General features: G+C 43.3%; 2 protein-coding genes across 2 annotated transcripts; one reads left to right on the top strand and one right to left on the bottom strand.

Moving 5' to 3' along the window:
• Positions 1-9,829: 9,829 nt before the first annotated feature.
• Positions 9,830-24,338, bottom strand: CMPK2 (cytidine/uridine monophosphate kinase 2). Its single transcript, XM_082428099.1, has 5 exons — positions 23,526-24,338; positions 22,016-22,130; positions 20,883-21,084; positions 14,614-14,847; positions 9,830-11,507 (listed from the first exon to the last, which is right to left on the bottom strand). The coding sequence occupies exons 1-5, from the start codon at positions 24,198-24,200 to the stop codon at positions 11,390-11,392; spliced, it is 1,344 nt and encodes a 447-aa protein (XP_082284225.1). The 5' UTR covers positions 24,201-24,338; the 3' UTR covers positions 9,830-11,389.
• Positions 24,339-26,986: 2,648 nt separating this feature from the next.
• On the top strand, positions 26,987-49,887 carry RSAD2 (radical S-adenosyl methionine domain containing 2). The gene is made up of 6 exons (XM_082428100.1): positions 26,987-33,276; positions 37,391-37,552; positions 39,123-39,352; positions 41,854-42,003; positions 44,970-45,002; positions 47,025-49,887. The coding sequence occupies exons 1-6, from the start codon at positions 32,928-32,930 to the stop codon at positions 47,187-47,189; spliced, it is 1,089 nt and encodes a 362-aa protein (XP_082284226.1). The 5' UTR covers positions 26,987-32,927; the 3' UTR covers positions 47,190-49,887.
• The last annotated feature ends 803 nt before the right edge of the window (positions 49,888-50,690 follow it).

The raw sequence follows: 50,690 nt of genomic DNA, 5'->3' as shown, positions 1-50,690 counted from the left end.
GAGATGATGGATGGGACTTCCCTGGTGGCGCAGTGGTTAAGAATCTGCCTGCCAATGCAGGGGACACGGGTTCGAGCCCTGGTCCGGGAAGATCCCACATGCCGCGGAGCAACTAAGCCCGTGCGTCACAACTACTGAGCCTGCGCTCTAGAGCCCGCGAGCCACAACTACAGAAGCCCATGAGCCACAACTGCTGAAGCCCATGCGCCTAGAGCCCGTGCTCCACAACAAGAGAAGCCACCGCAATGAGAAGCCCGCGCACCGCAATGAAGAGTAGCCCCCGCTCGCCGCAACTAGAGAAAAGCCCACGCACAGCAATGAAGACCCAACGCAACCAAAACATAAATAATAAATTAATTAATTTAAAAAAAAGAGAGATAATGGATGTTCACTAAACTTCTTGTGATAATCATTTCATGATGTATTAAGTCAAATCATTATGCTGTATACTTTAAACATACACAGCGCTGTGTGTCAATTATATCTCAATAAAAATGGAAGGGAAAAAAAAGAATGACCACAGTTTTTATACACGCATCTCCACAATCCCCAACACTAAGCCTAACACTCACTTTTAATGAAGCTCTCCTCGGGTAGAAATAGACCAGAACTTCTAGTCAGACTATTCAGGGATAAGGGGAAAACTCCTTATTGAAAGTTCTGACTAGAGAAAATGTTGAAAAATTTTTTATGGCTTCAAAAAGCACTCATTGGTAAATGGCCTTGCTTTGTTTTTGTTTTTGTTTTTTAAAAACTTCAGAATAGAAAATTTGGGTGTGTGTGTTTGTGGTTTTTTTCACTTAAAACTCGGAAAATAATCTTTCCTACCTCAAAGATGAGCACAAAATGCATTATGTTTGTAAGAGCTTACAGACCAGGTTCAGCCAGAAGTGAAATATGAGAGCTCCCTCAAATGCCTTATTATTCTAGAGAAACGGGACACACCCTCAATTATGGCAAAATAAGTACAACCACTAATGTCATGCATGTTAATAAAAATTTTGGAGACTTCACAGGAAAGTTTATAGTGTGTTTTTAAACCATGGTATTTTGGTGATTGATCAGTAATTACCAGCTCTTGGACCATGCTGAATCCATTAGCCATACCCTACATAAGCACTGCTTTTTGCATCTAGAGTAATACAAGGAGGGGAGTTGGGATCGGGAGGGTTTAAGAGCAAGTAAACGAGGACACATAAAAGCCCCAGAATATTTCTTAATGCCAGACCTCAAATCATAAACGTCAGAGGGAGGAAAATATATGCATACATATACATGTACAAAAACATATATGTAGGTATGTGTCTATAATATTTATGGCATCAGATATGCTGACCAAATCTGTTGCATTATAAAGAGCTCTAGAAAAAGAACTGGGCAACATTTCTATTTTTGCATCTGCTACTAGCAAATTCTCCAACCCTGGGCAGGGCAGGTCTCTCTCTGGGCCTCATTTTCCAGAACTATTAAAGAAAGAGATGGAGTTCTCTGATCACTAAGGTCTTCTTTTGAAAATGTTTCTGACCCCAGGGCTGTGTTTAGAATTCTTGAAGCAAAAAATTAGCCACTTTTCAATACTTGCTACTTTGACCTAGAAATGTTCCACGGTTTGTCCTGTGTTCTCCCATTAGAGCAGATATTTAAATAAAAATGAAAGGAAAAAAAAAAAAAAGAAAGGAACCACCGTTGTTTTTCCAATCACAGTTTGTGTGTAATGAGGGGAGTGATTATCTCGGCAAAAAGTACAGCTCCACCCTCAATGTTTAAAATTAGCACTTCTCCTCCCTCTAGTGGAAATGCAATGTACTTGCGCTAAACGAAATTGATTTGTTTTCATCAAACAAAACAGAGAAAAAGAACTGGCATGACTGAGTCCTAATATGGGATCAAACCAAACACAATTTGCTACAGTGTTGTCCCACACAAATGTCTTAAATATTTTATTTGTTTTAAAAAAATTCAAGATTAACAATGAAAGCCTGCAAAGTAGATTTAGACCCACCCAGGGTCTGCAAATGAAATACACAGGTCCAAATTAGATATTCTGTATTTAATTTATGCCCCCAAGAATGTTAAAATCAGTTCACTTATGAAAATTACTGAGTCAAAGCAGTCACTGAACAGGACAAGTGAAGCAAGCCCTAAGGCAGGAGAGCTAAAGACAGGGCTTTTGAGCAAGAAATGTCCATTTCGGGGCTTCCCTGGTGGCGCAGTGGTTGAGAATCTGCCTGCCAATGCAGGGGACACAGATTCAAGCCCTGGTCTGGGAAGATCCCACATGCCATGGAGCAACTAGGCCCGTGAGCCACAACTACTGAGCCTGTGCGTCTGGAGCCTGTGCTCCACAACAAGAGAGGCCGCGATAGTGAGAGGCCCGCGCACCGTGATGAAGAGTGGCCCCTGCTCGCCGCAACTGGAGAAAGCCCTCGCACAGAAACGAAGACCCAACACAGCCATAAATAAATAAATAAATAAAAGAAATGTCCATTTCAATCCAGTTTACGGGTAGGTACTTATTTTATGTACCTTCTGATTCCATCTCTCTGAAACCTTTCTTGACTCCCCAGGCAAAGTAAATTGTACCCTGACTTGTCGTAAACACCTCCTCCAGCCACAGAAAGTACGTCGACAATGGTGTGTGTGCATGTCCACCTCCCCATCCTGACAGTGAGCTCCTTACAGGGAGCTTCTCACCCTCCTTGTTTCTCTTCCAGACGGTTGGAGAAGAATCGAGTGACACCGCTGGAGAGACTGTGACTTCAGAGGCACTCACATTCAATTGTCTCAAAATCACTGTGCTGAAAAGTTATTTTTTCTTTAAGATAAAATCAAATAACACTGTGCTGGCTCCATTCAACCTGCTAGCCAATCCAACCAGAGCCCTGGTTGGTCCTCTTTCCCAAGTAAGAGTTGTAATAAGGTCTACACCCTAAAGAGTGAACAAGGTAAAGGACGATCACTAAGGAGGTCGGCTGGGTGTCTACAGCAGTAATTCAGAAGATGAGAGCTTCACTCAATGAGATCTAAATCTACGTACCAATCATGTGTAGCTAATCTTCCACACCAGTCATGAGCCACTGCCAAGCATCACCAGAATCTGAGGGGAGCATCCTACCTGGAAGGTGCAAATAAAACAAACAAAGCAACCTAAATGTCCATCAAGAGATGAATAAAGAAGATGTGGTCTATATGGACAATGGAATATTACTCAGCCATAAGAAAGAATGAAATAATGTCATTTGCAGCAACATGGATGGTCCTAGGGATAATCATTACTAAGGAAAGTAAGTCAGAGAAAGATGAATACCATATGATATCACTTATATGTGGAATCTTTAAAAAATGATACAATGAACTTATTTACAAAACAGAAATAGACTCAAAGACATTGAAGACAAATTTATGGTTACTGAAGGGGAAGGAGGGAGGGATAAATCAGGAGTTTGGGATTAACAGATACACACTACTATATATAAAATAGATAACCAACAAGGACCTACTGTATAGCACAGGGAACTATACTCAATATCTGTAATAACCTATAGTGGAAAATAATCTGAAAAAGAATATATATATACACACACATATACATATATATGACTGAATCACTTTGCTGTACACCCGAAACATTGTAAATCAACTAAACTTTAATTTTAAAAATTCCAAAAAACAAATAAATAAAAATTCACCTTAGAGAAAATGGAGATTTTGCATGAGGAACTTTAAACAAAGCCATCACTAAAGTCTCAGAATAGTAAGTAAAGACACTGCATCCAATAAAAAAGAAAAGATATTATTTTAAAAAGAATATTTAGGTAACAAGAGAAAGAAAGGAGGAAAGAAAAAATGGGAGAGAGCAGAAGCTTTTAGAACTTAGAAACTTGAGAGCAGAAATGAAAGTCTTCATAAAAGAGTTGAAAAACAAGTTGAAAACACAAAGTTGAAAAAATATAAAATGTAGTAAAGGTATAAAACAGAAATATGTGAGAGAAAAGACAAGAAAATTAGAAAACCAGTCAATATGTCCAACATCTGAATAGCAGACAATACAGAAAGAGAGAAAAGAAAAAGTGAGGAGTGGAATTCATCAAAGAAACAAGCCAAGAAAATTTCCAATAATTCAAGGACTTGAGTTACCAGACTGAAAGGACCCATCAAGGGCCCAACAAAAATGGATGAAAACAGACCCACATCAAAGTACACTGTTGTGAAATTCAGAACCCAGTGGGCAGATGGAAGATTCTACTTGCTTTCTAAGGGGAAAACAATGAAGTGTGAGATGGTGAGGTGCGCGTCCCCCAGTTTCCTGTCTCCAGGCTTTAACACAGAGCCACAGCTCGGTGAGGGGGACACGGAGAGCATCTATCTCCGTTTTGAGCTCCTCTGAACCAACCTGGAACAAGGTCAGGTTAAACCAGACTGGGCAGAATGATTAAGCAGAGGAGGTTTTAATATCTACTTTCTTGACTGTTCTCAGTTCCCGGACATTTGAATACTCCCGCAGAGTATGTGGCCCTGGGGTTGGGGGGGGGGGGGGGGAGGTTGGGTGGGTCCAGTGCCCATGAAACTAGAGCTGGAGGGGCACTGTGGGTGGGCCTGCGTGGAAGACAGACACTCAAAAGAGATCCCAGTACCAAGGAGACCCAAGCCGAGACCAGAGGCCAAGTTCGACAGAAACAGCCACAAGAAACAAATTTCAATTGCCTACGTGGGCGGGGCAATCCACGTCCATTTAGAGAGAGGATAATGTGACCATAGACCCATCCTCCCCTCAGCCCCAAGGTTGCCTAAATGACACTTTTGGCCCCGGGCAGATGCCATTCTGGGGAGAGGCCAGCATGGCCTTTGAAGACTGAGAAATCTGAGATCCTGATCGTCTCTCTAAAAAAGAGCATGCATTACCTAAAGGGCCTGTTAAAAGATCAAATGATATTAAGGTTTAAACCTGATAGGACTAAATATTTTTGTGTCTACTGACCAGTTAGGCTGCTCATGAGAAAGACCAGATTATTTATAGGCAATATAAAGGGACAGTGTTTCTTCCTAGTTGTAGATTGCAGCTGTAGGCTGAATGAATTTCATGAAATTCCTATGCTTTTAAAGTGAGAGAAAAAGAAAAAAAAAAAACCTTCCTGGGGGAAAAAAAAAAGGCCAACATCGATTTCTCCTCTCCCTGTTCATACTAAGAAAATAAGTATATGAACAAAGCTGCATTTACAGAAGCCTGAAGATTAAATGAGTTTGCTAGTGGATATATGTGCCCATGTGAGGCATAGTTTAGTGCCTGACCTCTGCGTTCAAACTTCAAAGAAAAAGAACAGCTTGAATGTGAAACAAACCAAAGGCATAAAATACCCTGTCTCCCAGCGTACCTGAAGCCACACTTCTGCTCTACGTGGAGTTTCCATTCTGAATCAGCCAAACTTGTGTTGGTTAAAAGGGTTTTAGCTATATCCTCAGTTGTTGCTGAAATTTAAATCACTGGCTATCACTGAGAGAAAAGTATTTTTGATAATTTACACCTTCTCAGGTGCATTCTGCTTAGCATTTCATTAAAAGGATTTACCCAAATGTATTTAATTAGTACATATTATACCTAAGCACACATTATGCATACACGCACACCTCGGAGATATTGCAGACTCAAAAAAATGAGTATCACAATAAAGCCAGTCACATAAATTGTTCGGTTTCCCAGTACATATAAAAGTATGTTTACACTATACTGTAGTTTGTTAAGTGTGCAATAGAATTTTGTCTGAAAAAGCAATATACAGACCTTAATTTTAAAGAGCTTTATTGATAAAAATGCTAACCCTCATCTGAGCCTTCAGCGAGTCTAATTTTTTGCTGGTGGAAGGTTCTACCTCCACGTTGCTGGTGCTGACTGATCAGGGTGGTGTTTGCTGAAGGCTGGGGTGGCTGCAGAAATGTCTTAAAATGAGACAAGAATGAAGTTTGCTGCATGGATTGACTCTTCCTTTCATGAACCATTTCTCTGTAGCATGCAATTCTGTTCTATAGCATTAGACCCACAATAGAACTTCTTTCAAAATTGGAGTCAATGCTCTCCAACGCTGCCACTGCTTTATCAGCTAAGTTCATGTAATATTCTAAATCCTTTGTTGTAGTTTCAACAGTCTTCACAGCATGTTCACCAGGAGTAGAGTCCATCTCAAAAAACCACTTTCTTTGCCCACCAATAGAAGTAGCTCTTCATCCATTCAAGTTTTACCATGAGATTGCAGCAATTCAGTCCCACCCTCAGGCCCCACTTCTAATTCTGGTTCTCTTGCTGTTTCCACCACATCCCAAGATGCTTCCTTCCCTGAAGTTCTAAACCCCTCAAAGTCATCCATGTGGGTTGGAACCAACTTCTTCCAAACCCCTGTGAATGTGGATATTTTGGCCTCTTCCCATTACTCATGAATGTTCTTAATGGCATCTAGAATGGTGAGTTCTTTCCAGAAGGTTTTCAGTTTACTTTGCCCAGATCGATCAGAGAAATCACTGTCTGTGGCAGCTATAGCCTTATGAAATGTATTCCTTAAATAATAAGACTTGTGCTCTCTTCGGCAGCACATATACTAAAATTGGAACGATACAGAGATTAGCATGGCCCCTGCAAAGGATGACATGCAAATTCGTGAAGTGCTCCATATTTTTGGTGTGGCACATATATACAATGGAATATTATTCAGCCATAAAAAGAAACGAAATTGAGTTATTTGTAGTGAGGTGGATGGACCTAGAGTCTGTCATACAGAGTGAAGTAAGTCAGAAAGAGAAAAACAAACACCGTATGCTAACACATTTATGCGGAATCTAAAAAAAAAAAATGGTCATGAAGAACCTAGGGGCAAGACGGGAATAAAGACGCAGACCTACTAGAGAATAGACTTGAGGATACGGGGAGGGGGAAGGGTAAGCTGGGACAAAGTGAGAGAGTGGCATGGACATATATACACTACCAAACATAAAGTACATAGCTAGTGGGAAGCAGCTGCATAACACAGGGAGATCAGCTCGGTGCTTTGTGACCACCTAGAGGGGTGGGATAGGGAGGGTGGGAGGGAGATGAGAGAGGGAGGAGATATGGGGACATATGTATATGTATAACTGATTCACTTTGTTATAAAGAAGAAACTAACACACCATTGTAAAGCAATTATACTCCAATAAAGATGTTAATAAAGAAAGAAATAAATAAATAATAAAACTTGAAAGTCTCCTTGATCCATGGGCTGCAGAACGGATGCTATGTTAGCAGGCATGACAACAACATTCACCTCCTTGCACAGCTCCATCAGAGCTCTTTGGATAACCAGATTTACTGTCAATGAGCAGAAATTTTGTTTTATTTTATTTATTTTTTTGGCTGAGCCACGTGGCTTATGGGATCATAGTTCCCTGACCAGGGACTGAACCTGGGCCCACAGCAGTGAAAGCACCGAGTCTTAACCACTGGACTGCCAGGGAATTCCCAGCAGTAATATTTGGAAAGATTTTTTTTTTTTCCTGAGCAGTAGATCTCAACAGTAGGCTTAAAATATTCAGTAAACAGATGATCTGTTATCTAGGCTTTGTTGTTCCATTCACAGCGCACAGGCAGAGTAGATTTAGCATAATTCTTAAGGGCCCTGGGATTTTCAGAATGGTAAATGAATATTGGCTTCAATGTCAAGTCATCAACTGCATTAGCCCCTAAAAAGAGTCAGCCTGTCCTTTGGAGTTTTGAAGCCAGGCATTGACTTCTCCTCTCCAGCTATGAAAGTTCTAGATGGCATCTTCTCTCAATATAAGGCTGTTTCATCTACATTGAAGATCTGTTGTTTCATATAGCCACTGTCATGAATTATCTTAGTTAGATCTTCTGGATAACTTGCTGCAGCTTCTACATCAGCACTTGCTGCTTCACTTTGCACTTTGTTGTTATGGAGACAAGGCTTCTTTCCTTAAACCACATGAACCAACCTCTGCTAGCTCCAAAATGTTCTTCTGCACCTTCCTCACCTCTCTCAGCCTTCATGGAATTGAAGAGAGTTAGGGCCTTGCTCTGGATTAGGCTTTGGTTCAAGGTAATGTTGTGGCTGGTTTGATCTTCCATCCAGACCACTCACACTGTCTCCATATCGGCAAGACAGCTGTTTTGCTTTCTTATCCTTCATGTGTTCACTGGAGTAGCACTTTTAATTTCCTTCAAGAACTTTTCTGTTTTTGCATTCACAACTTGGCTGTTTGGTACAAGAGGCCTAGATTTTGACCTATCTTGGCCTTTTGACATGGCTTCCTCACTAAGCTTAATCCTTTCTAAATTTTGATTTAAAGTGAGAGACATGCAACTCTTCCTTTCACTTGAACACTTAGAGGCCATTGCAAGGTTATTAATTGGCCTGATTTCAATAATTTTGTGTCTCAGGCAATAGGGAGGCCCAAGGAAAGGGAGAGAGATGAGGGAAAGGCCAGTGAGTGGAGTAATCACATCAGACACAACATTTACTGATTAAGTTCACTGTCTTATGTGGGTGTGCTTTGTGGCATCCCAAAACAATGACAATAATAACCTCAAAGATCACTGATTACAGATCACCAAAACAAATATAATAATAATGAAAAAGTTTGACGTACTGTGAGAATTACCAAAACGTGACACAGAGACACAAAGTGAGCAAATTCTGTTGGAAAAATGGTGCCGATGGATTTGCTCAACGCAGGGTTGCCTCCGACTTTCAATTTGTAAATAACTGTACTGTGAAGCTCAGTAAGGCAAAGGGCAACAAAATAAGGTGTATCTGTCTGTACATTATGAAGTACATTATGCAGATATGATAAAACATTTCTATGTGAATCACTGATCATTTCCTCGGTATACATTCCAAAAAGATACCAGGGTCTAAATATTTTTAAGATGCTTCACAACTGCTTCTAGAAAAGAGAGACATTTCACAGAGAGAAGAGTCAGCAAAAAGGGGGATTCTACTGTAGAAAATGGAACAAACAAAATGAGCAAAAAACCCAGACACCTGCCACTGAAAGGGGAAGCAAATGGAGAAGGTGGATATTGAGCTCTGTGCACAGAAGCTGTGTCCCCAGGTGGACACGCCCTCTAGGATGGAACTCCAGACACTTCCATACCCATTCCTTATTGACTTTTCCTAAGTGAAGGCCGTCCCCATTCTCCATCTGCATAGTGCCACCCTCATCACTCGGTCCCCAAATGCCTCACCACCATCGCTGAGTACCAAGCAGGTTAAAAGGAGAGAGGGACACCCTCCCCCTGACATTCCTGATGTCCCTACTGCTCACAGGAAGAACCTGTAGGTGGTCACTTGGCCACTCCAGCTGTAAGGGAGCCTTGGAAATGAACTCATAGTTCTTGGCAGCCACGTGTCGGGCTCAAAGTTCTATTGCTGTGGAAAAGATGAAGAATAAATATTTGGGAAACGAAAGGTCTATTACAGGAACAGAAACAAGCCTGGTAATGAAACAAAGCCAAGCAAATGATGCCTTGTCGTCGGTTTCTGGGTAGGAGGCGCTATCTGTTCTCATACTCAGTAATCTTATCCCCATTACAGTGTATAGAAGCAAGTGTACGAAGAATTATTTATTGGATTAGGGAAGAAAATCCCTTTAATACCTGCAGTGAGGAAGGAATTGCACTTTCTTGAAATGACGTTGAAAACAAAACAAAAATGCCCTCCTCTTCCTCTGAAAGCACTTTGACCACAAATTCACACCTTTTCACTTCTTTAACCCCAAATCCCCTCCTGTACAAAAGCCTCATTGGGGAGCCCCTTCAGAAAAACCAACACACACTGTGACAACAGCATAGGTTAGAAAATCACAGCAAGTTTATTCATTGGCAAGAGACATAAAGAAAGCATTAAATGTTTGTGTTTCTAGGCTGCCAGCATAAACTTTTCAAAATGTTTAAAGTGAATAACACCAATAGCATAATTAGATATCACATCTTAAAGAACCCAAACGCAATTTATCAGCTTTAAAAAATATTTCAACTGAAATTACATCTTTACATATGTACATATATTATGTATAAACTACCTATAGTTGTTTTGAAAAATAATATGATAGAGTCAATATAAACTTTATTATAATTTAAGAGTCCATGTGATAAACCTGTTAATGCCATAAATTTAATTATTTGGGGGAAATGTCTTCTTGAGACATTCCCCTAAAATAATTCACAGATTCAATCTATCTTAGAACTGGAAGGAATTTTAAGTAATCACCTGGTTCAGTCAACGCCTTAAGACAAATGAAGAATCGCTATCACTTTTTAGATCAAATTACATGATGTTCAATGACTCATCCAAGGCCCCATAACTATTAAGTTTCCTCTTTTTTCAGCTTTTTTTTTCTAGCCAAACAGATCTCAATGCTGATTTCATGTGTAATCATAAGACATTCAAGTGCAAGATAATTCAGTGAGAAATCCCATTCCAGGATCCACTGTGCTTACTCAGTAAGATAAATTAAATCTGTCTGATGAAAACACACAACAAGCATTGCGTCCAGCTTCTTGGCTTCAATTCTGATTAGTAAAGCACAGCCCCTACACCGAGGACAAACAAGACGTAAACAGCAGTATAAGTACGTTGCTGGATTCGCTAACTTTAATGCATCTGCTTCAGTGCAAAACACTCATTCTATCCAAAGCCATGTTTTCAGAGGAAAGAAGAGGAAAGTAAATAAGCAGAACAGAATCCAAGGACTGTTGGTGTGTTTGTATACAGAGCATCTTGGGTTGGCCTCTCAGGGGCTGTAAGCCTCAGACACAAGTCAGATGCCTTCTTGGTCAGTGTCCCCCACGCACAAGATGGGTCTGTGGGAGGGTCTTCCGACAGCCGGGACACACGGACACGTTCTTTGGGAGTGGTTGGCTCTAGGAATCTGGGCTGAGCTCACAAAGATGGAGTGTGGCTGGACTGGGAGGAAACCAGCTCCGAGCACATCCTCAAGATCTCACCCGGGAGCCGGCAGTGCAGGCGTGGGAGAGGCTGGAGGAGCTTCTGTTGATCTGGAAGTTCTTCTTGGTTGCTTCTGTCCACCTCATGCTTTCTAGGGGAGACACACCTTGGAAGGATTTGGTAGGGGTGCAGTTAAAAATCTGTTCCAAGAAAACGTTTGTTATACTTGGCAGAAAGTGATCACCGTCTCTCACTGGAATGTGCCCCGTCTCAGTCCCGATGGGTCCATCGGGTAGAAGTGAGAACAGTGGTTTAGGTAAAATCGAAATGTCCCACCTTCTGCCACACGACAAGCTCATGCAGCTGAAATCTGGGAAAACTGCATAACCAGTCGTGGGCTTAGATGTATCAAACAACATCAAATCTAGTAAAATGTGTCTCCTGGCCCAGAGGAACTACAATTAATTGCAATTATTTTGGATCTCGCTTAACACCATCTGGAGGACCTTTTCTCTTGAAGGGCTGGCATCAACCACGTGGCAGCCAGGGCTCTCCATCCGCTGGTAGGACACTTCTACCCTGGAGACAGGCAGAATGAAAAGAGTTGGCCCATTTGTTAACACGGCTCTTTACGCAAATGTTATTTTCCTACCATAATACAGACAGCTTGAAGCCAGGTCCCCATCTGGTTTATCGCACTTCCGCCCCCCAGGCAACTCGCTTTGCATACAGGAGACATTCGATACATTTAGTTTAACAAATGAGAAATTAATAATAATGTTTAATAGCTTGCATTTACTCAAAACCTTTTATCTGCCAAGCATTAGCGTCCTGCATGGTCTTCTCATTTCATATTCAGAGTAACTTCAGGAGAAGAATCAATGTCATCCACCCCCATCTTGCAGAGAAAGGAGCAAAGGCTCAAAGAGATTAACTAAGTTGCCCAATGGCAAATTTCTCAAGAGTCTGCACCCTGAAGGATTTCACACAAGCCAGAGGTCCTTGGCATATACATTGTTTTCACTTAGGAGTCTTCTACAATTGCACTAGAATTCTCTCTCTCTTTCCAGTGTTAGCTAGCCTTGGTGTGTACAGAATAGCCGGGGTTGATTTGAAACAGGAGGGAATTGGGCAGGGCACAGCCTTTGAAAGAATGACATAACCAGAGGACATGACATAAACTGAGTAGAACCAAATGGGCCCAAGATGGCGGACAAGTCAACTTCCACTAGACCTCAGTATACGCTCATTGTGACAAATCAGCAAACTAAATGACACACCCACAGGCGCCATGACAGCTCCAAAGTCGACCATAAGGATCAAAAAGTGGGTGGTGGCCCAGTTCCTGGAAATCCCTGCCCCCTCCTGAAATAGATGGAATAATCCTCCCACTCAGCCTATGAAATTACCCACCCCTATAAAAACTGACAACCCCATATCCTGGTGCCTTTCTCACCTTCTGAGATGGCCCACAGTTTGACTGTGGAGTGCACTTCTCTCTAAATAAATCCACTTCTTACCCATCACTTTGTCTCTCACTGAATTCTTTCTGTGATGAGACATCAAGAACCTGAGCTTCATTAACTACTGAAACCAGGTGTGTGATCTCAGTTGGAAAACTGTGGGTTTTGGCCGGGTTCGCGTCCCGGCCTCTTGGGTTCAAATCCCAATCTGCAGCGCACGGTTTCAGATTATATGACCAAAGCTCTAGAGCTTTGTGGTTAAAACAAGCACCCGGACTCAGCCATATAAAAGAACGAAACAATGCCATTTGCAGCGACATGGATGGACCTAGAGATTGTTACACTGAGTGCAGTAAGTCAGACAGAGAGAGACAAATACCATATGATATCGCTTCTATGTGGAATCTAAAAATAATGGTACAAATGAACCTACTTACAAAACAGAAATAGACTCACAGATGTAGAAAAGAAACTTAGAGTTACCAGTGGGTAAGGGGTGGGAAGGATAAACTGGGAGATTGGGATTGACATATATACACTCCTATATATAAAACAGATAATTAATAAGAGCCTACTGTATAGCACAGGGACCTCTACTCAATGCTCTGTAATGACCTATATGGGAACAGAATCTAAAAAAAGAGTGGATATATGTATATGTATAACTGATTCAGTTTGCTGTACAGCAGAAACTAACACAACATTGTAAATCAACTATACTCCAATAAAAATTATTTTTTAAAAAAAAGTGCTCAGAGTAGATGGTGAGAAATGGAATATTTCCTGCCATTATCAGTAAACAAAGGATGTCACAGCCATCAGCGATTGCAGCCACCTCCAGCGGGTGAGCTGGTGAGCCCTGAGGGAACTCAGGAAGGAAACAAAGAATACCTGCCATCTAGCAGCCATCGGACTGCAGCCACTCCCTACTGTGAGCCCTGAGGAAACTCAGGATGTGAAAACACAGGACACTGGCCCCAGATAGCTGAGGTGCGTTTCAAAGGAATGATTTCGGTGAGCCCAGACCCTTGCATCTTCCCATACACAGAAAAACGCTAAATTCCTTAACTTGACTTATCTGGTTTTCTTTCATTAACAATAATCTTTTGACGTTCAGACTACCTGTCCTTTGTTGCAAAACTCTTATGTGTCCTAGCTCTCCTGTCACCTCCTCCGAGCAGTTCTCTCAGGGTTACTTGAGATGCTGCCTCCTGGGCCTGAAGTCCTAAAAATTCCCGCCAAATGAAACAGAACTCTCAACTTTTAGGCTGTGAATATTTTTTTAGTCGACGATGGTCTGGGGCCATAGCTCTGCCTCACCACCTACCAGCTAGGAGAACATGCCACATTTCTTTCCCATCTGTGCCTCCGTTTCCTCATCTGCGAAGCGAGGACGGAAATAATGCCTTCCTTGCAAGTTTGTCGTGAAGTTTAACTGAATTAATACCAACCAGTCAATTCTTTGACATGGTTTCTCTGCACACAGCTGAGTGGTTAATTATTTATGTTATAACAGCATTAAGTTAGGATAACAGTGCTATCATTGTTTATTTATATAAACAATTCTGTTTTGGCTTTTCAAACCAGTCCTACAGAAGTGATTTAGTCAGCCAAGAAGCAGTAAGATGGTCCAGACACTCCTGCTATTGTGTTCATGGCTTTCTAATGAAAATGAAAGCACTGCTTTAAAATCAGAAAGGTCTTGAGTTTAATCCCAATTCTACTACTCAGTAGATATGCAAGTTGTAGACAAATCACTTAATCCTTTGAGCCTCAGTTTTTATAAACTGTGAAGTATAGCTAATATTGTCTTTGCAAGGGTTACAGAGCCTCAGAAGTAAAATGCCTGACACATGGTGAGCCCCTAACAGGTAAAAGTCACTGCGAGGCCGTCAGTCGGTGCTCGTGACCATTCTGTTATGATGGCCCAGAAAGGTGTATTGTCTCACTCAGGTTCACGCCGGTGCCGGCACAGCCAGGGCTAGAAAGACTAGGAAGGAGGTCTGATCCCCAGTCAGATATCCTGTGGCTACAAAACCACCACGCAGTGGCCCCATGGAACAATCCCACTGAAAGGAGTGAATCTAACTTGGAGGACACTGCCTCTCAGGTTGGAAAACGGGACCCGTGTCATGTCCTGCACTTTACCAGAGTCAGTGCTGTTTCTGGATCGTCGCCACAGCCAGGGACCCCTGCCCCTCACACGGTATCGGGACACCTACTTTTGACGAAATATGCTGTTGGCCTCCAGTTCAGCCTCCTCCTTGGTCCTCTCCATGCCCCGGCCCTCGATCCTCTGCATCCTCTCCTTGGGACTCACGGTAAGCAGCAGGACCAGGTCGGGTTTGAGCAGGTCCCTGGGCCACTGGTATATAGGGTGATGGGCAGGGGGCAGGTGCTGGAGGCCCCCACTTACCTCGGTGGCTATGGTGTAGGTGGCCGTGCTGTGCCAGTACCTGAGAAGGAAAGGGGTAGTGAGTTCCCCGTCTGCAGAGGAAGTCAAGGGAGCACCTGAAAACCAACTGCTGGGGACGTTGAAACCAGGGATGGCTCTGCTGAACTTGTCCTAGTACCGTACACATTAAAGAGGTAAAACTAAATCTTATTTTTTAAAGTATTTATAAAATGTAAAAATAAGTTAAAATCAACAACCACAATAAGAATCTAGTGCACACCACCCAGAGCTCCATTTACTCAGTTAAAACTGCATGTATTGTGAGACTACTCTGTTGCCTTGGCCCTGCAGGATGCTTTCTTTTGTGATGGCAGGTTGGCATGGGATGGTAGATTTGTTCGGTAGTCCACTGGTATTTAATGCTGTATCTTGGCCAAACAAAAATCTGCAGGCCCATTCAGTTCCTACAATGTTTTAAAACTGAACTTGCTGACAAGACATGGAAACAACCTAAATGTCCAACAACAGAGGAATGGATAAAGAAGATGTGGTACATATATACAATGGAATACTACTCAGCCATAAAAAAGAATGAAATAATGCCATTTGCAGCAACATGGATGCAACTAGAGATTATCATACTAAGCGAAGTAACTCAGAAAGAGAAAGACAAATACCATACGATATCACTTATATGTGGAATCTAAAATATGACACAAATGAACCTATCTACAAAACAGAAACAGACTCACAGACACAGAGAACTGACTGGTGGTTGCCAAGGGGGCAGAGTGGGGGAGGGATGGAGTGGGAGTTTGGGATTAGCAGATGCAAACTATTATATATAGGGTGGATAAACAACAAGATCCTACTGTATAGCACAGGGAACTATATTCAGTATCCTGTGGTAAGCCGTAATGGAAAAGAATATAAAAGAAGAATGTAAATATATATGTGTATAACTGCATCACTTTGCTGTACAGCAAACATTAACACAACATTGTAAATAGACTTCAATTTTAAAAATAAATAAATAAAAAATAAAAAAATTGGACTTGCTGATGAAATCCACATTCTAGGAACCCTGGATAGGAGGCCTTTGTCCTTCCCAGCTCTCCAGTCATCTAATTGCATCTGCATGGATCAGGAAGAGAAATAAACCCAGATAAAATCTCTGAAACTCTGTGAATGTCCTCCCTGAGTGAAGGTGGTCACTCTTGACCGGCTGATCTTAAAAAAAATGCTTTGAGGAGAGGAAAAGAATATCACAACCATCAAAGAAAATCAAATCAGCCCGCTCTTTCAAAAAGCCCAATGGCTTTCTACCACCTGCCAGAAAACTTTCAGCCTCCATCTAAGACACAAACACCTTCACAATGTGGACCCAGGCACGCTCTTTCATGGGGGTCTGTCTTCACACTTTTCCTCCAGCTGGAGTGAGGCTCTCAGGCAGCAAAGTGCCTCCTCTTCCTTCTGCATGCCACGCAGAGGAAGCCCTCAGCAGAATTCACTGTTTCCGCCTCTGGGCTCTCAATGCCCTTCATACTCAGCTCTACTGAAGGACTTATTGTAAATTAGAGCCAGTTGTGTACAAGTTTCTCTCTTTCATCTCCTCCATTAGATAATTCATTTTTTAGTCATCTCTGGATTCCAAAATCTGAAACCAGCATCTGGCACACAATAGGTATGCAACTAATCATGTTTTTTGGATGTAGGAATGAATGAATTAGAATTATTTTATTGATTGGCATAGTTTATTATACTCTTGCCCTGTTCGTGTCATATTCCAATTTTAAGTGACGAAATGCAAAACTCCAAATCCAGTATCAAAGGACTATCACCTACAAAAACATTTATGAAACAATTATAAACATCCCAATGTCGAGAGGCACCCATGGCCCCACCCTTGTCTGTATTTTCAATTTACTGCCTGTACTGTTTTAAAATCCTAAATTCTTAATCACTTTAGATTTGAACTGCTTTTCACAGTGAAAAGGACATACTGGTCCTTTATCTACAAAATAAATGCAGAGTGTTATCCAAGCTGTGTATTGTTTTACTCTCTGCCACCTACTTGCTTTGTGTACATTGGTAAGTCTCAAATTCCTCTTCTGGAAAATGAAAATCATGAAAGCTTTGTTTTCCTCCCATAGTTTTTACAAAAATAGTCAAGTGCTTTTTAAAAATGTATCACACTTGAATTGGGAGATTGGGATTGACATATATACACTAATATGTATAAAATGGATAACTAATAAGAACCTGCTGTATAAAAAAATTAATAAAATAAAATTCAAAAAAGAAATGTATCACACTGTCATTATAAGGCAATATTTAATTCTTATTGGACACTAAAGCTGCATCATTTCAAATTATGATGATACAGTACAGAGAATACTGAAAAGAACAAAGGTAAAGAATTAATTTGGGGGCTGATCAATTCTAATATCATTCATTCTTCAAAGCCCTTTTCCACCTCCAAAAGCGTGGCCAGTGTAGCTGCTAGCGCCTTGAATTCTGCCTGGGGCCATTCCTATGTATCACTTACCAGACTTCTAATCACTTACAAACTTGTACTTTCACCTTCTTCACCAGATACGTCTTGTCTCCCAAGCTGAATAAACCCAAGCAGGTCCAGGTTTTCTTCTTCTTAGCAACAAAACTACAATTTGTGCTGCATTTTACACATGCTCCGTGTTCACTGAATTAAATACTTAGCTATGAATACAGAGGCTGATATCATCTAAATGTAAAAAGCCTTCTTTATTGTAGAAAAACCATCAGCAAGAAGATTTTTAAAGGTAATGAGGGTGATTAAGTTGCCAACCTTAACCACAGTCACAATCAAAAATTACTCCGTCTCCCTTCTTTTTTCAGCCAGATGATGGTGTTGTCTAAAATGGATTTCCTTAAAATCTTTAAACATGAACAAAACCCACCCAGACAACAAATAACTGCTCTTTTCTTCTCATCTGACAAGGTGATCTAGCATTATCTCTTTAAAGAAACAAAATTGCAGACAATTCAGACATAAAGAAGAAAAATCGGGGAAGAATGGGAGCCCTGTTTTGCAAAGCCAGAGTTCTCTCACTGACAACACTCCTGCTCATTTTAAATAATCATACCCTCTGGCCATCAATTTCAGACTCATTATTTAGTATTCTCCATTCCTGCCATCAGGGAAACCACATTAGTTCAAATCAAATGCAATTTGTTGACACATTATACATCACTTATATAATAATGCCTTATATTTTTATAGCAATTTGCTGTTTTCAAAGCACGTCCACCTGCATCAACTCACTGGATATTCATCACAAGTCTTTTAATTTTTATTCTGTATTGGAGTATAGTTGATTAACAACGTTGTGTTAGTTTCAGGTGTACAGCATGGTGATTCAGTTATACATATACATGTATCTATTCTTTTTCAAATTCTGGTCAGCAGGGAAGGGATAAAGAATATCATCATTGAACAGATTAGGAAACGGGATGCAGAGAATAACTGTCTACCTACATGCAGAAGCCAGTACTGCCCCAGGATTTTTGGACATCTTAGGAAATAATGTGCCTTATGAAGTCACACTTTATTAGGAAAAGCCTAGTCTATCTCCTTGAAATAAAGAGAGACTAACAAATATATATATATATAAATATGGTAAATCCAGGGACTTTAACAATAGGGTGAAAACATCCCACAGGTGAAGAAGTCCCACAAAGGAAAGCAATGTCTTACCCTTGTCTAGGATTCCTTGTAACTTGCCAACTTTGAAATCACTATCTTGCCATCCCCAAAGTTAAGAGTACCCACTGGCATTATAGCTTAGATGACAGCAAAGGCCTTCTAACTAATTTTTACGGTTTTCATCTTCCCCACCACCACACACTTTTTCTTAGTTCCAGTCACCTTTCCCCAGGCTTCCCACGCCTCAGACCACTCTCCTTCTTCATCCCGTAAATATCAAGCCCCTTGCTTTGGGGAAGGCAGATTTGAGATGTATTCTGCCATCTCCTTGCTTGGCGGCCTTGTGAATGAACCCTTTCTCTGCTGCAAACAAGAAATCTCAGTGTTTGGCTTGGGGAACGTCGAACCTGGTTTGGTAACACACATGGGCACCCAAGTTGTGTAAAAGAATGGTCACGGCAACAGGGACGATTCTCACAGGTGGCGTGAAGGAAGGCAGATGCAAATAGCAGTCAATGTCTACCTGCCTGTATAGACAGTTCAGGAACAAGCAGAACTAATCTACGGCGATGGAGTCAGGGTCGTGGTTCCCACTGGCGGAAGGATGGGTCGTGACTGGGAGGGAAGGATTTACAGGGTGGAGTAAGGTGCTAAGTCACGATCTGGGTGCAGGTGGTACTTGAACGTGTTCACTTTTTTAAATTCCTCGAGATTTCCAGTTATAATGAGTGCTCTTCCCTGAACACTTGTCAGACTTCAGTGCAACTCCTCATCTTTCCACAAATAAGTAAAACTGCAGCAAGAACAAGACGTACACTGGAGTAACGTCAAGGACGAATCCAGCTGCAACTGAAGCCCTTGAGTACTCCCCACCAACTGCATTCCTCTCTCTCTTTCCCAGGGGACAGCACACTCCTAAATTTGGTGTTCAACATCTTTCCATCCCTTTTTTGGTATTATGTTCTGTATTATTTTGCATGTGTTCTACTGAACATCTTTCTGCAAGTTGATTTCTTTCCTTTGAAATTATAGTTTTGTAACTCAGGCACATTGATGCATCCTACAAGAGCATGTGGCTGTTCGGTGCTCCATGTTATAAATATATGCCAGTATTACTTTACCCTTTCTTCTGCTGATGCCTTTGGTTTTTCAAGTTTTTCAATATTATGAACAAAGCTGAAACAAACTCTGTATTTCTTCGGGAAGTGGAAGCAATCTTCTCAAATTGCTCCCCAAGTCACCCTACAGGTGCCCACTCCCACCAGCACCACGTGAGTTTCTAGCAATCTACATCATCTCCAACTCTGGGCTTTCAGACTTTTCTAATGAGTTCTCACTAACCTGATGAGAGTAAAACAGGCTCTCATCGTCGTTTGAATTTCCATTCCTAGTAGGACTTGCTTGCCGTTCCCTTTGTCCATTTTTGTAGCACTTTTAAGCTATTTCTTATATATGAAATTTCAAAATATAACTCAGCTTCTGTCACTCCATTATCTGAAACCTCCCAAAGGCCCCCCTCTGCACTCAGAATAAAATCCACACTCTTTATCACAGCCACAGACCCTGCTGACCTGTCTCTGCCTTTTTATCCATCCAGAAAGCAGCCCCTCGTCCACATGTTTTCCTCACGATGGCCTGTTTCTAGCCCTAGAATGTGTTCGCATCTTCCTGTCTCTACACTTTGCTCTTGCTGATCCCTCTCCCACAAAGCCTTTACTCCAGGATTTTCAGGTGTGTCTCTTTGGTCATTCAGAGCTCAGACCAATGGTACCCCCTCACGCAGGCCTTCCTAAATCACATCTAGTGGGGGGTTAGCCGTCCTCCACCACACAACATTGATCTCTCCTCTTTATAGTATTTATCACTCTCTGATATTACCTTATGCATCTATATGCTTGATTATTACCTTCTCCTTCAACAGAATGCTTGCTCCATGAAAGCAGGGCACTGCCTAGCTCATTTACCACCGAATCCTCTAAACTGAGAACTGTCTTTGGCAAATGGTAGATGCCCAATATGTGTTTGTTGAATAAGCCAATAAACAAATGAACCACTGAAAGCTTGATTTGTGAAGCAGAGACTTTTGTTAATATCCCTCATATGCTATTTCTAGCTCTGTCACTTTGGCAAGTTATCTAACTTTTCTAAGACCTGTGTTTCTCATCAGTAATTTTAGTATCCGTGTAGTCGTTGTTCCAGATGTTAGTATAGTATGTATAATGTCTTTAGCAAAATGCCAGCCAATGGTGTGATTAATAAATCATAGACATTATTCCTGTTATTATAATACACTTTGTCTTAAACACTATTGTGTACTTGCATGTATATGTACACACACACACACACACACACACACACACTACTCATAGGTTAGGAAGAAAATGCCGAATTCAACGCATCTTTATACCCACCTGTCTACAATCACAGGCGATTTGGTAGATTCTTTAGCTATTTCAGAAGCCACGATATAATTGCCCAAAGAGTAAAAAGCTCTTCTAATGATAGTTGGTTCATCATCAAAGACTTTCCTCCACTGGCTGATGCAAGAGGGTGGTGACTTCAAGAGAACAGCCTTGAGTGAATCTGAAACTGACTGGGTCACAGTGGTTTTACCTGCAGGTCGGATACAAAATGCAGCACATCTTAACCACGGCCACCGTATCACTCCCAAAAGTTAACATTAATGTCCGAGCAAAGACATTCTTTCCACCTGTAACCAGAAAGAGTTGATTAAATAATACAATTCTTTACAAAAAGTTGCCAACCCTTGGGAATTCAGGATTCCTGTTCGGTGTGAGAATGCTTGAAAGAAAAAAAACAAATGGTCATCTCGTTTACAAACTAATGATAAACTCTGCTATCAGCTTCTAGGAACTCCCTCCTCCCATCACGCCTCACCTGACACAGGAAGGAGACTCACAGGGAACCACGTGACCCTGGGGTTCTCCCAGATCCACGCTGTCCTTGGGTATTCCCTGTGGCCCTTGGAGCCACCCTTTTCCTGCTGTCGTGTGTTGGACTAAGTGTGGGCACGCCCTCTGTACTCTGACGCCTATTTGGCAGCTCCAAAGGCTTCTGCCCTCCACTCCCTAGTTCGTCCACACTTTGTTTCCACAGGGGGCCTCTGCACTGCCTGCAGTTCCTGGACACACCTAGCCGGTTCAAGTCCCCAACTCCACCCTGCCGTTTCTTCTGTCTGGAGGCTCTCTCCCGCCTTCCTCACCCAACCAACTCCTGTCCTACGGAAAGCTCAGTCCAGGATCCATCCTTCCAAGGTCTCCGGAACCGTGACTGCCCCTCATCTCCCACACCGAGGCTGTTGCCCTCCCATGTTCACCGGAGCACCTGAGGCTCCCCCCACCTTACGGGGATGGATAACGGAAGTTATCCATCTTTGTGTCCCAGGCCAGCCTTGCTCCGTGCCTGGCACACGACAGAGGCTCACAGGAGGCTTATTAATTGAACCCTGTATAAAGTTTTGTGTGTCAAGAATTGTCTATTCCTACAACCCATTGCCTGTAACTGGAAGGTAATATTCTCTTACCTGTGGCATCCAGACCTTCAATAACAATAACGGGGAACTTGCCCTTCTGGACCTGCTCTGGGCACTGGTCAACCAGGTCCAGCACAGCCCGGGCTTCAGGAATGAAGGATGTACACTGTAAAACAATGTCCGTGCATCAGCAGCAAAGCAACGGGGCCTCGGCAGAAGCTCTATCTAATTGCCGAGAAGAAGACTGCACAATGCTGATAAGGCATAAGCTATGTTTGGCACCAGGCCAAAATGTGAAGTATCGTGAACCCGAGAAAGGGCTGGATTGCTTTATTTCGTACTGCAGAGCTGAGGCTCAAAAAGGCCGTAACTGTCGGCATCACCCAGCCTGCAACTCTCATGGACCAGCTTCCCCCAGAGGAGGAAGGACAGAAAAGGTGCATAACTGCAGAGCAGTGTCACGTAGCGACAGTGGAACCATGGGCCCTGTGTGTCACAAATGTGGGAAATCAGCCACGCTGTAGGCTCCAAAGAAAGCAATCAGCATCCTGTCCTTTCCTAAGCTCTTGGGGGCTCAGAAGAGGGGCAGGAACTGCCATCACCAAGCTGGTAGGGCAGGGTCTCCGGGGGATTCCAGGTTTTGAACTGTGCATGACCTCATGTGAACTCACAGCACCTCTACAGAGAGGCCCAGACATGTATTTTCTTCTTACGTGCTTACTCTGAGTAAGGCAATAGTCTAAGTGCTTTCACAGTACTAACTTGGCCACTGTTGAAGATAACCCTGTGTGTTACTGTTATTAACCCCATCTACGGATCAGGGAAACCAAGGCAAAGAAGAATGTTTAATAAACTTACTGCAAGTGACACAGGTAATAAATTCCAGAGTTTGGATTCAAACCCAGTTCTTGCAATCTTAACCACTCGGAGATGCTATCCCAAGGCTCATACAAGGTATCTAAGACCCATAGTCCAGCCTAGGGACCTGCCCAGGCTGCGCTCAGGCAGAATCTTCGCTGTCCCGCACCGAGCACCTCTTGTGTGTCAGATGTTTTCCTGTCCTAACACTGCAAGGCAGGTATTTTACAGATGAAAAGGCACCAAGCAACACGGAGTAGCCGAGTGTCTGGGTGGCAGCCAGTAAGCAAGCAGGCACCGCTTAATCTAAGTTTCTTAAACCCCAAACTCATGCCCTTGCTCTACACCCCGACCTCCCAGAAGAGGGTCATCACTTCCAAGAAGGCATTGCTTTCCCCGTACCCAGCGCCACCCGCTCCCCTCCTCGGGCACCGCCAGCGCGGGAGCCGCGCCGCTCCTGTTGGGATGTCAGTTTCCCCCATGGGGTTGGGGGCCCCTGGCGAGCAAGAATCTGGAAAGATCCACGGTATCTAAACAGAGGCTGGCCCACCGGCCACCTTCACCACCATATTTGCGTTCGGGAGTAAAGCAACTCCCCGGCAAAGGGACGTCTGCACAGGCCAGCCCCGCGGAGAGCGCACGGTGTCCGCTTCCCTGGCCTGGGGGATCCACCCTGAGAGCTGGCAAGGGACCCAACTCTTACCGCCTCCAGAACGGCGCGGGCGGCCTCCCGGTGGGGGAAGACCCCGGAGCTGGGCAGGTCCGGCACCACCGGGTGCAGCGCGGGCTCCGGCACGGGCACGATGCGCTCGCGGCCCAGCTGCCGCCACCCCTGGCCGTCCCGCCGTTCCCACGGGAGCTGCCACAGTCGGCAGAGCGGGTCGCCGGAGAACTCGGCCAGGCTCGGGCGCGGGGCCTCCGGGCAGGCGTCCAGCAGCGCCAGCAGCGCGCTCCGGGTGTCGGGGCTGTCGCGGGGGTCGCGGAGCAGGAAGCCGTGCTGCAGGCCCCCCGCCCCGCCGCCCGGGCGGTAGCACAGCAGCCGGCGCAGCTGGCACCGCCGGAAGGGGCCGCGCCGCAGCTGGTGCAGCAAGCGCTGGTGCAGCCGGGCCGCGCGCACCCGGGCCGCGCAGCCCGCGCCCCCGGCCTCCGGCACGCTCAGAGAGTAGCTGCGGCCCGGGGGGCCCAGGAGCGCGGCCACGCCGGGGTCGGGGCGCGCGTCCCGGGCCTCGTCGCCCACTGCGAAGTGAGCCAGGGTGCAGCCGGGCAGCTCCAGCGCGAAGCAGCGCGGCGGCGCCATGGCCCGACCGCAGGCCCCGCGCCGCAGCCCCGCGAAGCGCGCGAGCAGCAGTGGGGCGCGCGGGCGGCGGCCGAAGACCATGGGCGCCTCCCGGTCCCGCCCCGCGCGTCGAAAGCGAAACCCGGGACTCGGCGGGCGGCGCCGCGGGGAAAAGCGAAAGCGAAGCGGCGGCGGCGGCGGGAAGCGGGCGGGGCCCTGGATGGGGCGCCCTCCCCGGCCTCGTCCTCGGCCTCCGCCTGGGCCTCGGCCTCCGCCTCCGCCTCCGCCTCCGCCTCGCCGCGAGATCGCGCCGGGAGCCGGCGGCCGCCGGGAGGGGACGCCCGCAGGGGCCGGGCCGCAGGCTGCCGCCGATGGGGACCCGCGCTGCGATCGATGGGGAGCGGGCAGGGGGCGCCAGGCCCCGTTTGAATAATTCCTCGGTTCTTGTGTGTGTGTGTGTGTATCTCCCCTGTGTGTGTGTGTGTGTGTGTGTGTGTGTGTGTCTCCCCTGCGCCACCACGCTCACAGGCTCTTGCTCGCTCTCGGGTACCGCCGACGCCTCACCTGGGCTCGCCTTGCGGGTCCCGCAGACGCGGCCGCTCGCGACCCCAGCCCTGCGCCCCGAGCGCCCTCCCCGCCCGCGCCCGGACTCCAGGCCTGGGAGCCGCTGGAGCGTTTTCACCCCGCTTTGCACACGCTTTCCCCTCTTTTGGAATTAACCCCTCCTTTTGCTGACTCTCAAACTGAGAAGTGTCCCCAGACTGGCACCTCTAAGTTGCCTTACAAACGCCAAATTAAAGTCGTGCACGCAGCTCCAATGAGACAGCAGCGTGATGGCCTGGAAGCGCCTTATCCGCCAGCAGCCGGCGTCGGATGTATTGCTGCCTTTGTGTAGTAAAGCAGCATTAACAAGATTATTTGGATGTTTTATTTTGTTTTTACTCATTGACTGGTATCTTTGAAAATGATTGTCCAGCAGACCCAAAAGTTAGAATTGAAACAAAGATGGAAAACATTAGATGAACGGAAAGCATGTAGTTACGATTTAATCAATTATTAATTATGTGCATTTAGCGTGGGATTAAGTTTAATTCTGAAAGAAAAACCCTTTTTGATAGACATGAACTATTACAGATATGTGGTTGAAGTTTGGTTAACAGGCAAGGAATAATTCTGAGATTAAGATTTTTTAGCTCTTTGAGAACAGGATCATTTTTATTCTCTATGAGCAATTTGACTTTTGGACATTTAGGGAGCAGAGATGTTGTCACCTGTGTGGAACATAAGAAAATAGGGAAAGAACAAAGTCCTTTTTGTTCGTTAGGACAGGACTGCATCCTCCCGTGAGCCTTTCTTGACCTTTTTTCCATGACCCCACCCCACCCCCAATCATATCCGCTCTTAATTTAAATTTTCCTCTCCATTTTCACTCACCCTCCTCCCTACCAGGAGACTGTGAAATTAGTGACACTGCAGGATCTGGTCTCGGTCAATGTTAACTGGGAGTCGAAGATTGAAGATACAATGTCTTCATTCATAAAGAGAAAAAAAATCTCTGTCATATTTTTGAGCTCCAATTTCAAATTCCTAGGACAGAGAATCTGATGGACCCAGCTTGTGTGCATGTTTAGATTGCATAAACTTGTCTGTAGTAACCTACCCAGTGGGTGTGGAGGAAAGAAGCTGGGCCTGGAAAGACACTTGAAAGAGGTCCTTGAAGGAATGAATAGCACGACTTTATTCATTTAAAAAGCCAGAGTCTTCAGCACTAACAACATCAACCAGGAAAACATGAAATATTCTAATCATTCTGCTCATAGGGAAAAAAAAGAAAGGGAGAATTAACTAATATAAATGTTGTAATTAATAAATAATAAAATGACAAAATAACATTTATTTTGAAAAAGAGATTGGTTTTTGAAAACGTACTTAAACAGATATGCTTCTAGGTAGACCATTCAAGTGGATAAAAAGAAAATGAAGTCAGCATAATAGTAATACAAAAGAGGAAAGAACCACAGGTTACAAAGGACACAAATAAAGAGAATATTGCATACAATTCTACATCAATAAATCCAAACATCACAAAATAAATAATGAACTTGGAAAATAAGATTTATCAAAATAAATCCAGGAAAGAGTGATGATTCTATAATCCAAATCCCAGGAAGGTAGTTGATGAAGGTTCCGAGAAGCACTGGACAAGTTTTATAAGTAATTGCTTTATCAAGAAACAGGTAAACCCCCATTACATAAGCCATCAGTTTCTGGTTCATAAAAGTTCTTTTGGGCATGTCTGTGGGCTTCTGATTTTTTTTTTTTTTTCCACTGAACTTTTTTGATACAGAAAAGTTATTTCTTGCATAAATATTATTAACCTGTAACAAGCTTATTATTTTTCAACAAATAAGTGCTTCTGCATTTAATTACTAACATAGGAAAAACTAATAGATAAAACAAAAGCTCGTTAGCATCGCAAGACGGGTAATTTTGGAAACTGCTGCTCTAGACCAGGGCCTGGCAAACTCCGGCCTGTGAGCCAGATCCCGCCACTGTCCGTTTTTGCACATCGCTGTATTGGCACGTCTGCAGTCTGCTGCTTTCCCACCGCTCGGCAAAGCAGGGGAGCTGCCAGGGACGTGGGCCCAGAGCCCGAACTCTCACAGGCGACAAAGTCTGCTGACTCAGGACTGCCCTGTCCCTCACCAAGCGCAACAGAAAAGGGCCCAACCTCACCAACTCTCTTTGCTGAGGATGCCAGGCCATCACTGTACCTAGCCAAGTGTCCCCCCGTGACCAGAGGGGTTGAGCCCCGTGACTCTCCTCCACCCAGCCCCCAGGAGGCATCACTGAACAGCTTCAGTTCCACACCAACCCGCACACACACACGTACTGCCTGACGGGGAACGCGCCCCCGACGGTGGGCCCCACACCCTGCCCCTAGCACCGAGGCCAGGATCCCGTCAAACCAGCACATCCAACCCCACCGAGGAGCCGAGGGGCTCCTGCTGGGAGTCTGGGGTCCAGGGAGGCCCCTCCACGTCCCCTCTGGCCCCACCTGCGGCCCAGGGCCTCTCCCCACTGCTGGGCCTCCAGTCTGCCCTGAGTCCAACCGTCTCTGCCCGCCTGCTTTAGCCCAGTGGGCTAAGGGATCCCTTCCATGGCCAGGCTCTGGCCTCCAGAGACCAGCTGGCACCGCCTAAAACCGCTCTGGGGGCCAGACCCCTGGGTTGTGGGCTTCTGATTTGAAGAGTACACTATCATATTGTGGAGTTGATTTTCTCACTAAGAAATATAGTTTATACAGCTCCCTGTGAGAAGAGAGTTAACACAGCCGGTGCAGATACTTACTCCTGGCATCTCTCCTGGGGAGCCTGGAACCATGATTCATCGTGGCCAAATCCTAGAAATAGGCCCTCAAAAGCTTCTTTATATCAGTCATTGATGGTTCTGTGTTTGCCCCGGGAACAATGGACACGCCGCAGCAACTTGTCAGGGTTGCTTCGCACAAACATCAAGATTGGTGATGAGCACCTCATTCACAGATGGGGTCCTAAGATTAGGTGACCAAGACTGGTCACAGCACGATGTGCCTACGTGTCCAGCCCACCACGTGATGGCAGACCTGAGACCCAAGCGGGCTTCCCTGACCAGCTCTCTCACTCCTGCACCCGGGGTGGGAGTGCTGCTAGAAAGAAAGCACGTCTATCTGTGCAACCCAGATGGTGAAGGACTCAGAAGCTGTGCCCGTCTCTCCAGACTCCTCTGATGTTCATCTTTTTCCTGTTATCCTTGCTCTGCATCTCTTCCCTGGAATAAAGCCCACCATGAGTGTGACCTCTTCCTGTCCCAGGAGTCCTTATAGCCAATTAGCAAACATGTGGGTGGTCTTAAGACTCCTAAAACACAACCCAATACACACACACACACACACACACACACACACGGAAATTAAATGAAAAGTTCAAGGAACCCTTATTTTGAAGTGCTTTGATATTCCATTTTATTTATTTAAATACACACACTCACACACACAATTACAACTCTGTAAATTAGTGAAATGGCACTCATTGGATGAATTAAATTACAACAAGTAAATGAGTGAACAGGAAAGACAAAGAGTTAAAGAAGATATTTGCAAAACATATAACTAAGAAAGTACGTCTATACAATGAATTCTTACAAATCAATCATAAAAATGCAGAAAATCCAATACAAAAAGGGGCAAGGGATTTGAATAGGCACATCACAAACGAGAATATCCAAATAGCTAATAAATATATAAAAAAGATGCTTAACATCATTAGTCATCAGGAAACTGGAAAGTAAAACCACAAGACACCACTCCACACCCACTGAGATGGCTAAAATTAAACCAGACAAAGCAAACATCTTATGTTGACAATACCAAGTGAGAAGAAAGATGTGGAACAATTGGAGCAACACATATTATTCTGGTTGGCGTGTAAATTGGGCCAGCACTCTGGAAAACTCTATGGAGTTATGTTCTAAAGGGGAGTATATATGTATATTTTTTATGAACCAGTGATCCCGTTGCTGGGTGTATACCCAACACAGATGCATACTTATGTTGACCAAAAGACATGTACAAGAAAATTCATAACGTAATAGCAAAATAGTCCAAATGCTCATTATAACTGAACGATTAAATGGATTGTGGTATGTTCCAGCAATAAAATCCTAGATGGCTATGAAAATGAACGAAGTACTGGTAGACGCTACAAAATGGATAAATCTACAAATATAACATTGAGTGAAAGAAGCTATACAGAAAACAGTACATAAGGTGTGATTATATCCACAGGAACTTCAAAAACAGGCAAACCTAGAGGATGGTTTTAGAAAACAGGACATGGTTATCTTTGGGGCAGAGGTAGGGTTTAGGGCCTGGGGGAAGGTACTGGACACGTGAAGGTCTGAGCAAAGTTCTATTTCTTGATCAAGATGGTTGTTACACATGTGTGCTCATTCGGTCCAAAATTTGTTCTGCTGTATGTGTATGAATTGTGCACTTTTCTTTATGCACAAGATGCTTCAGGAAAAGACTTACCAAAGCAATAATATGAAGATTGCAAGTAACTGAACCGATTCTACAATCTGCTAATGTGTGGCAGCCGCTGTTTGATGTTACTGCAGGATGGTCCACATCAGGGAGCAGGGAGTACCCTGGGGATGTACAAGTCTTTAAAGAAAAAAGTCCCTGGCTAATGAAAAATGGTAGTGACATTTGGCTGTTACCTGGCTGCATTTAGATGTCTTTAGAGATGGCTGACTCCCGAGAGGTAGAGAGCAAGAAGGGGCTGCCTTGACCTCCCTCCAGCCCACACCCATCTTGAGCAGTTGGGAGAAGAAATCCCTCCCTGGCCTTTGTCAGCCATGACTTTGAATTAGAAAGTCTACTTCTCTTGAGCCTTTTACTCTTGGATGCGTGGAGAAAGACAGGTTTTGAGTGAATAAGCATATGTTCAAAGGATATCAAAGTGACGTTGACTTTTGTGAGCTCTTTGCCAGAAGGGACTTGGACTTATTTATTTTATTTATATTTTATTCATATTTATTAATATTTTATCTGATACATAGGAGCTTCGCAATAAACCATTGTTGAGGAAAAGAAGAAAGGAGGGAAAGAAAGAATCCCTGAATGAATGAGTGAATAAGTGAATGAATAAACGAATGAATGAATATAAAAGAAACGGGCCTGGATAGAACAGACTTCAGAAGTAATAATAAAATAATGTGATAGTAATTATCAATTACTGAGCAGTATTGCAAGTGTTTAAGTCCTGGTTCAAATCCTCACTCCCTGTGTGACATAAGTTTCCCCAGCTGTAAAATAAGTTAGGGCCTGCAAAATATAGCCCAGTGCCTGGTACATAATGTTATATACATGCTAGATATTTCTAATTGATTATGTCGAGCTCTACTTTCAGTGCTTAATAAACTTCATGTCATTTAACCCTTAAAATGCCCTGGGTGAAATAGACATTAAAACCCATATTTCCCAGGTGTGTTAGCAAAATCAGACAGGTAAAGAAAGTTACCCCGAATTAAACAATACAGGCTGAACTAAGATTCAAACCTTAAAATGTTTGGCTTCGAAAGTCTGTGTGGTTACCCTTTATGACATATTTGTCATAATCAAATTTGATATTTGATTTGAAATGGAAACTGATTTGGTTTTCATTTCTTCATACACATGTGATCTAGAAAAAAAAAAAAAGTATTTCTTAATTGAGCCAGGCCATGGTAAGGTTTTAAAATACTTTTGACTAAGATTTCAAGAACTTGCATCATATTTGTAATTGCAGGCTTGGCAATCATTAAGCATACACTGGCTATTTTGCTGAATTTGCTTTCAGTTTCCTTCTCAGTGAAATGAAAGTCATCTTTGTTTCTGTTCAAAATGTAACACGAGTAGAATAACAAAAGCTGACCCTAACTGAATGATTTTCCAGGCACTGTTTTAAGTGATTCACATAAATTAGAATTTTCACCCTTCACAAATATCCCTTGAGATACCTGGTCTTACAGATGGGAATTGAAGATCCAGAGAAATAAAGTGACTTAGTCACCTAGCTAGTAAGTGACAAGCTAGGCTTGTGGTTTCATAAACTTAACCACTAGGACTACCCCAACTTCCTCCAAGTCTCATGAAAACATAAAACCACACACTCAAGATCAAACCCAATTCCCATTAAAGAGGGCTACAGGAAAGAAAATTTCAGTACAAAGTTCAACACTTTCTAGGAAAACTGTGAAAACAGATAAATAAAAAACCACAGTAATTCTTGCCAACTAAGAAGAATCTTGGTTATTAGAGAAATGCAGATCAAAACTACAGTGAGGTACCACCTCACACGAGTCAGAATGGCCATCATCACAAAGTCTACAAATAATAAGTGCTGGAGAGGGTGTGGAGAAAAGGGAACCCTCCTGCACTGTTGGTGGGAATGTAAATTGATACAGCCACTATGGAGAACAGTATGGAGGTTCCTTAAAAAAACTAGAGTATAGAACGTGCATATTATATACTGAATGTTGTGTAAACTTTATATATATTCGTACTTACTTGTACTTGCATAAAGAAACACTGGATGGTGTAGCCACTATGGAAAACAGTATGTAGGTTCCTCAAAAAACTAAAAATAGATATGATCTAGCATATGACCATATGATCTAGCAATTCCACTCCTGGACATATATCCGGAGAAAACCCTAATTCAGAAAGACACATGCACCCCAATGTTCACAACAGCACTATTTACAAGAGCCAAGACATGGAAGCAACCTAAATGTCCATCGACAGATGAAGGGAAAAAGGAGGGGTGTGGGATGAATTGGGAGATTGGGATTGACATATATACACTACTGATACTATGTATAAAATAGATAACTAATGAGAACCTACTGTACAGCACAGGGAACTCTACTCAGTGCTCTGTGATGACCTAAATGGAAAGGAAATCCAAAACAGAGGGGCTATATGTATACATACAGCTGATTCACCTAGCTGTACAGTAGAAACTAACACAACATTGTAAAGCAACTATACTCCAATAAAATTTTTAAAAGATAAATGAAGAATAATATAAATAAATGAATTTCTAAGACACACAAAAAAGATGTGGTATATACATACAATGGAATACTACTCAGCCATAAAAAAGAATGAAATAATGCCATTTGCAGCAACATGGATGGACCTATATATTATCATACTAAGTGAAATAACTCAGACAGAGAAAGATAAATATCATATGATATCACTTATATGTATAATCTAAAATATGATACAAATGAACTTATTTACAAAACAGAAATAGACTCACAGACATAGAAGAAGAAACTTATGGTTTTCAAAGGGGGAAAGGCAGGGAGGGTTAAATTGGAGTTTGGGATTAACAAATACTCACTACTATATATAAAATAGACAATCAACAAGGATCTACTGTATAGCACAGGGAACTATATTCAATATCTTGTAATAACCTATAATGGAAAAGAATCTGAAAAAGAGCAGATAGATATGTATAAGTGAATCACTTTGCGGACACCTAAAACTAACACCACGTTGTAAATCAGCTAGACTTCAATTTTTAAAAAAAGGAAGCATCTTAGAAAAGCATCTGATTTTCCTATCGTCTATTAAAAATGGTATAGAAATGCATAGACATGCAGGGAAATATAATGTCTAAATTTTAACATGTAAAAATGTATACATTAAGATAAATTACTAAAGAAAGATCCAGGCATCAGCGTCATTACGTGCCCATGCGTTTTGGCTGTGATCTGAAAGGGGATGCTGAGGTTCATGCAGTAGGGTCTCATCCTCCAAGAGTCATTCATTATTTTCGCTATCTGGCTCTCCTAACAAACTCTTGCTGAGTGCCCCCGGTGAAGGCTGCTGGAGTAGAAGCTTCTACATCTTATGTCATGCACGAGCAATACAACAGCTACAGAGGTGGCTACGTCTCTCTCTAGTTCTACTGCTATCTGCTAGATCGAGACAGAGATTAGAGATCAGTATCTTCTCCATCTGTATCCAGTTAGGAGGCTATTATTTATACCCCTATTATTTATAGACAGAGGGGAAGCAGCGGGGCAGAGGAAAGCAGATGTCAGCCCTAGTTCTGAGCCTTCAGTCTTGGCCCTGTTCCAACTTTCATTTTCACGAAAAGAGAAATCGAAACTTGTGCTCAGCTGAGAGTTAGTCAAGGAAGGCGTGTCCCTCCTCCCCGTGTGACAGGTTGCCGGGCGCATATAAAGTGAGGCTGCAGCTGCAGGGCTGCCTCAGGGCACCTGGCCACCATGTGGATGCTGGTACCCGTGTCATTTACTCTCAAGCTGCTGAGCGCCTTCCTGCAGCCCCTGGGCTCCCTGTGGAGCAGTCTGGGGGCCCTGTTCCCCAGGCTCAGGGCAGCATTCTGGCTGGCAGGGGGCAAGAAGAGCCAGCAGCAGCGGGGCAGGAGAAAACCAAGGGAGACCAGCAGGGAAGACGAAGAGGACCGCGATCTGCCCATCACCCCCACCAGCGTTAACTATCACTTCACCCGCCAGTGCAATTACAAGTGTGGCTTCTGCTTCCACACGGCCAAAACGTCCTTCGTGCTGCCGCTGGCAGAGGCCAAGAGAGGCTTGCTGCTGCTGAAGGAAGCGGGTGAGTCCGGACCCAGAACGAGGTCAGGGCCTCAGCTGGCACGTGGCCGGCTGAGAGGAGGGGGCTGGCAGCGCGCATGGGCTGGACGGTTCCCCCAGAGCCTTAGCGGTTCCCACCTTAGCGGTTCTGGGGGATGCCCTCCCGCCAGAGGATGTGGAGGTGAATTTGGGGATGGGTGTCTAGGCCTTCCCAACCCGCAGAGTCGGCTGGCCTGGGGGTAAGTGGAGCAAACCCAGCCTCCTGCCGCTGCTAAGCGAGCCGGGCCTGCACCTGCCGGGTCCCTGTCCGCCCAGCCCGCGGAACGAGGCAGGTCGGGAAGGTCGTGCTGCGCTGAGTCTGTCCGAAGCACTTGGGGTTTCCCAGAAACAGTTAATGAGGAAGGTTGCAAACAAATACAAACACTTTGACTTAAGAAACCCAATAGTTGAATCTTTTATTTTGGATTATTTACGTGTTCTTACTATGAAACTTTAGAGAAACTATTTACAACTCCAATAAGGCAATGACTTTGCCCTGGAGACTTTCTCACTCAGTGTCACCACGTCAGTAACTCGAAGGCATCTCAGAGAGACCCCAGCCTGTCCAGTTCTAAGGTGACATCTTCCGCTCCAGATCTGTCCTCCTTCTCTCCTTGTCCTCCTGTCTTCCCTAGAGCAACTTCAGCTACATGGCCAACTTTTTTCTCAACTTGCTTACTTTTTTTACAGACGTGTAACATGCATTTGCACAGACCTGCACACACCCAGGTAAACAGCACACAAATCTAGACAGAAAACAGCAGGGCACCCAAAGCGCATGCTCCCTTCAGCCCCTGCCCTTCCCGCCCAGGACAACCACTAGCTCTTATTCTAACACACGCACTAGTTTTGCCGGATTTTGTGCTTGATGCGGTGAGATCGTAGGCTTGCACTTTATTGGATCTGACTTATTTTGCTTTCCATACGCCTGTCCAGTCATCCACAGCTCATCCAATGCCTGACCCGCCTTGCCGTTCCCAGTGGGGTCTGGTTCAGGGTCTCATTATTTCTCACCAGGACTGCTGCAATTCATCTCATTGTCGCTGGGTTCCCTCTGAAAGCGCGTTATCTTACTAAAATATATATTTTGATGGCTAGCTCCCGCACTTAGCTCTCTTGCGTGGCTTCCAAGCCCGAACTTGTCAGCACAGGCTTCAAGCTCAGTGTTGCCATCCTTCACCCCGCTTCCTGGAGGGCCCCAAGCTCTGGACACATAAGGTGACACAGTTCTCCCCCAACACCTGCATCGTGGAGCCTGTGATTGCACTGTTCTCTCTTCCTGGAATGCCTGTCACCTCAGTCTCTGTTGGTGAGCTTTCAAAACTCCTTAGAATTATTCCTGGTCCTCGTCATGCAGAACGAATGCCCTCTCGCCTTCCTTTGTGATCCCATGGCATTTGTTACAAATGCATATATTATAGCATGTTTTATTTACTTTATTTTTTTAAATTGAATGAAAGATTCTTTAAATCCTATAATGCTTTGCAGTTTTCAAAAGTTTCACACACATGATTTCATATAATCCTAATTATAACCCTTTTTCTCCCTAGCCCTATCTTGCCCCTCCCCCCTTCCCTCTCCCCACTGGTAACCACTAGTTTGTTCTCTATATCTGTGAGTTTGATTCTTTTTTGTTTTATTCACTAGTTTGTTGTATTATTTTAGATTCCACACACAAATGATATTATACAATATTTGTCTGACTTATTTCACTTAGCCTAATGCCCTCCAAGTCCATCCATGTTGCTGCAAACGGCAAAATTTCATTCTTTTTTATGGCTGAGTAGTATTCCTTTGTGTATATATACCACATCTTCTTTATCCATTCATCTGTTGATGGACACTTTTAAAAAAATGTAAAAGCTTTTGCACAGCAAAGGAAACCATTGGCAAAATGAAAAGACAACCTATTGAGTGGGAGAAGATATTTGCAAATGATATGACCGATAGAGGGTTAATAGCCAACATACATAGACAGCTGAGACAACTGAATATCAAAAAACAAACAACCCTGTTAAAAAATGGGCAGAACTGAATAGAAATTTTCCAAAGAGGAAATGCAGATGGCCAACGGGCACTTGAAAAGATGCTCAACACCACTAATCATCCGGGAAATGCAAATCAAAACCACAATGAGGTATCACTTCACACCAGTCAGAATGGCCATCATCAAAAAGACCACAAATAACAAATGCTGGAGAAGGTGTGGAGACAAGGGAACCCTCGTACACTGTTGGTGGGAATGTAACTTGGTACAGACACTGTGGAGAACAGTATGGAGGTTCCTTAAAAAACTAAAAATAGAATTACCATATGACCCAACAATTCCACTTCTGGATATATATCAGAAAGAAGTAAAAACACTAATTTGAAGAGATGCATGCACCCCAATGTTCATAGCAGCATTATTTACATTGCCAAGCATTATTTACATTACATTACATGGAAGCAACCTAAGTGCCTATTGTAGCATATTTAAAATTGTGCTCTTGTGTTTTGTTTTGTTGTTTTGTTTTTAATATCTGGGTCCCCAAAGAGTTTGAGTTCCAAGGTTGAAACCTAGCATTCTGCTTATCTTTCTGCCTAACAAAATATCTAGAAGGTAATAGGAATCTAATGAGTGTTTTTGAATGGATGAATTAGTGCATGAATGAACAAATGAAGGTAGGTCTGGGGTTATGGAACCAACTTAGACTCTTGATTCACAAGGCCAGGGTTTGAGTTCCTGCTCCAGCACTTAAACAATGTGTCAAGACATTTAACTTTCTGAATATCAGTTTAATATTCTTTAAAATAGAGACAATAATGATAACTCATATATCAACCTTAAAAAGTTGTTACAAGGCACAAATAGATGCTCATATGTTTTTTAATAGAGTATAAACTATTACAGTTATAATTAATACTTTTATATCATGACCTCTCAGTTTTAAGTAAATAAAACCAAAGTTAGTTAAAATGGTTAAGGTATAGTATGGGTGATGTGTCCTGTAAGTAAGATTTCTGGCAAATAGAGGAAAATCTATTTTGGTAACTATTGAAATTTTAAATTTATTTTTAAATTTAAACAATAAATGTACATTACATTTAAAATTAAAATTACTGCTCTGGCTGAAGATGCTTCTAAAATATATTATTTACTTCTTTGGCTTTTTTTTTTTTTTTTTTTTTTTTTTGGCTGAGTTGGTCTTTGTTGCTGCGCGCGGGCTTTCTCTAGTTGCAGCGAGGGGGGCTGCTCTTCGTTGCGGTGCTCGGGCTTCTCATTGCGGTGGCTTCTCTTGTTGCGGGGCACAGGCTCTAGGCACGCAGGCTTCAGTAGTTGTGGCTCACGGGCTCAGTTGCTCCGCGGCATGTGGGATCTTCCCAGACCAGGACTCGAACCCATGTCCCCTGAACTGGCAGGTAGATTCTTAACCACTGCGTCACCAGGGAAGCCCACTTCTTTGGCTTTTAAACAGAGCAGACTGAATAGAACTCAACCGTTATGAGCATCAGCTATTGATCTGTGCTGTGACAGGATGGCTTGAATGTTGGCACCATTGTGAATTAATTGCTCCTCATCTAAGCTCTTAACAACATCTCTACATCCTGTTCCTTCAGTTTTCTCATTCTTTCATCCCCTCTAACCTGCTCCTCAAACTCATCACGGGCTACACCACAGGCCAATACGCTGTTTCACTTTCTCTAGTTATCTGCCCCTATTTAACCACACTTTTAGGGAATCGTATTTTTATTGGATAATAATGCTCATCATACAAGCCACCTCCTAGCATGTTAGCTTATAAACAGTGAGGTGCTATAATTTACCACTGCCCCATTGTAGAAACATCTGAGAGTAAAAGAGGGTGCTAGAAAAAACTAACTGATGAGATTTGGTCCTCCATAAACCGGGACTGTCCTGGGAAAGCTAGGATGGAGGGCGACCTGCACACTCAGAAAGATCAAAGGCTTTGGAGCTTGGGCGCTCGTCCTAGCTCCAGTTTTCTCTCATCTCATTCCATTACATTGAGAAAATACTACTTTTGCCATTAAAATAATAATGGATGTTGGTGAAGTGGAAAAATAGAAGGAAAAGCCATACTCTCTGTCTGTCCCAGGTATGGAAAAGATCAACTTCTCCGGCGGAGAGCCATTCATCCATGACCGGGGCGAATACCTTGGCCAGCTGGTGAAGTTCTGCAAACGGGAGCTGCAACTGCCCAGCGTGAGCGTAGTAAGCAACGGGAGCCTGATCCGGGAGAGGTGGTTCCAGAACTACGGTGAGAGCCTCGCCTGGCACGTGACTGCTGCCTCTGTCGTTGTCTGTTACTGTATTTGCTTCCATCCCGGGCTTTTGGCCAGGCCTGCTGGGGATCCAAAGGGAGGAAGAAACAAGTGGGCTTATTCTAATCTCTTTTCAAGCTGGTAGAGCTCTAAGTAAACCAGTATGGCAAGGCAGATAACAGAACAGACTAGCCCCAGAACTCTTCCGTACATTATCAGTGCAGCTAGTTTTAGCTGAGCCGCTAGTGGGGAAAATTAACACAGTGTACAGTTTTGCAAGCCCTGACCTTATTGTTTGCTATTCGTGTTTAATTTTTAAAGTATTTTCGGAAATAACTCTATTTCAGTAGTCTCGTGTACAAATTAAGGGATTAGACTAAAACAGTCGTTCTCACCTTTGGCTGCATATTTGGCTACTGAGGAACTTCATAAAATATCTGTACTGGGACTGGACTCCAGACTAATTGTATCAGAGCCTCGTGGTATGTGGACAGGCCAACTTGGGGCGCTCCAAGGGATTCCACTATACAGCCCAGGGTTACAAATCCCTGGTCCCAAGACTGGGAAGCTAAGTTTTACGTAGATGTTAATATTCATAGAGCAGTACCTGGAATTTAGGAGGCACTTGAAAAATGTTAGCTATTATTACTGCTATCATTTTGGGAGACAGTTCTAACTGAACTCTTAGAGTAAAATGTTCCGTGCTTTGCTTTGTGTGAGTTGTTTGAGCCTTGAAATCATCCGAAGGGTAGTTGCATTTGCGATCTGTTGAGGACATTCACAGGAGATCTCTGACGAAATCCTCCTTCCAAGGTGATGAAGAAATGGATGCGGATCTACAGGGTGTGGATGTGGGTAGAACAGCCCACCTGAGGAAGGTTAACAGGAAGACCACAGGGCGATGAGTCAACATCAAAATGACCGTGAAGGGAGTCACTCAGTGAAAGAGGGGGTCAGAAGTTCAAAAGTAAGCTTTGGGAACCAGATTCAGAGACATAAGACAGGGTTAGGGAGCTGTGTGATCAGAGAAGAACTGGTTGGATTTGCTGTCTGTGTCCCCAGGGCAGCTCGCTCCCTCCAGGATGGGCTCCACATGCTGTCAGTATGGTGTAAAGAGTAGGGACCAGAAGGATTGCTGCACCTTTGGGCCAAAAGCTCAAACGTTGTATGGGAGAGGTGGTGCAAGTTAGTGAATTTGGAAGTGCGTGAGAAAAAGGATCATTAGTGGTAGGGAGACAAAAAGAAAGTGTAAGGACTATTAATAGTGGACACGTGGACAGACAATTATGAACGTCCGTTGATCTTTGTCCTATATGGGAGTTCAAGGTTAATGTCGCCATATGCTCAAATTATTAAAGATACATCGTAAATCTACATTCTATGTTAAATCTACCCCCCCAGAAATATTTGCAAACAGTTTGAAATATTTTTAGATGTCTGGAGGAACAAACAAAATGTTTATGTCTACCTATGTGGTCGATAAGGCTCCAATTCTCCATCTCTGGCTTAAAGGCCTGTGTCTGCTTCCTTGGATGGAAAAGCCTAATGGTGATGGTTTTCCCTCAGGGGAATATCTGGACATCCTCGCCATCTCCTGCGACAGCTTTGACGAGCAGGTCAATGTCCTTATTGGCCGTGGTCAAGGAAACAAGAACCACGTGGAAAATCTCCAAAAACTGAGGACGTGGTGCAAGAATTACAGAGTGGCCTTCAAGATAAATTCCGTCATCAATCGATTCAACGTGGACGAGGACATGAAGGAACAGATTAAAGCCCTGAACCCCATCCGCTGGAAGGTATGCGCCGTGTCGCTTTTGCGGCTTGTAATTAAGAGAATGGTCAGGAGAGACTTGCTTCAGCAAAACCAGAAATGATAGGGATACAGAGAACTATGGACTCAGAGAGCCAGTTGGGAAAGCAGGCCCTTGGTCCTTCTTTCAGCTCTGCTAAACGTTAACTGCTCACATTCTCTTTGCCTCAATTTCCCCCTTATAACTGATTTCCTTCTGGGAAATTGTGAAAGTAAATATAAAAGAATATGAGAAGTGCTTGGAGATATTCTGAAGAATCTGTTCATAGGAAGTCTAACTCGTATGTGTTTATTAAAATAATAAGACTGATTTGTCTTAAAAACTCTTGGCTTATTTATAAATGGGTATATGTTCTTCATAAATTCTGTTAGTTCATTTTTCTTTTTTTTTTAACATCTTTATTGGAGTATAATTGCTTTACAATGGTGTGTTAGTTTCTGCTTTATAACAAAGTGAATCAGTTATACATATACATATGTTCCCATATCTCTTCCCTCTTGAGTCTCCCTCCCACCCTCCCTAGCCCACCCCTTAGATGGTCACAAAGCACCGAGCTGATCTCCCTGTGCTATGCGGCTGCTTCCCACTAGCTATCTATTTTAACTTTGGTAGTGTATATATGTCCATGCCAGTCTCTCACTTCGTCCCAGCTTACCCTTCCCCCTCCCCGTGTCCTCAAGTTCATTCTCTATGTCTGCGTCTTTATTCCTGTCCTGCCTCTAGGTTCTTCATAACCATTTTTTTTTTTTAGATTCCATATATATGTGTTAGCATACAGTATTTGTTTTTCTCTTTCTGTTAGTTTATTTTTCATAGAATTATTAGAAGCTATTGGGAGAAAGGCCATCCCCAAGTGGTGGCAAAATTCATTCCCAAGATTCATTCACCCAGATGTGTGCTTTAGGACTTAGCCCCACTATCAGCTACTAAAAAGTCTAAGGTTCAAATACACGTAAGCCAGTTCAAAATGACTTACAGCACCCACCATGCACAGATGCTTACAAAGAATTATATAAACTGAAGGTTTCTGCCCCTGGCTGTTCTTCAGAATGATCTCAGGGAACTGTTTCAAATCAGCTTCTTGGGCCTCATCCTATACCCACTATCCTGAAACAGATTAGCAGGAGGGTTTGTGTGAATATGTATTCTTAACAAGCTGCCCTGATGATTGCTATGCAGGTATCCAAAGTCTGTGCCTGAACCCCAGACTAATGCAACTAAAGATAAGACGTAGAATTCAATTCTAGCAAGTAAAAGAGTTAAAGAAAACTCTTGTAATATAAAGCTATGTGTGCTGGGATAATGTGGCAGGGTGAAACAGGCAAGGTTTATTTCTGCCAAAGAGCCAGGAAGACTTCGTGTAGGAGGAGGTATTTGGCTCCTGCTCGGACAGAGGGACAGAATTTCCACAGGTAGAGAAGACCTAGGGAAGGAATTCCTGTCTAGATGCCAAGAAAACCTTTCCTATCAAAGCTGCCTGGGAAGTGCTGTTAATCCCACGTTAGCATTCAGAGAAGGGTTGTGGAGATGGGAAAGGGATTAAGGTATTATTTTCCTGAGGTTATCCTGTAACATGTGGAAGTGGGTTATGGGAAACAAGAAATGTTTCTTACTTTAAAAAGTTTTAATTTGTATGTTGAACTTGATGTTTGGTTACATATGTAAGTAAGCTGGAATATCAGCCACTCTCCCAGGTCCAGGAGGAACTGAAAACAGCTACAGAAACAGGGGTGATGGGAGGACCCCAGGCTATGACCCACTGTGTGGAGACATCAGAGGAGAGCCAGAGGGCTAAGCTCCAAGCTCTTAGATTTCCCTTCTAGAGCCCCCTGCCAGTCCGCACTCATGTACTATTCTTATATATTATATATACGTTTTATATATATATTTTTCTCATAGCTTTGGTTTGCTCATGGCTCCTTGTCACTTCTTCTCTATCTCTTTTCTCCAATCTTTCGACTCCTACCCTGGCTTCCACTTACCTGATTCACTCCAGAATTGCCTTTTCAAAATTCCGACTTTTTTTGGAGAGAGAGGATTAGCTGCTGTCCTCTTAGAAAACAGTTTTCGCATCAGATCACTGAGGTCTGCAGGATGCAAATTGATGTAAACCTGGATCAGGTGTCAACTGTTATACAATCGCTCAAGTGGGTCAGAACCTGGTCCCCCAGACGGCCTCCTCCGCAGGAGGCCCTGGGCTTGCAGGCAACCATTATTTTGTAGTCTGAAAATATTAGGTTATAAGACTAGATCAAATGTAATCTAGACCAGTTTTTAAAAATTTATATTTTGGGAATGTTTGGGCTTCTAGTACCATATCCCTAAATTTCAGGGCATGTTCTCATTTCCCCAGAGCAGTGTCTTTCTAGAATGTTCCCTAGTTGGAGGAGTCTTCTTTGCTCAGGAGGGGTTCAGGGAGAAATGAGATTTGGGGACAAAAGAGATGGAAAGCTCTTCACAAAGCCAACACCACACTTGTGTTTCAGGTCTTCCAGTGTCTCATAATCGAGGGTGAGAATTCTGGAGAAGATGCTCTGAGAGAAGCAGGACCGTTCGTGATAAGTGATGAAGAGTTTGAAGCCTTCTTGGACCGCCACAAAGACGTGCCCTGCCTGGTGCCCGAATCTAATCAGAAGGTTGTATGAAGCAAACGTTGTTTTCTTCCCCATCACACATTTAGCTCCAAACAGGAAAGCGTCTCCACCAAGGGCCGCACACACTGTGGCTTTGGAGGGTTTGCGTGGGGAGATGGGAGGAGTCTCAGGGCTGAGGTGGAAGGTTCACTAGATCCTTAGGTTTCCAGTGTGAAAAATTGGATCCATCCTGTTAGTCCAAATGTACATATCATGTAGGTTAAACAGTGTCAGCCAAAGCACGTCTGCAGTCTGGAGCTTCCAGGTGTTATCAGAGACAGAGTAAATAATCAGTGTGCTCTCAGAAGCTAAAGAAAAAAAAGAACTTATTCAAAGCTACATTACTGCCGTGTTAGGGAGTAAAAAATTGAAGGTAGCCTGATATTCAACATACAGAGAACAGGTAAACTCATGTTCCCTGCTATGGAATGTTATACTGACTATAGAACCTATTTCAAAGAGTATTAGGGAGCAAGGATAAATTTGCATGGTATGATATTAGGTACAAATGAAGAACTATAGGCAAAATTCATTTGACCTTTAATCCTAATGGGCAAAAAAGGTGTGTATGTACACATCCCATGGTCATCTTGGGATAATGGGATTATCAGTCATTTTTGTTTACCTTGATAACTGTTTGGACTTTAAATTTTTCTAAAATTGGTAGTTTTATTATTTTTAAAGTATTTAAACATCAAAAGCTTTCCCCATCTTCCACCAAAGAATATATATGCAGCGAAATCTCTCCCTCATATGCTTACATCATATTAGAAATTTGAGAACAAGGAGTCATTCCTTATACTTCAGACTTCTGAGTAATGTTGACCAGAGCACGAATAAGGAAATCCCTGAATGGGGTCAGAGCAGCTTTTGAAAAGAAGACGGAGAACAGAGGAGAATACTCATATCTATACACTATTTTGTTTGACTTTTTAAAATTTGTCTTAATTACATAGGTAATGTGAGATCAAAGAAAATGTCATAAATTACTACTTTTTGAGCACTTCACAGAGGCCTCATGAGCCAGAAATATTATCCCCATTTTAGAAACTCTGAGGCTGAGTCATAAGGTTAAGTGACCTCACCTACATGACAGAAAGGGTTAGCTGGCCTCACTCATGTCAGAGGTAAAGTGAGCTGATCTCACCTACATGACAGGCATGGTTTGCTGACCTCATCTGTGTCAGAGGTACAGTTAACTGACCTCATCTATGTCAGAGGTATATTAACTGACATCATCTGTGTCAGAGGTGAAGTTGGCTGACCTCACCTGTGACAGAGGTAGAGTTAGCTGACCTAACCCATGTCAGAGGCAGGGTTAACTCACCTCCCTTAGAGCCCAGCAAGGGACAAACTGGGGTTTGGATAACTCCAAAGCCTGAGAAGCTTACTAGTCAGTTCATTTCAGACTTCACTGTACAGACAAACCCCGAGGCAGGGTCTTGCTAAAATGCAGATTTTGAGTCAGCAGGGTTGGGGAAGTTATTGAGAGGAGGTGACCACTATTTGACCTAGAGCTTTACTTGGGCGATTGAAGGCTCCTAACCCCTCCCCTGTCTTCAGGACGGACACTCCCACGGTGAGACCATCTGGATGGTACATGTGTCTGAACCCAGCTCAGGCTTCTCTATAAACTTTCAAGACTAGCAGAGGGTGCTGAGGTCTTCTCGTCTTGCAGACCACCCAAGACAAGCTTTGTATGTCGGTTCCCTTGCATTGGTGAGGTCAGCTCACTTTACCTCTGACATAGGTGAAGTCAGCGAACCCTGCCTCTCATGTAAGTGAGGTCAGCTATCTATATCTGACAGAGGTGAGGTCGGTTAACGATATCTCGGACATAGGTGAGCTCAGCTAACTTTACCTCTGATGTAGGCGAGGTCAGCTAACCATGCCTCTTATGTAGATGAGGTCGGTGAACTCTGCCTCTGACATAGGTGGGGTCAGCTCACTTTACCTCTGACGTGGGTAAGGTTTCACCCAGGGAACTCCCAAGTTTGCAAACCAGCAAGCAGGTCTGAGGTGCACCCATGATTCGGCATTTTAACCAGCTCCCAGGTGGTGCTGATGCCTGGCCCACCTCCAGACATTCAGGAACAAGGTCCCGAACTGGCCACGCACAGGAGTTGGCAAACTACAGCCCGTGGGACAAACCCAGAATGCAAGCCAAGAATGGTTGGAAAAAAAAATCAAAACAAGAATGACACCTGTGACTCAGGAAAAGTATACGAAATGCAATTTCAAGGTCGATGCGGAAGGTTTCAGTGGAACACAGCCACGCTTGCTCTCTAAGCATTGTCCACAGTGGCTTTTAGTTGTCACAGAGACCGCGTGGTCTATGACGCTGAAAATATTTACTCTCTGGCCCTTTACAGAAAAATGTTTGCAGACTCCTACCTATATGGGGTACGTAGAGAGGGTATACCTTCTTATGAGAGCGTAGGCACACTCTCTATATACCTATAGAAGGCATAACTAGTTACAAATAACATAAGTAATATTACAATCCTCAGATAAGCTCCCAGGTAATAGCATTAAAGGGATTCTGCTTTATTCACTGAAAAGGGGGTCCATCAGAGGCATGGCGGACACAGGGAATATTGAACAATGAAGGACAGGGTTCCCCAGAGTTGGAGGAAATGGGGAAATTAGCCTGGGGGTTTCCCTGTCAGAGGAGCTTTCAGAGTGGCATGTGACCCTTCCAGCATGGGGCAGAAGCCAGCCTGCTAGAATCTGCTGGAATCCGAATGGACACAAACTGATGGCTCGGAGATGTGTGTTAGGTGGGGATGGGGCACTGGCAGATGGTTCACCTTGTAAGGGACGCATCTAAAGACGCTCTAGAGATTTAAGAAATGTGGCCTCCAGGAATAATAAAGCACAAACGCACAAACGCGGTAAGACAGACAGTTGAGCATACATACTGAAAAATATGCTTGAAACTAAATTGGTATGTAATTTCTGCTTTGCAGATGAGAGATTCCTACCTTATTCTGGATGAATATGTGAGTATGTCTAATGCATTATAAAACGATCCCTTACAAATTCATTAAGCAGCAAGGTCAGGGTTGAGTTATAATCAGCATAACCATTTAGCCCATATTCATTCTTTTTGGCCAGCATTTCATATTTTTATTGTCACTGACTAATATTATAGAGCCCTCACTTCGCTGTGTCCGTCTCTGAGCTAAGGGGCTGGGCAGGCATTGGCTTGAATCTGATCCCAGTGTTTGCGCACACCCGCACTTGACGGCCTTTTCCCTGTGGCTATGGATCCGTGGAGGTCGCACGGAGCTGACATCACACAAAGCAGAGTCCTTTGTTATGCCATCTTCAGCTGGGTTCTCTGGTCAAGGGGCACCCAGGGATCTTTGCAGGAAGGACATGTCACACTTGACGTTATTGCCTTTAACACCTCAGATGCTGCCAGCTTGTCCTCTGACAGATAGTTCTTGGCTTTGGGGAGAAGAGGGTACAGTTCCTCTCCAAAAGCCACCAATACCTTCCTACCCCACTGCCTTCCAAAGGAAGAGATACGCCATCATTCTCCAAACTGAACAACAGATCACTTCTCCCTTTCCTTGTCTCTTTTTCTTTTCTTTTTCTGTCCCAGTTCATAAACTTTTGCCAATATTTCTAGCACTGGACAAATAATTCCATTCAAAGATCTGTTTTTAAGAAATGAGCTCCAACAAGAACCATGGCTTTTCCATATTTAAACTGAATTTGGTGTTTCGAGAAATGCTTACTGTGACTTTTGATATTTTATTATTTTCAAGTTAATCAGTGATGATTCACAGTCACTCATTTGTTGTCAATAGGTGCTTTCTTTAAGGAGCAGAGGGGAAAAGGTGGTAACACAAATGTTCAGTTCATGGGTTCAAGGTAGAGAGGAAAAGTCAAACGGAATTTATTTTTGGAGTACCATGACTGGCTGGGGATTTTGACCAATGTTCCTCCACAAACTCTCTGGTTTCTGTACAGTTGGAATAAATAGAGTGGGAACAAAATTTACTTTTGGCAATCTAAGAACATTTTGATTCAACAAGCGTTACTACAAAATGCTGTGTGCCATGGTAGGTCATAGAGGTGTGAAGATCTGGTTCCTGTCTGTAAGATGCTTAATTTAGGATAAAAACCAAGACCCTTAGCAGGGCATGTGCTACTCTTCTTGATGTGGGACCTGCCCGCCTCTGTAGCACCTTTCTTACCATGCTATCTCCCTTTCTTTTTTTTTTGTTCCCAATTAATTAATTAATTAATTAATTTGTTTATTTATTTATGGCTGTGTTGGGTCTTCATTTCTGTGCGAGGGCTTTCTCTATTTGCGGCAAGCGGGGGCCACTCTTCATCGCGGTGCGCGGGCCTCTCACCATCGCGGCCTCTCTTGTTGCGGAGCACAGGCTCCAGACGCGCAGGCTCAGTAGTTGTGGCGCACGGGCCTAGTTGCTCCGTGGCATGTGGGATCTTCCCAGACCAGGACTCGAACCCGTGTCCCCTGCATTGGCAGGCAGATTCTCAACCGCTGTGCCACCAGGGAAGCCCCCTCCCTTTATTAAAAGAAGCTTTTATTTCTATTTACACTTTGTTTTTTTTTATTCCTGCACACACAGTTCTCACTCCAGCAATATCATCTACCTGCAATTTCCCAAACTCACCGTACTGTTTCACGCTTCTGGACTTTTATGATATTGTTCTCTCTAGCTTACAATTTCAAAACATAACTTAGATGGCAACATTTTTTGGAAGCCTTTGCTGATTACCCCTCCCCCCAGTGGAGGGACAGGCATGTGTATATAATTCTGTTTATCATGCCCTTACCTGGTCTCAGGTGTTCACGTGGGTGATGGGAGCTGGTTGAGTACAGAGATGGTGTCCCCAGAGTTCCACGTCCCCAGTGAAGCATCTGGTTCACAGCTCTCCACAAACATCTGTTGAAATGATTGGAACATCAAAAGTCATTTTGAGTTGATCCCCCGAATTGAGTTTTACAGGAAATATCCCAATCTCTGTCATGAATTTCCTAGATGCGCTTCGTGAACTGCAGAAACGGGCGGAAGGATCCTTCCACGTCCATCCTGGATGTTGGCGTAGAAGAAGCTATAAAATTCAGCGGCTTTGATGAAGAGATGTTTCTCAAGCGAGGAGGGAAATACGTATGGAGCAAGGCGGACCTGAAGCTGGACTGGTAAAGCTGAAGACTGAACAACCTTCAGCGCATCTGTGGGGACCGCCCTGGCACTCAGCGCGTGGCTGCCCTGCTTCCCGTGGGCACTGCCAGGGGCCCCAGATTCGATTTTGAGTCGCACGTGGGATCTGATTGCCTGTGGTAACTGAACAGATAAATAACTGGGAAAATTGAAATCCTCAGAACATGCAAGACCATTAACTTTAGTTAATTAGCTTATTATGGATTTAATTTTTGAGCAGTATTTACTGTGACTCCTATATTTCCATTTTGAAGTTATTTTTCCAGTCCTTTCGTTTGATAGTTATTTTCCCATCTGGAAAAATTACAAATGATCTCCCCCGATTATTTCTACTTGCAGTGAGGCTCTTTCCTTTTCGGCCTTTATATCACTGCAATCTTGGACTTTTTACCCAGAAGTTTAGAAATAGTCCATACATGTTTCAAAGAATAAGAAATGATCATCTTACCAGGCTTTGACAAGTACCTAGAAGGAGATAACTCATCTCCCCGGGGCTCTGCATGGCCCTGACCCACGCTGACTATTCCAGGAATGTGAGTGATCTCTGCGGCTCCCCTTTCTCTTCCAAGATTCTTAACAAAACCAAGGTGTGCTTTAAATTTAGTGATGAAGTTTACATGGGGTAAGGGCTTGGGTTGCTGTGTGAATCTGCTGAGTCTGTCAAGCAGCAACATATGAGTTTGTTTGCTTGGTTGTCCCCGTGTCCCTGAAAAGTGACACTTTCCTGGACTGGCATGAACTCATCTGCAAAAGCATCAGGCAAAGGTGGAGCAAAGCGCGTGACGAAGAGTGTAGGGTGCACCAGGATTTTCTGTAAATGAAGCTGTGGCACAATATAATATTTCCCATTTAACTCTGAATCACTTGAAATAAGAATGTAATCTAGGTCAATATAAGATCCAGAGCCTTCCTTTGCTAGGCTAAGAAAGAGCTTGAGGGAAAATGTCACTTGAATTGGGTCAAGGAACAAAATCTTCTCCTCTTGGAAATAACATATGCAGTTTGTTCATGCAACCTAGACAGTATCCCATTTCCTGGGAAATAATAATTTCCTGTCATTGTTTTACAAAAGCAAAATCATGGACAATTTTTTGCTCAAGCAAAGAACTCTTGTAATCCAGCTGCCGTTCCAGTGTTGGCCACTAGGTGGCATTTAAATGTTGCCTGATTCCGTTACGCAGCCATGCAGAAATTCCGCTTCAGAATCTTTTTTCAAGACTTGGTGAATTTGAAACTTTGGTTTATGTGATTTTTTTCCTCAGAAAAGATATTCCTACTTCAAAGTTTAAATCACTGTAATTCAACTGAAATATGTTTGTGTGTCTTCTGCGATAGAATGGTTGTCATGTATTTTCCATTTTATTTTATGTTTTTAAGAAAAAAAAAGAATTAGAAAGTATTTTTCCTCTATGGGTCTTGATAGTATCTAAGCCATGACGACCTTAATATAATCAGATAACCATAAAACAGGGTTTTTGTTTTTTACTTAACATGAGTTTATTTTGCTGACCATTACATTATTCCAAAGGGCACGTATGTGAAAGCACAGAAGACATTGTGTGGTATCCAGTAGATGCTCAATCATTATAATCTGAAACAAAATCTGAATCTGAAACCCAAATCCTCTGAGTTGAAGTGAATTTCTCTAGAGCTGAGGGAAACTGCATTTCTCTTTCCCCAAAGGGAAATATAAAACAAAACACTGCACTTGAGAAGAAAAAAATATATATATATATATACATATATATATATATATATATATGTATATATATAAAGAGAAAAAACAAAAAATAAAATAAAAAATGAACAAAAATCAGAAAAAGAGAAAAACAAATAAGCTATTTTAAACGCACTTTCCAGCTGTTTTTACACCACAACCCCCTTTCTTATGCACTGAGAGAATTTTCAAAGCCTTCATGTTTAAAATAGTCAAATGTTCATTTTTCTTAAGTGGGAGAAGTCAGGACATTTATCATTAGAGTAAAATTCAAGTTTGGATTATATAACATTTTGCTTTATAGTTTCAGTTTTTAAATATGTGTATCAGTTTTGTGAGACAAATTCCTTTTTATTAGGAAAATAAAAGGTAATTGAAGTGAGGTATCTCAATTTAAGTGTTAAAGGCAAGTATTTTGTGGTGCTTTCAATTATTGCTTAGTTTAGCTTGTAAAACTATGAATAGAATTTTGTCTTAAGAAACCTAGAAAGATCAGACATTAGTAACAGCGTACTGGTTTAGAAAGGATGAACCATCTCTGTTATTTAGTGATAAATGCTATGAAAGTTGCCTGTTCTAGGTTTGAAGATGAATGGGATCATTTGGCTGAATCATCTGAAATGTCAGCTCCTATTCTATGACAATCTGGAGTTTGGAGTCTAGTTGTTCGATCAGTAGCGAGAATCATGATACTAAAACAGGCGGACAAATTCTCAATGAGGTTCCATCAGGCAATAATTCATCCCGTAGGCCGCTCTTCTGTTGAAAGGACCGTTTCATTCACTGCGATTAGTTGAAGACTAATCATGCAATAAGATTTTAAGGTTTTTTTCTTGAGTATATTTAGGACATCTTAGTTTTAGGGAAATATATGTACATATGTATATTTTTTCTCCATATATGATGCTCTTGACTACTGGTCTGTTGTAAGATGTTATAATACATTAAAGTATTTTTTGTACACTGCCTTCACTTTCAGTGGGTCAATGTAATGAAGTCTCTCCTTGGTGTGTGTTTAAAGTAATTACATGCTTCTACAAACCACCCTCGCTAAAGGCAAGTACACTTTAAAAACCAAGAAGGTTATCAATAATTAATAAGCACATTTCAACCAACCCACTCGACAATAAGATAGAGCAGAGGTAAGCCCCTGGGGAAAAAACTCCTTGTGTTCTAAAATGAAAGCCAGCCTCTTGGGGGCCCAGTGTCCAAAACTTGATCCCTTCTGAAGGAATGAATTCCTGCAGACAGGCAGCAGGAATAGCACCAGCCCAGGGTACGAGTGGTCGTAGAACCACCATTCTGAGTGTGACCTGGTCAGCAGTCCAAAGGGCAGGCGTCTGGCACCCCGGAGTCCAAGGAGGTGCAGAGCTCCCCCCCAGCACCTGGTTCTGAGCGGTCCACTCAGTCCCCTCACATGCATCAGGCCGGCCCTGCCGCTGCTTCCCCTGTCAGCCTGTTTCTCCCTCCCACCCGCTTCCTGGCTCTGGGAGCCAAGAGTTCCACATCCCTAGCTCCAATGCCCACCTCACATCCTCCAGACGCGGACTGGTCCTCCTCAGACATGCGGCATTTCTCAGACGTGTCCTTGCACTTGATCTCCAGTTACAAGTACTCACTTCTTCAGGAAGGATATGGCCTCACTACCTTTTCCCATTCTGGATACATGCCAACCCTGGGCTCCAGCCCCCAGGACAGAGGTCAAATCCAGGGTCTTGAAGACAGTGAAAGAGACTCAAGGGGCAGCCAAGGTCCTCTGTCATAGT

This window comes from Balaenoptera physalus, assembly GCF_965194825.1.
Source record: "Balaenoptera physalus genome assembly, chromosome: 15".
In the NCBI taxonomy this organism is placed as follows: domain Eukaryota; kingdom Metazoa; phylum Chordata; class Mammalia; order Artiodactyla; family Balaenopteridae; genus Balaenoptera; species Balaenoptera physalus.
The sequence above is the reverse complement of the archived record's forward strand: the minus strand, read 5'-3'. Positions and strand labels throughout refer to the sequence as shown.

What these genes read in the sequence shown, in the direction of transcription:
- CMPK2 (XM_082428099.1), bottom strand. Translation starts at nt 24,200, where the DNA reads ATGGTCTTCGGCCGCCGCCCGCGCGCCCCACTGCTGCTCGCGCGCTTC. An exon ending in TGAAGGTCTGGATGCCACAG is followed by an intron (nt 21,085 to 22,015) that starts GTAAGAGAATAT and finishes TCCGACCTGCAG; the next exon opens with GTAAAACCACTGTGACCCAG. An exon ending in AACAGCATATTTCGTCAAAA is followed by an intron (nt 11,508 to 14,613) that starts GTAGGTGTCCCG and finishes GCCTGTCTCCAG; the next exon opens with GGTAGAAGTGTCCTACCAGC.
- RSAD2 (XM_082428100.1), top strand. Translation starts at nt 32,928, where the DNA reads ATGTGGATGCTGGTACCCGTGTCATTTACTCTCAAGCTGCTGAGCGCC. An exon ending in TGAACCCCATCCGCTGGAAG is followed by an intron (nt 39,353 to 41,853) that starts GTATGCGCCGTG and finishes CTTGTGTTTCAG; the next exon opens with GTCTTCCAGTGTCTCATAAT. An exon ending in ACCTTATTCTGGATGAATAT is followed by an intron (nt 45,003 to 47,024) that starts GTGAGTATGTCT and finishes TGAATTTCCTAG; the next exon opens with ATGCGCTTCGTGAACTGCAG.